Source organism: Neovison vison, chromosome 6 (assembly GCF_020171115.1).
Source record: "Neovison vison isolate M4711 chromosome 6, ASM_NN_V1, whole genome shotgun sequence".
NCBI lineage: Eukaryota > Metazoa > Chordata > Mammalia > Carnivora > Mustelidae > Neogale > Neogale vison.
The window spans coordinates 155,051,252-155,115,239 of NC_058096.1; the positions used below are offsets into that span (position 1 = coordinate 155,051,252).

The 63,988-nt window shown below is 47.5% G+C and overlaps 1 protein-coding gene across 1 annotated transcript; it reads left to right on the forward strand.

Annotated features, from left to right (window-relative positions):
- Window positions 1-351: 351 nt before the first annotated feature.
- Window positions 352-58,111, forward strand: CMTM7 (CKLF like MARVEL transmembrane domain containing 7). The gene is made up of 5 exons (XM_044252625.1): window positions 352-539; window positions 44,451-44,624; window positions 51,284-51,382; window positions 54,208-54,289; window positions 56,889-58,111. Exons 1-5 carry the CDS (start codon window positions 387-389, stop codon window positions 56,900-56,902), a joined length of 522 nt encoding a protein of 173 aa, XP_044108560.1. The 5' UTR covers window positions 352-386; the 3' UTR covers window positions 56,903-58,111.
- The last annotated feature ends 5,877 nt before the right edge of the window (window positions 58,112-63,988 follow it).

Genomic DNA, 63,988 nt, shown 5'->3' on the forward strand with positions numbered 1-63,988 from the left:
ACTTGAGTCAAGGCCTCTCCCCACACGTCCGCAGCCACGCCCACATAAAACCCCCGGAGGCCCAGACCCAGCTGCGGCCGGGCCCTGCCCGCTCCCTCTAGACTAGCTTCCGCGCCTCCGCGACGGCAGGGAGGCCGCGCTCTCCCGGGAAAGTGCGGGCCCGCCCCACTGTCCGACTGTGGCCCGCCAAGGCGGGACCTTGGTATCCCGCGCGGGTCCCGGACGCGTGCGCCCCGCCCCCACGGGCGCCCCGCGACCGCACGCCCGGGCCCGCTCCGCCCCGTCTCCGCCCCCGTCCCCGGCCCGCCCCGGCTCGCCCCGCCCCGCTTATCTGGCCGGTTGGCCGGGGCCCGGGAGGCGGCCGGCGGGCTGGTAGGGGCCGCGCGATGTCGCACGGAGCCGGGCTCGTCCGCACCACGTGCAGCAGCGGCGGCGGCCCGGGGGCCGGCGCGGGACAGCCGAGCGCAAGGCCCTCGGAGGGGCGGCTGGACCCCGTCTACCCCCGCACGTACTCGGCCCTGCTGAAGGTGGCGCAGATGGTAAGAGAGGCCGGGGCGCGGGGCCGGGGTCTCGCGGAGAGGCGGGGCAGGAAGGGGAGCGGGCGGTGGCGCGCGGGGCGGCTGGAGCCGGGCGGAGCCCGCGGGAGCATCGCTCGGCGGGCGGGGCGGGGCACGGCGCCGCTACGGTCAAGTTCGGGGAGGGCTTCGTTCGGAAAGTTGGGTGCGCTGCCCCGGCCCTGGAACTCAGCCGCGACGCCGCCCTCGCTCCCGCGGACACAGGTCTCCAGGGCCCCAGGCTTTTTCCAGCCAGCCCTCTGCGGGGCCCGGCCCGCTTTCCGACAGAAAGCGCAGGCAAAAGTTGCTTTTCCTCTTCCTTCCTCTTCTTTGGGCCGCGCCGCTTCGAACCCGAATCTGGGGTGTTAGAGTCGCCAGGCGGGGCGCTGAGGCGGCGAAACCCGTCCTTCTCCCCCTCGAGGCCTCCTCTTTCCTCCCAACCGAAGAGAGCAGGGTTGCCCTGCTCTGGGCGCAGTTTCGCAGAGGAGAGGAAGTCCGAAGTTCTCAGTTCCCTGGTGGGGAAACGGAATGGGGATCCTCGGAGACAGCCGTCCTACACCCCCGACCTCTCAAGTTCAAGGGAGGGTCCGGGTCTTAGGGGGCCGCTGGAAGGCGGAGGATCGATGGGGAAGCTCCGTTTTGAGGAGCCTGTGCACTAGGGAGTGCAGCTAACTGTAGGGAGTATCCAACCCTGTATTTACTGTTTTTTCCTGTATATACATACTTACGGTAAAGTTTAATTTACCAGTTAGGCATAATAGGAGATTAACAATGACTAATAATAAAATAGAACAATTATAACTATATGCTGGAATAAAAAGTATGTAAATGTGAGGGACGCCTGGGTGGCGCAGTTGGTTGGACGACTGCCTCCGGCTCAGGGCGTGATCTTGGAGTCGCGGGATCGAGTCCCACATCAGGCTCCCAGCTCCATGGGGAGTCTGCTTCGCTCTCTGACCTTCTCCTCACTCATTCTCTCTCTCACTGTCTCTCTCTCTCAAATAAATAAAATAAAATCTTAAAAAAAAAGTATGTAAATGTGGTCTCTCACTCTCAAAATGCCTTTTTGTACGAACTCACTCTTCTTGTGCTGATGTGAGATGAAAAAAATGCCTGACGGATGAGATAAAGCATTGTGACATAGCATTAGGCTGCTATTGATCTCCTGACGAATCAGCAGAGCAGAGGGTCATCTGCTTCTGCTTTATGGTTGACTGTGGGTAATTTAGCAAAACTGCAGATGGGCAGTGCTGGGGAGTCCTCATTTGGGAGAGCCAGAGTCACCCGAATGGGGAGTCACCTACGAAGCCTGGCAGGCTGCAGGTCTGAGCCCTGAGTAGGACAAGCATGGTGCAGGTGGTGGCCTACACCAAGGCTGATGTCATCTGGCCTGTTCTCTTGTTCCCCACTCTTTTCTTTCTCCCCATTTTTTTTCTGCTTTAAACACATGTTCATCTTAAACACCTTTCCCATTCGTCTGATGTGTATTGTGAAACTAGGTTGGGCTCTTGGTGAGTCCACTCATTGTAATGTTTGCAGCGAGAATGGTGGCGGGGGAGGTGGTAGTTTTGAAGAGGCGTGTTGGAGAAAAGAAGGTGGACATAGGGACAAGGTTACGTAGCCCGAAGCTGGTGTTTCCTATGGCGGGCCAGTCCCAGTATGCTGGACACTGGAAGCTTGCCCGTGAGTCCAACGCACTTTGTTCTGGTGTTTGTAAAGGGGGCTCTCATTTCCTGCTCAGGCCAGATCTGAAGGGAGGGGTACTGAGTTCTCTTTTCTCTAAGAAGGGTGTCTAGATGGACCAAAAATTAGGAAGTGTTAGCTATGAACAACAACACATTGTGCTGAGGAGTGTTGGTTTTGAGCCGGGCATTTTTGGACTCACATTAAGACTGCTGATCAGCCAAATAGAGGGGACCAGCCTACCTCTTCATCCTTAAAAGGTGAGCGGGAATGAGACAGACCCTAATGGAGACTGGAAGACATGTCATGAATGAAATAATGAGTTTGGTGGCCAAAAATTAGGATCAGAAGGACCACTTCTTCTGGTCCATGAGTTTCATGGACAAAGGTCATGGGTTTAAGAAGGCTCCATGTTGGTCCATGAGTTTGGTGGGTAAGGTTTGTGGAAAAGAGAAAGCTCCATTTTATTGAAAGTTCCTCCACTAGCCTCTTCGCCTGTGGCCCTTATGCTGGGTTGTAGGTGATAGTCACAGGGCCTCTTGTTCCATAGAAGGAAAAAAAGACCTAGGGAATGGCTTCTCCATTGTACCCCTTAAAATCATCTTCACGGGATTCTAATGCCTTCTTCCTCCCCTGAGGAGGCCCCTGTGATTGCAGGCTGGTTTGAGCTGACCCCTTGGAAGTGAACTTGTCCTTGTAGGGTAGTCATATAGAGAGACTCTTCAGAGTTGTCTACCTGGGCCTCTTGTCTAACTCTTTCCCATTCTCCTCCTCTTCCTCTTCTCTTGGGGCCTGCATGGACATTTGATATTCTTTCATCTTTTTCCTGGAAACATGTGCATAACCAGGAATTAACCACATTGGGGAAGGGCAGATGCAGCTAAAATGGTGCCACCAGTGGGCACTGTATCCATGGGTCTCTGATTTAGACCACCGACATCTCATTTGCATCCTGAAAAGGCTGACCTGAATGTCCTAGACTTCCCATTAAGTGTTTTCCTCATGGTCTAATCAGCAGACCTGTCAATATTATTACCTTAAATAATTGAAAAGGCTGTTCCCTTTGAGAACAACTTCCTTTCCTTGCTTTGCATCTCTCCTGGGTCCACCAGTACCAGAAAATGAGGAGAGATAACAGAAAGAGAGTGAGTTTCTTAGTGAATGTTAGTACTTGTCACTTTAATGAATCTTTATAATCTTGTGGCTTCAGTAGTTTAGTTTCTTGGGTCTCCCTCTTTAGCCAAGAGACTGTCACACTTGGTGACCCTAAAGGAGCGGGTTTCTTTGTTGTTGTTAATAGCTCTGTTTTTTGAACCCTATCATTGTTCTTTGTAAGGCACTAGGGAGGCATGCCTGGGTGGCTCAGTCGGTTAGGCATCTGCTTTCGGCTAACCCTAATCCTAACCTGAGCCGACGGCAGACGCCTAAACCGACAGAGCAACCCCAAAAGACTATATATTCGATGATTCCACTAATTAACATGGGATGTCCAGAACAGGTAAATTTCTAGAGACAGAAAGTCGGGGAGTGGTTGCTCAGGGCTGAGGAGTTTGGGAGCAATGGGGAGTGGCTGCTAAGAGGTAGGTGGTTTCTTTTCAGATGAGGAAAATGTTCTAAAATGGATTGTGGTGATGGTTGCACAACCCTGTGAATATACTAAAAACCACCGGTTTGTACACTTTAAATGTGTGAATTGTATCTCCGTAAAGCTGCTAAAAGGAAATCTAGGGAAGAGTTCAGAGGGGGGACTCTGTGTGGTGGGTGTGGGAGCGCCACAACACAGGAAACTCCCCGGCCATCCTCCCCATCCACTACTAGACAGAGGAATGTCCCCTGCAGACCTCACAGAATCTGAGCCTGAGGGGGGGTGCCCTGAGGTCCGGAGGGGTCCAGATGGCCCTGCGTGTGACCTCACCAGCATTCCTCATCAGTGCAGTTGTTCAGTAGACAGTTATGAGTGCCATGATCATCTTCGTTTCTGCGGGAGCAGGGGGCTGTGACAAAGCCCTTACCCTCAGGAAGTCTGTGGTTTCACCGAGGAGACAGATGAGTCCCAAAATTGACTGGTGGGGGAGGTTAAAAAAAGAGTCTGGTTGCCTACACTAAGAAGGAAGGAAAGAGGCTTGAAACCTTCAAGAAGGTCACATCTGAGTTGAAACTTGAGAGCTGAGTACAGGTTGGTGAGGTTGGGAATGCACCCTTACCTCTGGAATGTCTTTATTTAGTATGTTTAAGTTGGAGATAAGGGATAGTTTGGGGGTTTGGGAGGGGAAGAGAATACAGCAGGACATGAGGAAGCACTTGGGCAGTCCTGACATCTAGAAGGAGGTGTCATCTCATTTCCTGGGTATCTGCTGTGTTCTCATGTGAGGCACATGGAAGACGGACCCTTTCTGTGTGTGCAAAGAAACAGAGGCTGTGACATTTGCAGAACCATATGGAAGGAAAATCAGAGTGTGGTTTCACAAGCAGCAAAGATGGAAACTTATATGTCCTCCAGAAGTTTCATTTATTTACTCAGCAAATATTTGAGCACCTGTTGTATGCTAGAACACGCTGAAAAGAAGAGTAAATAAGGCAGATCAGTCAAATAGGGGAGATAAACATTAATAAAACGATTATAAATCTGTAACTGTAAACTGGGACAGGAGCTCGGAAAAAGAAGTATTAAGTGTCATAGAGAATTAAATGGAGAGTCTGATCTGTCTCAGTGGTGAGGAAGGGCTTCTATAAGGAAGGGATATTATATTAGAAGAATGAGGGAACGGTGTTTCCTGAAGAAGGAGAAACACAGTGACTCTGCAAGTCTGGAAGAAGTATTGCTGTGGTTGGAGGGGAGGGGGCAGAGGTGGAAGTGGTTTGGGTGAGACTGGAGAAAAATGCAAGGGTCAGACCCTTGGGGTCTGCAAGATCACCTCGAGGGTATGGTCCTTCATCTAAGAATACCAGGAAAGCATCCTGTCACCATCCACCAAGTGGTGGTTTTCAAACCAGGGCTGTACCGCCCCCTAAAGGTTGTTTTGTAACTTTATGGAAAACTTGGTTGTGGCAGGGTTTAGGATCATATTATATATATATACATTTTATTAATTTCAAGGTAATAATGAGAGCATTGCCAATATTTAGTATCCTAAAGAGATGTTTTATCTGGAAGAAGCTTAAAGGAGCCAACACAGGCCGGGTGGAAGCTGAGTGGGGTTGTGAGTCAGGGGAGAGTACACTCAGTTTTCTGGCATGAGAGAGCATTCTAAATACCCTCCAGCAGGCCAGGGCGATTATGAGCTTCACTCTGAAAATTCACAGCCCAGTTCCCAAACAGAATTGGACTGTGGGGGGAGGGGATCCCAGCCGCTGGTGTAGCTGGGAATGGACTTAGCTTGGAGAATGACCCAGCATAACCCAGAATGGTCCACCCCTCTTTGTTCTACTTTATGTCTCCGTAGCAGGGCAGCACTAGCTGGGTTCCCAAATGCAGTCTGCACACCCCTGTCCTAGTTCCTGGAAAGCAGAGGGTTAAAGGTGTTAAAGGCAGCGAAGAACCTCACTGCCAAGATTCTTTTACTCGTGGCCCAGTCCTAATCCAAGAACAATTTTCTATCAATAGCCAAACAAATAAAAATAATAAAACATAACAAGTTAGGCTTGTTCTTTGTAGAAATTTGGGGAAACATGGGGCACCTGGGTGGCTCGGTCGTTAAGTGTCTGCCTTCTGCTCAGGTCATGGTCCCAAGGTTCTGGGATCAAGCCCCCCCATTGGGCTCCCTGCTCAGTGGGAGGCCTGTTTCTTGTTTCTCCCTCTTCCACCCGCCCTGCTTGTGTTTCCTCTCTTGCTCTCTGTCTCTCTCTCTCTCTTTCAAATAAATAAAATCTTAAAAAAAAAAAAAAAGAAACTTGGGGAAACACACAAAAAAAGCAGACTGTTTTCCAAGATTAGTCTTTAAAGTAAAATCTTTTACCATTTCATAGTAGACATCTATAATTTGGGGTAGTTTCTTTTTTCTTTCTTAATTTTTTTTTTTTTTAAAGATCTTGCTAATTTGACACAGAGAGAGAGAGAGCACGAGCATGGGGAGAGGCAGAAGGAGAGGGAGAAGCAGGGAGCCCCATGTGTGGCCTGACCCCAGAACCCTGGGATCATGACCTGAGTGGAAGGCAGACACTTAACCAACTGAGCCACCCAGGGGCCCCTGTTTTGTTTCATATAGAAAATTAGAATGATGTATATCTGTTTTGTAAAATGCCTTTTGGGGGTGGGGGCTTAATATGCGATAGATGTTTTCTTGTGTCACTTAATGTTTGTCTGCCATTTGGTTTTTAACAGCATCACTGTAGCCAGTCCTGGCTGTACCATGGTCTGGGTGAAAGCCCCCTCCCCCTTGTTGTGGCTCAGAAATCTTCCAGTTCTGTCCATGTACAAACAAAGCCGCGGTGAACTTCTTGTAGAGAAATCCTGGTATACACATCCCTAAATCCTTCCTCAGGATAAATGGCAGTGACCTTTCACAGAGATAGAGATGAAGTGTTTTGTGCCCTTCGGAGCCTGGTGACATTAAACAGTGATGTATACGTTTTAATATCTGGAAATTAATGGGTATCCCTTTATCATCCAGAAATTTCAAGGAGCCAGAGGTGATGGTAATAGTATTTGAAGTTGTAATAGTGTTTTTGGTGTCTGATGGTTTGGGAAAGGAACAATGCCATTGATGGGCTAGAAGATTCTGTAGTGCTGTATGCACTTGAATCTGAGTAAAGGCAACAGCATCTGCATAAATTTGAAGAGTGATAGTACCACAGCTTATTTATTCAGGCTGCAAAGCATGCGCGTTTCTGCACTACTGGCAAGAATTCCCCTCCAGGGCACCCCAAAAACCACCTGCCTCCAGATGGGAAACCAGTGGCTGGAGGAGAGGAAGACACCAGATGGAGGGTCCCCTGGGCTTCAGGAGCTGGGGGAGCACAAGTGGGTGCGTGTGTGGGGCCTCACAAGGCAGAAGGGAGTCCCACGGGTGTTTGGGCATTACCGTGGGTATTAAAGACCCTCTAGGCAACCTGAGCCTCACTCGGGGACTCCCTGTGGGGGTTAGTATGTGTCATCCAATTTCGGGATCAGGGAAGGGCTCCTCTCTGCTCTCTTCCTCCCAGGCCCTCGCCCTCCCGCCGTGTTCCCAGTGCTTCCTGCTCAGCGCCAGCACCACTGGACCCTCCATCTGTTTCCTCCCCCTGTCTTCTGCCCTCCCGAGCCAGCCCAGGCGTGCTGCCCATGGAAGCCTCCCTCTGACCCGCCGCCTGCCACATGCTTGCCGCCTTTGTCACCAGTTTGGCTCGGCCACTCCCTCGCCTGCTGCTCACTCTCCAGCATTCCTCACTGGGGCCTTAGCAACTCCTGGCATCCTGGCAACATCCTGGCGCAGAGCCGGCTAGTGGCTGGCTGCGGCTGGCTGCTGCTGGCTGCTGGTGGCTGGGCAGCCCCAGGGACTTTTCGGAAAGAAAGGAGAATGGGAGGGATTCTCTCCCCACCCTATCCCAGCTCCCAGGCAGAAATCACAATCAGAACCTAGAAGCTGCTCAGCCTCCTACAGAAAAAGAAGTTCACCTGGTTTGTGTTTTAATCAGCACTGATCTGATTGGAACATGGCCCTTCCTTTCCCCAGGGCGGCCATACTTTTTTTTTTTCCTTACTTCCGATAGGTAAAAGGATAGATGGGTTGACAGAGAAGGAGAAATTGTCTGTAAACACTTTCCACGTATTCCCCACGGAAAGGATTGCTGTGAAAGATGGGAGGGGTATCATCCTGAGTTTTAAAGATGAAGAAAATACAGTTCCTTAAGAAGGGGATGGGAAGGAGGAAATAAAAGAGAAATGAATTACATCTTCCAGGTACAGAGTAAATTGGAACTTTCTGGAAAGCATCGAGAATTACTAACTATCCTGTGACTGCAGCGTGGTTTTACTCACTTTGTTTCCTAGGTTTTCTTTATTCCCCAAAGACGGCAGCCACAGTGCTAGTGATTGTTTGTGAAGAAGTCTTTTTCGAACTTTTCCTCTCAAGTGATAAAAGTGATACTTCAATAATAATCATAGAGTTGATCACTCACTGAGTTCCTGTTGGGCCAGGTGTTCTACACATGTTACCTCATTTAATCCCCCCCATGATAAGTCCGTTCTGTCGTTACCTGCATTTTATAGATGAGGAAACAGAGGCAGGGAGGTTTGGTAACTTGCCCGAAGTCACACCTGTAAAGAATGAGGCTGGGTTTTGAACCAGCCGGCTTGTGTCAGATCTTGAGCTCATGAAAGGACAATTTGGGGTCATTTCATTCTCATTGCCAATACCCTATGAGTATTTTCCCGTGTCATTAAGCCTTATTTGAAAATGATGGGATACGTGCCATTGGTTGTATCTTAACTGATCCCGTCGGCTCCATGTTGGTGGATAGGCTGCGGCAGATCTGAAGGGAGGGGCTATGAGACTCGAACAGCAGGTGCCAGTGGCAATTTCACCCTTTGCCAGAGATGAAATCAGCCAGAGTAGGGAAAATCCCTCACTGGGGTATTGAACAGTATGTGTATAGTATTTCAGAAAGCATATTAACATGTCACGCATAGGGCTGCTGGAAGGCTTGAGAGGAAACCATCACTATTCTCCTTGTTTGTAAGTCATGAGTGCCTCCTGGAAGGGTTGGGACCAGAGAGGGGAACTAAGGTTTGTGTATTTGCTGTACTATGTCTGGCAATTTCCCATGCAGTTTCCCTTGGTTTCACCCTTTCAGTGACTCTAGATTATTTATCTTCCCCTTCTTTTGGTTGAATAGAGGCTGAGAGGTGTTGTAACTTGCCCAAGTTCCAAATATTCATTTAATTCTGGAGCCAGCATTTGAAGCCAGGCGTGGGCAAGGAAGGCCTAGTCTTTTGCCACTGTGGTATGCCATCCATTCAGGTAGGGTAAGCAGGCTCCCAGTCTAGTCCAGGGTGGCAGATGCACTCCAGGGTGATCCCCAGTGAGTCACAACCCTGTGTAATCCATGCTCTTGAGTGTGGATGGGCCCTGGGACTTGCCTCTAGCTGATAGAATACAGCAGAGCTGACAGGATGCCATTCCCGTGGCTGTGTCATGTCATATGCCAAGGTGAGTGGATGTTGCTGATGCAGTTAAGGTCCCAAATCTGTTGATTCTGAGTTAATCAAAAGGAGATCATCTCCAAGGGAGCCTGATTTACTCATGTGGAAGTCCTTAAAAGAAGTACTGGTAGGGGGGGTTCACCTGGGTGGCTCAGTCAGTTAAGCGTCTGCCTTCGGCTTAGTTTATGATCCTAGGGTCCTGGGATTGAGTCCACACCAGGCTTTCTGTTCAGCCGAGAGCCTGCCTCTCCCTCTCCCTCTGCCCCTGCCCACCACCCCCACCCCCTACTCCTGCTTTCTCTCTATCTCAAATAAGTAAACAAAAATCTTTAAAAGAAAAAAAAAAAAAAGAAGAAGAAGAAGGAGAAGAAGAAGGTGGTACTGGGTCCTTCTCAAGAGGGAGGTTCTCCTGCTGGCCCTGAGAAGTCATCTGCTTTGGGAGTGGGGCAAGGGGCCAGGCAGAGGTCCATGTGGCAAGCATCCATGAGTTGTGTCTAGAAGCTGAGAGCAGCCCTCAGCTGATGGCCAGAAAAACAGACCTGAGTCCTACAGCTTAAGGAACTAAATCTGCCATCAACCACGTGGCCTTGGAAGAGGGCCCCCAAGCCTCAGATAAAGCCCCAGGCTGGCCAATATCTTGCTGCAGCCTTGTGAGACCTAGTGCAGAAGACTCCCAACTGGGGCTCCTGGCCAGTGGAAGTGGTGACAGGATAAATAAATGTTCTATGCTATTTAGTTTGTGGTCATTTGGTACACAGCTGTAGATAACTCCTGCACCCTCAGAAGCCTCTCCTGTGTCTGCTCCTTGTCAGGGATGGTGGGGCAACAGCAGTGCCATCCTTATAACAGTAATGACCATATTATTTTTATATGAGCTATGATCATACATCACTGAATTCCTGGGCAGTGAATCTGTTGAGCCCTTGCTGTGGGCATTGTGCTGCCTGCTTGATCTGTAAGAACTCACTTGTCGTTATAGCATTTCTAGGAGGTGTCCATATTCCCATTTTACAGATGCGGGGGGAGGGGGCCTTCTCTGCAGCCTTGAAACTGCCTCCTTCTCCCAGCAGTCCTCTTTTCTTCCATGGTCCCTTCCAGAGCCATTCTAAAAAATAAAAGTACTGATCCAAACAGAAGGTATGACTGTGTAATTTCTCAGATTATGTTTATTTTTTAAAAACAGATAACATGATCAGGGTGCCCAGGTGGCTCAGTTGGTTAGGCGTCCAACTCTTGATCTCGGTTCAGGTCATGATCTCAGGGTCATGGGACTGAGCCTTGCATCAGGCTGCACACTCGGCTGGGAGTCTGCTTGAGATTCTCTCTGCCTCTGTCCCTCCCCTCACCAATCTCTCTCTCTCTCAAATAAGTACACCAGTCTTTAAAAAAACAGATAACAAGATCAAGATTTTAAAAGTATAAAAACTCCAGTTTCCACTTTCTCTCCCTGGAGGCCACCAGTGATACCAGTTTCTTGTATATCCTTCAGGAATTATTTTGTGCTTCTCTGTGTCTCTGTGTGTGTCTGTGCACGCATGTGTGTCTCTTCTCTCACCCCCGATGGGAGCATACTTAAACTCGCTGTTCTGTACTTTTGTTATTTAGCTTTCCATCTTGGAGCTAATTCCACGTCCATTCATAAAGAGTTCTCATTCTCTGCAACAGCTGCATTGCCTTGCAGAGAATGGATTTACCATCATTTATTGAATTAGTCCCCACTGACAGCACTTGGGTTATTTCCAATCTTTTGTTCGCTCAGTGCTGTGGCAGATAGCCTTGTACGTAACACAGTTTGGCATATGTATGGGAATATCAGAAGAAGTCCCTAAATAGAATTCCTGGACCAAATGTGGCCCGTTCTTGGAAATCTTTCATCTGTCCGAAAAGTCAGCGTGACAGATCTTACTTTGTGATCTTCTCCTTCAGGCCGTCAGGCGTCTTCCACATCCATTGACATTGGGAAAGACTGCTTAGTGTTTGGTGTTCAGAGTTCCACTTACCATTAAGATATTAAGAACTGGGAAAGTTTAGGGAACAAGAAAATTGTGTGACCAGCATTTTTCTTAGAATTTCCCAACATTCATCACAGGGAGTGTTGAAGTCCGCTTCTGTAGAGTAGAGCTAGAGATGTTCTTGTGCATTTGGTCGGTTCTGAGTGAGGGAGGCAGGCAGGGGCAGGAGAAGGAGCCAGAGAAAGATAGGTTTTATAAGTCTAAGCATTGGCCTGATGTTTCAGGGATCTCTGGAAAGTGAGTGCACCCTAGAGATTCTCCTGTTTTGAGGCCGGGGAGCTGGGCCTTTGTACCCTTTATTGACTACAGACCTGGGGTGGTGGGGAGTAGATGAACTCCCAGGAACCTCTGAGCCAGACCGCTGCAGCTAAGGGGGAATCATTAGTGCACCTGGGTGGGGTTAGCAGCAGCGCCCCCTGCAGTGCCTGGACAGTGGTGCACCGACCTGGTTAAACCGAGCCAGCCATTGGAGTTGCTTCGCGTCATTCTGATCTCTTCTGAGGCTCTGAGCTGATGCAGTCTGGGGCCGGCTGACTGCAGACTGCTTCCACCCGCAAAACTGGCTTATCAGTATTCTTGCCCCAGGCTCCCTCTGGATCTGCAGTGCCAGGCTGCTCAGCCTTCCAGACTTCTGATGTTACTTTTTGAGGTCCACTTAAATAGTCCTGTTATTTTTTGTCATTTCCTATTTGAAACAAGAGGAGAGGAAAACAAATCAACGTGTACTGGATGAAAAATAAACTCAGTAGGGAGCAGAAGTATTTCTGTAACCTTTTAGAAGGGAATGATAAGCAATGTCACTGCCATCATACTATAGATAACTTGATTATATCTGTTTTAACTCCTTGGAAAAACTTAAGAACAGAACCACAGGAATTTTTCCTGGAGAAAAGCAATTTGAGTTCAGAGCTGGGACCTCTTTGACATAACTGTTGTGAGTTTCACGTGGAAAAGGTAAAAGAGGCCCCTCTAATCTTTGTATTGATGTGACCTGGTTTTACGAGGGTTCCTTAAATATTACCATTACCGAGCAGTACATCCTGTTTATTGACCGCCGCTTACGTCAGAGGTAAAAAGTCTCTACCACATAACGTACATTCCCCTGGATCTAACGGGGTCTCCTTGCTGACCTACTCTCACAATTTGTGGTGACATCTGTCCCACATTTAGAGATGTGATTGCTACTTCAACATACAGTTGCTTGCTGTGATTTAGGGATGAAAAATTACTTTCTAGTTTAGTGGGTTGAAAGATGGCCCCCAAAATATAGGTCTGCATCCTTACCCTTGGAACCTGTGAACATGACCTTATTTGGAACAAGGGTATTTTCAGATGTAATGAAGTTCAGGGTCTTGAAATCATTTATCCAAATGTACCTGTGAGGTCCCTAAGTCCAATGACAAGTGTTTTTAGAAGAGACACACAAAGGAGAAGGGCATGGGGACTTTTGGCTTTGAAACCCTCTCCTACCTTCCCCAGGTATAATAGGAAACCAGCCCCCCATACTGGGAGGGCAAGCAGAGCTGAGGAAGGAGGCACATTTAATAAACAAAGGGAACTTAGATACAAGGCTTTTCTTGGGCAGCAGCAAGATGAGTCAATTCTGTACCTGCCCAACAAACCTTAAGAGTTTACACCAAGGCCTTAACTGGGTTCAGTCACATATATGGTCCAGATGTTCTCAACATTGCCTCACTGTCCCAAGGCTGTGTCCTTGGAGCATCCTCTAGGAACGGGAAGGGTCAGTGGAACCCACATTCCAAGGACAGGGAAGGGGCAAGGACCTCTGAATGCCCAGGTCCAGCTTACAGGTCAACTGGTGGTCACATTGGTTTGATGACCTTCTCCAACAGTGACATGAAAATGTGGCAGAGATTGCAGTAGATCTCTGCCACATCTCTTGATGTGGCCATGAGCCCAAGGACGCACGGCAGCCACCAGAGGCTGGAAGAAGCAATGAATGGATTCTCCCTAGAGTCCCCAGGGAGAACTAGGTCCTGCCTCCACCTTGGTTTAAGCCCGATGATACTGATTTCTGGGTCTGATTTACAGGCTTGCGAAAGAATAAATTTCTGTTTTTCTAAGCCACCAAGTTGATAGTAATTTTTTACAGCAACCACAGGAAACTAGTACAGCCAGTTCAAGACTTTCCACTGTGGTTAAATTCTAAAAATCCTTAGCAGCGTAGACTGTAGACTTTTACTATTTTCTCCGTGTAGAGGCATTGCTTGCTTCTAGGAACAATGTTTCAGAGAAGAGATGCCATCCCCTAACACTCTGGATGGCAATTACATCTCAATCTTCTTTATTTTAGTACATCTTTTTCCTTAATAGCTTATTCAAAAGGAGAAGCAATCCTTGAATTTCTGCTGAGAAAAGCAGGACCATAAAGATAGAGCAAACATGAAGAGAGCATTGGAGAATCATTCTCAGATGCAGAGTAGAGACAAAAGATGAAAAGTACATTCCAAAGAACTGCTTTTGGCTTTCTTCGGGCATCGAATGAAATGTCCCCAATTCCCCCAAACCATTAGATTGCCAAGTAAATTTTATAGCATTCTAGTAGAACTTTTAAAGATAAGATATTGCAGCCCCAAAATATGTCTTTTTTTTTTTTTTAAGATTTTATTTATTTATTTTAGAGAGAGAGACGGTGAGAGAGGGAACACAAACAAGCAGGGGGAGTGGGAGAGGGAGAGGCATGCCTCCTGCTGAGCCCTGTGTGGGACTCAATCCGGGACCCTGGGACCATGATCTGAGCCAAAGGCAGATGCCTAACGACTGAGCCACCCAGGTGCCCCCAAAATATGTCTTAAGGTGATCGAGTTAGCCCTGCTTGTGAAATAGTTGCAATTTTAAAAAAATGTTCGTAGGGGTTCGGTTGGTTAAGCATCTGCCTTCGGCTCAGGTCATGATTCCTGGGTCCTGGGATGGAGTCCCTCATTGGGCTCCCTGCTCCGTGGGGAACCGACTTCTCCCTCTGCATCTTTTGCTCCTCCTGCTTGTGTTCCCTCTCTCTTTCTCTCAAATAAAATAAAAATTTTAAAAATATATAAAAATAAAAAAAAATATTTGGAGATGTGCCCTGTGACTTAAGTCTCTAATTATAAATATGTTTATACTTTTAATTTATAAATAATTCCATATTTACAGAAACTTTACAAGAACAGTTCAAAGAATTCTCCATATATCCTTCCCTGCAGATTCTCAACTGTTAACATTTTAACACACTTGTCTAATAATCATTTTGCATATATATGTATATATTATTTTTTCCTTGAATCAGTTGAGAGTAAGCTGCAGACGTCATGCTCTTTTGTCCAGGAATACTCCAGTGTGCATTTCCTAAATCAGGAAATTACTGACACCAGCCCTATTATCTCTCCCACCAGCCTTATTCGGATTTCGCCAGTTGACCCACTGATGTCCTTTTTCTCCTCTAGGATTCTGTCCTGGATCATGAGTTATATTCATTTGTCCTGTGTCCTTAATCTCCTTCAAGCCAGACGAGTCCTTTTTGTTTTTCGTGACCTTGACATTTCCAAAGAATCCAGGATAGAGCCACCCCATCACTGGACATTAAAGTTACTTTGGAGGGCAGTGTTTTATAGCCACGGTTGATGCAAAGGAAGAAGGGGAAGAAAACACATTTGGATCCTGACATACACCTTATCTCAATTTTTATGCTTACGAGACCCTTTTGTAAACTTCCTTTCTGAAGTTAATTGTTTATGTGGAGCTTAACTCCCCTTCCTAGTCAAAAAACAACAACGATGACAAAAAGACAAAAAAGAAAGACTTAGCTCACATGTCACATCCTTGGGACAATGGCTAAATTTTCCTGAGGGCTTGTCACCTACCATTTCCCATTCTATGAACTTGACAGAAATGACCTCACTTAATCTTCCTGACCTTCCCCTATCATTCAGATACTACTGTTTTTCATATTTCATTGCAAGCATCGGAATTCACCGTAATTGTGCGGTCAGTTACTGTGTTACAAGGTTCAGTGCGGTGACAGATATTTAGCTGTTCACTCCAAGCTCACGCTCCCTCTTTTGCAGTGTGGGCTGGTTCCTGATGGACAGCTGTATAGATAGACATTTCCTGCCGGCTGTGTCCGCGTGGCTCTGCCGCTAGATCTCGCCAGTGGAATCCGAGTAGAAGAGGTATTTGTCGCTTCCTGCTGGAGACTTTTAAGGGGCAGGATTCTCTACTCTTTCCTTTTCTGTCAGCTATACGTGGAGGCTCCAAGGCCCTATTTCTCATATTTTACAGATCAGGAAACAGAAACAAATCTAAGGGTAGAGACTGCCGGCTTTCCTACTAGACCACTCCCTGTCCTGCCCGAGAGGCCTTCTCCGGTGCCCTCCTCTGAAGTCATCCCCCTAACACTGCCCTAACCCCACCACCCTGTCATTTTCCCCAGTCTTGATTCCTTCATAGCAGTTCTTTTTTTTTTCTTTAAGATTTTATTTATTTATTTGAGAGAGAGAGAGAGAGAGATAGTGAGAGAGAGCAAGAGCAGGGGGAGAGGGAGAGAGCAGACTCTCCACTGAGCAGGGAGCCTGACATGGGGCTCCATCTCAGGACCTGAGTGAAGGCAGATGCCTCACCGACTGAGCCACCCAGGTGCCCAGTTTTGTTTTGTTTTTAATGAAGTATATTTTCTTGCCAAAGCCCCTGGTAAAAAAATGTCAGCCCACATGAAATGCTTGAGACCTGGATCTTCTCAGAAGGTGTGGTAATGCCATGTGGGGAGGTGCCTATGAGAGGCTGGGGGTGGGCCCCGCTCTGGGAAGGGCCCCTTTGCCAGGCCTGGAAGCACCGCATGCCCACAGCACTAACTTCAGGCCAGGATGTTGGTGGGGGGTCTCCCTGCAGAGGGAGGAGAGGATGAGGAAGATACAGATGAGACCCCAGTAGGGAGAGACTAGGATGCCCGGCCTGGAGTTTCTGGTAAAGTGACATTCGCTGCCCTGGCTGCCGGTGTGAGAGCACCTCTCTTTCCTATTTAGTTGACTTGACAGGTTTCCACTGACTCACACTGTGAAAACAGCGGGTTGCTGTGCCAGAGCAAACAGACAAGCCTAGGGATGAGGGAAGTGTTTGTCAGTGTGTCAAGCTGTCAGGACAGGATTCCGAATTTAACACGATGCTGGCAGACGCTGAATAGTGGCATTACAGAATTGGAGTAAAGGCTAAACAAATCCAGTGCCAGATGTGGTGAGCTTGCTTTTGGATTTCTATTTCTGGCTCAGGCGCTAACCCTGTGGTGGGGTCCTAGCGTGGCCCTTTGGCTGGCAGGGCGCTATTTCCTGGGGCTTCATCAGACATGCCTGTTGTGAGGCTCCAGTGATGAACAGGGCAGGTCCATGTCTCCCCTGTGGGCACAAAATCCAGACCCTGCACAGGTGTCAGGTTTCATTACCTCTGAGGCACGGCTAAGAAAAAAAGAAAATGGTAATTCGATGACACTTCTCTTATTGGAATTTTTATTTTATGCTCATTGGAAGAGTTCTCTTACTTTTATTATTTATTTATTTATTTATTTGAGGGAAGAGAGGGGGAGGGGAGGAGAGGGGATAGGAGGGGCAGAAGGAGAAGAAGAGGGAAAATCTTAAGTAGGTTCCATGCCCAGTGTGGAGTGTGATGGGGGGCGTGGTGCTTGATCTCAGCTCCTGAGATCGTGATGTGAGCCGAAATCAGGAGTTGGACGCTTCACTAACTGAACCAAAAGGCACCCCTCAAAGAGACTTAATTAAATCGGAATTTTATATACTCTTAGGAAAACATAAAAAGAAAAACTGATGAAGGAAAATAAATTGCTTAAGATCTTCTTACCACCTTTTTTACCGTCAGAGCCCTCCTCTTCTAAATTCCTTTTTTTTTTTTTTAAGTATTTTTACATACCCTGTTGTCCTTTGTGCCATCAAGGGTGAGAGCACTGGAGCATTCCTTAGAAGAGTTCATAAAAGAACTGAAAGCCGTTGGTGGTGGGCTCACAGGCTCTCTTTGACTCCCGCTCCGGCAATGATACCGAACACACCTGATTCCCCATCCTGCTGTCTCAGCTCCACAAACCGTTGGTTCTCAGCGCTTTAAGGTGTGCGCCACTCCTGTCTCTGGAATGTTCTTCCATGCTGCTGACACCCTTCTGAAGTTTTGATGCCAGCATATGGCACAGGGCAGGGAAAGATAACTACTCCACAGCGACGGTCTGGTCGGCCAATGGCATTTGTAAGTTATAGCCCTGACTCCAGGGAAGTAAAAATGAGCAAGGTGGAGCATCTCTGAATGAGTCAGGTGTGGTTAGTGTCAGGGTGGTGAGCATCACAGAGGCGGAAGGAGGGGATGCTGTGAGCACAGGTAACAGGGGTCCTCCCTAGTCCATAAGTCAGACTTTTCTAGGGAAGGAACCTCCCCTGAGTATGGGAAGGGGCAAGGCGAGAGAAGGAAGGAGGAGGGAACAGCCTTTGCAAAGGCCCAGCATTGGGAAGGAAGGTAGAGGGCTTGAAAGCTTCTTGGTCAGTTCACAAAATTGGCTTTTCGGTTGTGGTAGTATATGGAATTACTGCTAGCCACAGGCGCCTGGGTGGCTCAGTGGGTTAAGCCGCTGCCTTCGGCTCAGGTCATGATCTCAGGGTCCTGGGATCGAGTCCCGCATCGGGCTCTCTGCTCAGCAGGGAGTCTGCTTCCTCCTCTCTCTCTGCCTGCCTCTCTGCCTACCTGTGATCTCTGTCTGTCAAATAAATAAATAAAATCTTTATTAAAAAAAAAGTGTTAAAAAAAAAAAAAGAAATTAAAAACAAAATTCACCCATGGCCTCACCATTCCACAGACTCCACAGATGATCTAGTTTGGTCCTTGTCTGAGTGTGTACGTGAAGTTTGCGGAGCAAACATGGATTCTGCTTCCTCTTTTTTTTTAAATTACAAAATTCCTTATTTACTAACATGTCTGTTGCTATAAAGTCTTTGTAATTGTGCATAATATGTACAGTCATTGAAATGGATATTCTTTAATTTACTTAACCATTCACTTTTGAACATGAGGGTTGTTTTTGAGCATTTAGCTACTATAAATGATATTACATTGAACATTTGCCGAGGTTGGCAAACCACAGCCCCTTGCATCCAAATCCAGCCTGCCACCTGTTTTTGTAAATAAAGTTTTATTGGGACATAGCCAAACTCATTCACTTACGTGTATTGCATATGGCTGCTTTTGCACTGTAGTGGCAGAGCTGAGTAGTTATAACAAAGATTGTATGGCCTTCAAAGCCTAAAATATTGACTTACTGGTCCTTTACAAAAAAATTTGTCAACCTCTGGGGGCACCTGGGTGGCTCAGTCTGTTGAGCATCCAACTCTTGATTTCAGCTCAAGTCCTGATTTCAGGATCATGAGATGGAGCCCTGCGACAGGCTCCATGTTAAGCCTGGAGTCTGCTTAAGATTCTCTCCTTCTCCCTTTGCCCCTCCCCACTTGTCACTAAAAAACAAAGAAATTGTCAACCTCTGTTGTTGTACAATACTAGAGCTTTCTTCTGGTTAGCATTCATTTTCTTAAGATAAATTGCAGGAGAGAGGATTTTTTTTGCTCAGAGGATATGTATGTTATTTTGTTTATTTCAAAGTGATTTCTAATTTACAGCATGTATATGATCCATATAGATCGTGAAATGTCATGGAAACGAATGAGCCAGTTTATTGACCATTATAAGTTCTAAAAATTGGAAGGTATTATTAAAACAACTTTGGTCAATTTTGTTTGTATTCAGAATTTACTAATTTATACCTTCATTTTAAGCTTCTTTTCATTCCCAGTATTTCTTCGAGTTCTTTGCTGTAACAGTATAACACTAGCTTCTATAACAAATAGACCCTCAGTTCCAGTGCTTTCACACAATAACCTTTCCTCTTCCTTGTTCCCTGGCTAGGCACCACTTCTTGCCTACAGCTCTGTACTTTGGAAGGAGGAGTACAGATTTTGATATCACTTAGCCATCTCTGCTACAGTTGCTATTTTTTTAACATTTTAAATAATTTAAAAAATATATAATATACATGTCACATATAATATATACTCAATATATAATGTGTATTATGTATAATTATATATGTTCACATAGTTCAGTTCTTGACTTTGGATCAGGTCCTGGTCCTAGAGTCACGAGATCCAGCCCTGCATCGGTCACTGTGCTGGGTGAGGAGTCTGCTTGTGATTCTCTCTCTCTTTCTTTCTGTCAACCCCACCATTCCCCACTCCCATGCTCTCTCAACAAAGAATTCACAAAGTCTAAAAGGATAAATTGGGTAAAGTTTCTATATACCTCTGTTGGGCTGCCACAATTCCCTCTGGCAACATTGTTTCCATAGTTCGCTTATACACATTGTTGGTATCTTGCTTTTTAAAGTTTTTATTATGGGAAATTTTCAGCATAAGCCTGCTAAGAATATTCTAATGACCCCACTCCGACCCATCACGCGGCTAGAACAATTACCAATACATTGCCAACCTTGTTTCGTCTCTGTCTCTGATCTACCCCACAGATTATTTTGGAGTAAGTCCTAGACACCATATTTCAGTATGCATTCTTTTTTAGTAACAAACACTTATATTAGATTACTGTTGTTACAGCTTAAAAAACTAACTATAATCCTTTAACATCATCAAATATCCAGTCTGTTCAGCGTTCTTCAATTGTGTGTTTAAACAAATGGTTTGTTGAAATGAAGATCCAAACAAAAACCACTTATTGTGTTTCCTTTATGTTTCTCAAGTTTCTTTCATGTACTCATTTTTAAATTAAATTTTTTTGAGAGACAGAGAAGATGTGCAGGAGTGCTGGTGGGGCGGAGGGAGAGAGAGAATCCTAAGCAGGCCCCACACCCAGCATGTAGCCCAACATGGGACTTGATCTCAAGACCCTGAGATCATTACCTGAGCCCAAATCAAGAGTCAGACACTTAACTGACTGAGCCACCCAGGCGCCCTCTCAAGTTTCTTTTAATCTGTGCATTCCTTCCCCTCCTTCTTTTTCCTTATTAATTTATGTCTTGATGTCTTGAACACACCTACTCATTCATTCCTGTGGTTCATTCCCACTGAGTAGATGTGTCTGAGTGCATCCTTATGGTGTCATTAAGAAGTTCTCCAGTCCTCTGTGTTTCCTATAAATTGGCAGTTAGATTTAGAGGTTCATCAGACTCAAATTTGTTGCAAGACCACATCATGGGTGCTGATGTGTATTTCCATCAGGCAATAATACATGATCTCTCTTTATCTCTATTTTCATGATGTTAAAATGGATCAGTGGGCCTGTGTGTTGTCAGCCTGAGCCCTTCATTATAAGGTGGGTAAAAACTATAAAGTTTTTGTTTGGAACTTGATTTCAACAAACCAGTTGTTTGTTGCTTTTTGATGTTTTTCACCTTGCTGTTTTGATTTTACAGTATATATACACACATATTAGAAGTTATGACATGGGTTTCTGTAATACATAATTACTTATTTGCTTCTTTCCTCATTCGGTATCTGCCCCACAATTGCCGGTTGGGGCACAAGGCCTGTTCCAGAGTCTGTTTCCAGGAAACTCTCTCCACCCCCTCAATCCTAATGACCAACCTAAGCTTTTCGGATTAAATTTTTATTCTTAACTTTGCACGGACTTTGAAAGTTTGTATGTGCTTCTTGTTCTTCGTAATGATACTTCAGCACTGTGTTCATAGTTCCTATTTGGTGCAAATCCCTGCTCTTCCCTTCCTCTTTGACATTTCTTACCAAGCCCCCTTCTGTCACCTTCTTCCTTTAGGAAGAGGTAAAGTACAAATTACTGAGATAATAAATATTCAAATCGCACAGACTGTCTGCCCCTGAACAGATGTCCACTTTTTTTTTTAATATTTTATTTATTTATTTGACAGACAGAGATCACAAGTAGGCAGAGAGGCAGGCAGAGGGAGAGGAAGGGAAGCAGGCTCCCTGCCGAGCAGAGAGCCTGATGCGGGGCTCAATCCCAGGACCCTGGGATCATGACCTGAGCCAAAGACAGAGGCCTTAACCCACTGAGCCACCCAGGCACCCCAAACAGATGTCCGCTTTAATTCAATATCCATCTCTGTTCCTTGGGGCCAAGGAGAAAGTTGAAGAAAAATAAAGGCCAAGCATTTCAGATAGAGCCCCTCCCCACTGGGGGGAAAGGAAAGCTGATGAAGTGGTGGTTTCTATAGTTTCTCACTCACACACCGAAAGAGACTCTTTCCGAGAAGATTCAGTGAAGGAAGAGGCGGTGATAACCCAAGAATGTTATGATACACAGCCTACAGCTTGTTCACCATACTAGAATGTTGCGTGGACCCAGTGAGGCTTTTATTTTGCACATAATACATGTAGAGCATGTAATTTGTGCCCGGTGCTGTGCTCAGTGCTTTTCCAGTATTATCCTGGATGAGCTAACCTCTAAATGAGGTACTGTTTGTCATCCCCACGTTCCAGATGGGAAAGCTGAGACTCTGGAAGGTTATGTAGCTTTCCCGGGTCACACAGCTAGTGAAATCCCCACTGCTGGAGTGAGAGTCCGGTTTAGTCACCTAATCTCTTTGTGCCTCAGTTTCTTCATCTGTGAGATGGAGATGATGCTATGACCTGCTTCCTAGGCTACTATCTAGATCCTGTATGAAGCATTTGAGCTCTGAGGAAATGTTAATTATTCTATTACCTCCTCTCAGTGCCTGGTGAGAGCTTTACCCCTTTCTCCAGAAATCAATGGCATCTGTTCTTCATATTGATAGTAGTCCTGTTTTCTACAAGGTCTTCATCCTCTTTTCCCCTTTGCGTGTCCCCTTCTTATTTCTTGGACTCCGTGCTGGTCCTTTTGTTGGGAAAGTTAGATTGGCCTAGGTCAGTGTCGGAATGAGGAGAGAACTCATTCCCCCTCATTCGGGGTACGTGGAACTTTTATTCTGCACTCAGTTTTCTGGTGTTGAACATGTCCTGTGTGACAGGCTCTATTCTTGACCCAACAGAGAGATATCGAGACGATGAAGAAAGAACATAGGCTTTGCTCTTGCTTGTGTCTGCCACCCATCAGCTAGGTAACCCCAAGTCAGTCATGTCGCTTTTCTTGATCTAAAATTTTTCTCCTGAGCAGTAGGAGGCAAATGTTCAAGATTCCCTGTTGTTCTCAGTGTTAGGCTTATGGACGTGTGTGCTGGGTCAGAGTGTGAATCATTGGGTACGTTCAAGAACACCTGGGCCCTGACGTGGGTGAGCTGTGAGTGTTGGGGGCTCTGCCGTTTCCACAGCAGGGGAGTTTCTGGCAGGTTTTTCTGTCTTGATCAATAAAATTCCAGGGCAGAGAAAAGGTCAGAGTTCTGGAAAAAAAGGGGGGGGGCTGTGGAAATGGCACAGTAAAGTCTTCACAAAGTGTAGTGAGGACTGGGGCCTCTGGATTTTTTCTTGTCCCCAGATCTCCCACTCTGTGGTTTGGCAGCATCATTGCACCATTTCTCTGCAGAATTTTTTTTTTTTGCGGTGGCGGGGCGGGGGTGGGTGGAGTTTGGTAACAGCTCTGTTGAGATATAATTCACATACCATACCATTTAAGGTGTTCAACTCAATGGTTTTTAGTATAGTCACAGAATCTGTGCTGCCGTCACCACAATTCATATCAGAACTTTTAGAAGAGTTTTCTCTTTCAACACATGCGTAGAGTCATGTCTCTGTCACCACAGAGTGATAGAGGACAGCCCCATCACCCACCAGAATGCCTTTGTGCTGTCCCTTTGTAGTCAATCCCTCTCCCCACATCGTAACCCCTTTGCCTTTCCGTGTAAATTTTAGAATCAGCTCGTCAACATGTACCTGTAAAGCCTTCTGGGGTTTGGTTGGGATTTTGTTGAATCCGTATATCAATCTGGGGAGAATTGGCATGTTAGCAGTGTTGCATCTCCCAATCCATAAATGGGTTTTGCTTCTCCACTTATTTAGGTCTTCTCTGATTTTTTTTATCATTATTGTAGTTTAAGCAGTCTCTAAAGTTAGATTTATACCTAATAAATACTTTTTATACTAAAAATACTAATAAATACTTTTTTCTTTTCTTTTTTTTTTTTGGTGTTCCCAAAATAGTCCTATGCGTTTCTAATATTCAGTTTCAGTTGTTCATTGCTAATGTAGGCAAACACGTTGACCTTGCAAACTGTGAGTGACATCGCTAAGCTCATGTATTAGTTCTTGGATCTTTGAGATTTTCTACATAGGCAATTGTATTGTTTACAAATAAAGAAGTTTTATTTCTTCCTTTTCAATCTATATGTTGTTCATTTCTTTTTCTTGGCTTAGCGCAGCTTCCAGAAGTATGCAGAATAGGAGTGGTGAGAGATGACAGCCTTTCCTTGTTTCTTATCTTAGGGGGAAAGAGGGGGAAAATCTCACCACTAAATCAGATGTTAGCTGTAGATTTTTGCAAACGTGCCCTTTATTGGGTCTGGGGACCTCCCTGCTATTTTCGTTTGCTGGGGTTTTTATCATGAATGGGTATTGAATTTTGTCAAATACTTTTTTGGCATTAATTGATATGCATGTTTGGTTTTACATCTTTGGTCTGGTAATATGATGTATATACATTGATTTTCAAATGTTGAACCTGCCATGCCTTTCTGAAATGAAGTTGAGTCACTCGTTGTGACTCAACTTTATATATTTATATTTTTTATACATAGTTGGATTTGAAAGGCCAATATTTTGTTGAGGGATTCTGATAGCCTAGAAAGAGTTTATCCGTAAGCTGACTAATGATTCAGCCCACTTCCAGTCTGTCCCTTCGAGACATTCACGTACTAATAGTCTGATGTGGGTTACTCAGAATTCTTGTCTCTCTTTCCTCATCCTGTGACAGCTTTTGTTCTCTTCTTTACCTGTTTCTCACTTCTGCCCACATGTTAAAACAAAAAACAAAACATGAGATTGTGGACCCAGTTCAGAAACAGGATTTAGGAAGAAGCATTCAAGCTGAGGGGCCTCCCCTTACTGAGGAGCTAAGTGCCTCCTGTAGTGACTGCCCTTGGAAGGCTGTGTTGGATTTATCCCAGCCGGCCCTTCCCCCTCAGCAGGTGCACAGGGGTGGGGCTTTGTTTAGGCCACACCCTCTGCTTCCTTCAAAGGCATCCGCACCAGGGCAGAAGCTGGGCTGCTTCCTGGGGACTGAAAGGCCCTCTTTGTCTTGTCAGCAGGCGGCTTTTGTGTCGGTGGGAGAGGACTCTCAGTGACTCTGCAGTCCGGTAAGGGGAAATGCAGGGAGTGGCTGGGTGCCAGCCTTCCTAGGTTATTTTTAATACGGGAAGGCCAAGCGAGTGGAGAACTTTCTGAAGGCAGGTCTTTGTTTTCCCCTGGCATGCAGATGCGAGAGAAATGAGAGAGCAGAGGAGAAGGATGACATTGGAGAAGGGCCTGCTTGACACCTGCCTTCTGAAATGACTTCGCTGAACCTGGGGATGCAGGTCACAGTAGTCATGCCTTTGAGCTGGGGACAGCGTAGCTGCAGGAGGGAGGTGGGAAGGGCAAGGTGTCCCTTTTCTGGCCTGTTGGAAGGAGGTGGTTCCCCATGGGCAGGCTTTGTGCTCTCTAGAAGCATAGGCAGCCAGAGGGCAGGCAGAAGAGGTCCTCTCTGGGGGTCTGCTCTCCCGAACGGGGTCAGAGAGTAGGGGTGGTGGGGGACAGCTGATGGCCTGCAGAATGGGTGAGGCCTGGCAGATTTTTCTTTAATCTGTGGCTCGTGTGTGAAAGTGTTTGGACAAATGGAATTGCCAGCTCTTTTTTTTTTTTCCCCCTAGCTCATTTTGAGCATTTTGTCAGCACTCGGAGGAATCTGAGGCAGCTACCTCCCTACCAAGCTAGCAGAGGGAGTTTCCTGCTGCATGGACCAGGTGGTTGGAGGGTAGGGGTCATGCAGTCTGGGTCCTCGAGGGCCGCCTTCTCTCCCACCCATCGCCTCTGGCTGGTGCTCTCAGTCCTCGTCGTCTTGCTGGAACTAACACAGCCTTCTAAACTGACCTGAGTCTCTTCTCTCCCATCTCCAGCCCACTTACTGGATTAGGTGTCCAGAGATACAGTTTTGCCTGTGGCTCTTCTCTACTCAGTAACCTTCACTGGCTCCCCATTGCCCATCAATAGTGTCTACTTTCTGAGCCTGGCATCTGGTGCCCACTCCTCCCTGCCAGCTTCATTCCCATCATGCCCCTTTACACGTGTGTGGGGTTTGCCCCAAATGGACAACTCACCTAGTCCCAAATATGTCCTGTGCCTTTGCATCCCTGGACCTCCTTTTGTCATGTTCCCTCTGCTGGAAGTCCCCATGTTTCCTTCACTGTATGTTCAAATCCTACCTCCTACAGAGTCCTTACAAGGGCCACGTCTGCCTCTCACAGAGGACGTGCCTGACCTTCTCCTTTTTCTAGACCCTTCCTCACAAACAGCACCTCTTGGATGGCATTTATCCCATTTTCTTTTAAGGTAGTTGTGTCTGGGTCTGAACATCCTCACCCTTTCGGAGAATCATTGTGTAAGAGCTACACTGCTAAGAGCTTCTCAGACATCCCATTTACTCTTCCCCAAAACCCCTGAAAAGACTTCTAATACCTATTCTTTGTTGAATGTTTACAGAGATGTTCCAGGCTGTTCTCAATATTTTGCCCAAATCGGCACATTTAATCCTCCCATCTACTCTGTGTGGTAGATTTTATTAATCCCCCTTTTAAAGATTTTATATGTTTATTTGACAGAGAGCAAGCACAAGCAGACAGGCAGGCAGAGAGCCCGATGCGGAGCTCGATCCCAGGACCCTGAGATCATGACCTGAGCCGAAGGCAGAGGCTTAACCCACTGAGCAACCCAGGCGCCCCAATTATCCACCTTTTAAAGATGAGGAAACTGAGTCCCAGAATGGTTGACTGGCCCACTAATAATTGTGTTTGCTGAGTGACTGTTGGACCTCTAGAGTTTGCCAGCCATGCTTTAGTGCTCCCACTTGGCTGTACTTAACAGATTGAGCACCAGCCTTTGGCCAGCACGCCGGACTCCCTTCTCTCCTCCTCACTAGGTCCCTTCTGATGATCAGACAGCCTTAACAACTGTGGTTTTCCATCAGTGACACATGCTTACAATCCCTTAATGGTTCTTGCATACTTGCCTTGTCGTTTTTTTATCCCAGACTAATTTCTTCTTCCCCAGGCTGGCACTTTTTTGGCATGACACTGCCTGGGTTTTTAATCAAGGCCTCCCACGCCCACATTCTCAGATCCAACAGCCACTCGCTTCTGGCATCAGGCCCAGGGCTGGATGCCAGGCCTGCTGGGACTGGCCCCACAGCTTCTCCAAATATTTACTTCCCCAGGACACCCGCCAAAGTATGGGCCGTGTAACTCATTCCCTGCATCACAGTTTCCTTAGGATTGTCTTGGGCAAAAGGGGAAACCCGCATAGCCTTGTATCCCTTGTGCTGAGCACAGGGCTGACACCACGGTTGGTCCTTCCTAAATAATCACTGAATTAATATCTTTATTCTTTCCCTTTTATTTTATTTTTAAAGATTGATTTATTTATTTGAGAGAGAGAGAGCACGCAAGCACAAGCGGGGTGGGGGACAGAAAGAGAGAGGGAGAGAAACCCAAGTGGACTCCCTGCTGAGCATGGAACCCAATGCAGCGCTTGATCCTGCGACCCCGAGATTATAACCTGAGCTGAAATTAAGAGTCAGGCACTCAACCAACTGAGCCACCCAGGCGCCCCTCTTCTTTCCGTTTTAAAAACCAGGGTTGCCTGACTGGGAAACCAGGGTTGTTTTGAAATCAGATGTGTGAATTAGCTTTTGCTGTCTGACAAATAGTCATAACCCTTTGGTGGCATATAACAACAGGTGTTTATTGCTCACGTGACTGAGGTCGGCTGGGATTGGCCCTGCTCTTCATGAACGAGGCTTGCTTCCACAGCTGGGGGTTGGCTTCTGTCATCTGATGTGGGCTGGCTTCCACTGGGGTCACTGGAGTGGCTCAGCACTGTCCCCATGTCTCCTATCCTCTAGGCCCCTCAGAACAGTAGCTTGAGTAAAGAAAAGGGATGGGGGGGCACCTGGGTGGCTCAGTCAGTTAAGTACCTGCCGTCAGCTCAGGTCAGGAACTCAGGGTCTTGGGATCGAGCCCCACGTTTTCGGGCTCCCTGCTCTGTGGGGACCCTGCTTCTCCCTCTCCCTCTGCTCTTCCCTCTGCTCATTTGCTTTCTCTCAAATAAAGAAACAAAATCTTTTTTCCAAAGTGGGGGATGGGAAGATAGCATGGCCACAGAACCCACGTTAGCCCGAATGAACTCACTGAACCCAAATCCCACGTGGGCAACAGCACGCAGAGAACACGTAGATACAGTTGGTGGTTGGCCTTGTAGCCAAATGAAGTCGTGCCCGGAAGCACACGTAGATGACTCCTACCAGCCGAGCTGCTCCCCTCTTTGTCCTCCTCCTCCTCCCTCGTGGGTTCTGGGTGACAGGGTGGCCTAGATCAGAGCTCTCCAGAGTTGCCTCTGAGCGTCACTGACATGTTTCATTTACCTCAAGCAAGCCGGGGCCTCGAGGGGCAGTGGTGTTGGCTCCGGCAGAGCCTCTCATCTGCAGATGACTGAGGATGAGCATGGACTCAGTGCCACGGGGCGGGGGTGGGCTCCATGGAGCCGTTCTCGCGTCATCCCCCCACGGCGGATTCATTGCACAGTACTTCGAGGCGAGACTCTCGGGGTGACAGCTGCCTTCCGGCTGAGCCTGGCCTGAGAACATTCTGAGGGGACGTTCTGAAGCCGGAGTCCCAGGTGCAGGTCACAGATGTTGGCTGTCTCTCATCTGGGCCCACCGCTGCCTTCTGGATGGAGCTCCACTTCTTGTGCAAAGAATCAGAACCCGAAACCCAGAACAATTCATACGCTACTTTCAAAACAGACTGAGCAGGGGCCTCTTCTGTTTTCATCCACGGTCCAGCTGCCCTGTGGCATATGAAGTTACCCCAGAACTTGGTGGTGTAAGACAGCCACTTCTTCTTTGGAATTCTGTGGGGGCAGGAATTGGGGCAGGGCCCAGTGAAGAGGCCTTGACTTTGCTGGGTAATGCCAGGGCCTGGGCTGGGAAGACTTGAAAGCTGGGGCTGGGATGGGCTGCTGTCTCACTCTCTCACATGTCACAGCTGATGCTGGCTGGCGACGGGGCCCTTAGCTGGGGCTGTGGGCCGGACACAGCCACACGTGGCCTCTCCAAGAGTCTGAGCCTCCTTGTAACATGGTAGCAGGGTTCCAGGTGTGAGTCTTTTAAGACAGAGGGCAGAAGGAAGTCCGTACTGAGATTTGTTTAACACCATATTTGAGGTGGCCAGCAAGGCTGCTGAGGTCGATGGAGGGGAAGTAGATTCTGCTTCTTGGTGAGGAACAGCAAGGTTCTGGAAGAGTCTGTAGGACTGCAAATGCTGCTGTGGCCATTTGGGGAGACACAGTCAGTGACTGTGCATAGATGGAGTGTTGGGTGCTCTGTTTACACCTCGTTACTGAGTCGGAGGCTGCAGAGAGCTGGGTTAAACCTTCCTTGCCAGTCCTCCCCACTGCACCGTCCCGCACCCCCACCCCAGACCACCCCCACCCCAGACCACCGAGCCCTTGGGAAAACTTTACAAATCAGGGCTTTGCTGATGCATTCATCTGCTCAGTCTCACAGCTTGGGAAAAACATAAAAGAGGCAGGAAGCAATAATACTGTGATTAAGAAGCACATTCTGGAATGAAATGGAAAACCTGAATCCCACCTCTGTGCATACAGCTCTACATACAACCTGGGGCAGATGGCTCTTCCATGCCTCAGTTTTCTCATCTGTGGAATGGGGGTAATAGAATTTACCCCCATGTCTAATGAAATTAGCCATTCATGGAAATAATAAACCTGCACCCCACTCAGGTCCCAGCAAGGGCTGTAAGCCCTGCCCCTGCCCCCTTCTGGTCCTGGAGAAGATTCTTTGGCAGTCACAGTCTTTCTTTTATTTTGTTAATCATCTCATCAGGGAACCTCTGAGAAACACTAACCCCTTCTACCAGTAAGACCGTGGCTACACAGAAGGGTCTTATCCAGCTGATTTTATCCAGTTTTCTAAGTCTTGTAATCATAAAAAAACAACAACAACAAATAGCATTTAATAGATTTTCTGTGTTTTCCCATTTCTGAATTAATATGTTGTATTGTCTTGGTTCTAAGATCCTACTGACTGTTATGCTCCAATAATGGGTCCGTGATTAAAGGAGTGAGACTGATACAAAGTGAAGGTCAAGCAAAGCTTTATTTCGCGCCAAGCATCAAGAATCTAACGGAATGTTCGGGGCTGCACCTCTTACAAGAGAGGGCGACCTTTCTCTGTTTCACAGACTAGCTTTTAAGGGCAAAGGCCATGCGGTCGGGCCTGGCCACACATAGGTGGCCAGTGAGATGGTAACACACACAGGAAACTCCACAGCGATGCTAGGTGACCAACTGAGTTACAATTTACCCTAGCAGACAGTTGAACCAGCCTATTACACCTTGATTGAGATTGGTGCCCAAAAGGCTCCCAAAGGGCGGGCCCATACTCCTTGGTAACCAGGGAGACAGTATGCAACCCCCCACTGATCGGATGTCTCCACCTGGCCTCACCCACCTTTGTATCTGGGCTTTGTTACGTGAAGCTGGTTTCCGGGACTTATCTGCAAGTAAATCCCCTGGGGGAAGGGGAGCAGGGACAGTTTCTAAATAGGTCCTTACACTGACCAGAAGACCCTCCACTGATTTAGAACCTAGAGGCAGGGGGGAGATCAGGAGCACTAATCTGTTGTAAATTACAGTTCCTATCTCAACAGCATCAGTGTGTGTGTGTGTGTGTGTGTGTGTGTGTGTTGCACATATACAAATCATAATTAAGGAAACACATTCTGTTCATTAGAATTTAGAAATATTGGAAAACACAAATGGGAAAATTAGAACCTCTTATGACACTTAAGAGCTAGGGGGACACCACTGGCCAGCTGGTCTGGGGCATAAACTAGGATTATCCTGAACAAACTACAGTCTCCACACTGCTCATCTAAAACCCTGAGTTACGATGAGCCGTGAACCACGTGCTGGGGGCTTGGCTTCCATTTTTATCTCTTGGCATACAGGCAAGCGTATTTTCACATTGACCTTTTTTCACTTTGGGACCCTTTTTATATTTATTACTACATTTTAAAATATTTTTTATATTTATATTTATTACTATGTTGGGAATATCTTCCCAAGTTATTAAAGCAAGATTGTTTAAAGTATGTTTACCGTAATGATGAAAGTAATACATTTCAACATAGACATCTTTTAAAAATATGAAAAAACATTCAGGGAATAAAAATCACCCATAATGCCATCACACCAGAATGTTCACAGTTAACATTTTGTCTGTGATTGTGTCCGTTACATGTATTGTCTCTAGTTTTATTTGTGTGGTGTGCGGTGGGAGGAATTAAAGCTTTGTGCCTGACTTTGTTTTTCTTACGTAGTTGAACATTTTCATTAATGGGTACATAGTATTTTATCATGAGGGTGAGCCATAATTTAATCAATGTACTATTGAATACTTAGGTTTTTAAGAATGTCTCCACTTTCATAATAACACTGTGTTATTCTTCTAAATAAATCTTGACTTATACCCATAGTGTTTTGTTTTTTGTTTTTTGTTTTTTTTTTAATCCATGAGTGTTTTCATAGGATAGTTTGGTGTTCAGTCCAGAGGTACATGTGGTAACTGATTTGATCCTCACAACGTCCTTACAAGGTATATCCTCACTGGATGAGGAACTCGAGGCGAGGAAGAGTGAGGCCTCACAGCTAGAAAGTGGCCGCAGTCATTGAGCTGAGGCAGTCAGTCGGACCAGAGTCAAGCTGCCTGTCAGAAATAAGATTGGATTTACGTGGAATGGAACTGGTGGCTGGAGTGTATGCTCTCTACTCATATCTGTGGAAAGTCACCAACCTCTCTGACTATAGGAACAGCCACTGCTGGGAGCCTGACACTAAATCCGAGGAGGGACAAAGTACTTGGTGAGTGAGTTCTCTCACTGAGTGGTTCCCTTGCGAGATCCAGGGAGGCCCAGACCCTGCCTGGATCTGCAAGGAAGTTTCATTTTGTGAGGGGCACGAGACTGGGAAGAACGGTCGATGGGAGTAGGAGTAGGGAGTAGGGAGTACGGTAGATGGGAGTGAGGTGCTGGGGGAGGGAGAGGTCCCTTCAGTCTGGGGAACAGAAGGACAGAGAATGCCTTATGGACAGCATAGAACTGTATGATACGGTAGCCACTAGCCATGTGAGGCTATTTAACTTTAAATCAATTAAACATAAATTAAGAATTCAGTTCCTTGGGCGCCTGGGTGGCTCAGTGGGTTAAGCCGTTGCCTTCGGCTCAGGTCATGATCTCAGGGTCCTGGGATCAAGCCCCGCATCGGGCTCTCTGCTCAGCAGGGAGCCTGCTTCCTCCTCTCCTCTCTCTGCCTGCCTCTCTGCCTACTTGTGATCTCTCTCTGTCAAATAAATAAATAAAATCTTAAAAAAAAAATTAATCCTTAAAAAAAAAAAAAAAAAGAATTCAGTTCCTTGGTCTCACTAGCAACATTCCTTTTCTTTTCTTTTTTAAGATTTTTTTATTTGAGGGACAGAGAGAGCAATAGAGAGGGACAGAGGCAGCAGGAGAAAGAGACTCAGGCAGACTCCACACTGAGCGTGGCACCCGACACGGGGCTGGATCCCATGACCCTGAGATCACAACCTGAGCTGAGACAAAGAGTGGTTTCAACTCCGCCACCCAGGCGCCCCCCTCACCAGCCACATCGTCACTTGTGGCCATGGCCTGCCACACTGCACAGCACAGGTAGAGAACTTCTCTGTCATCACAGAAAGTCCTGGTGGAAATCGCTGGCCTAGAAGCCTGCGTATGGCATCATGTGACCCTGGATCCAACTGGCTGAAGCAGAGACTGCTTTGTCAACAGGACATGAGGGAGGTCCCAGGCCTGCGTGGTGGCCTGGTTCAGTGACTGGTGGACAGGGCTGCTCCCTGTGGAGAGTGTGGGATAAGAGGGGCTCAGTCCTGGAGCGTGTGGCACGGTCTAGGGAGAAGGATGCCGATGTGTAGACTGGGCCCTGAGGGATGAGGGCTGCCCACCAGCTCTTCCTGAGAGGCCTGTTCGGAGCAGCTCCCCATGTCCTTAGGGCAAGCACCATCACCCGAGGGGACTTGGGGGATGGCATGCTCCCTGTAGCCTCAAGTCTGGCTGCCCTGCCTTGAGTTTTCCCTTTATTTCCTTATCTCGGCCCACAGGTAGGGGTGCTCCCTAGAGAAGAAGCAAAGATAAACCAGAGTTGAGAGAACTATCCATTGGGAAAAGGGTTTGCAAGGGTTCTTAGCTTCTGGAGAGCAAGGATTTAGAAGCCAAAGGTGTTAGTAAGATTGGGGCGGAGGAAAGGTTTTAAAAGGATGAATCAGGGTTGTTATGGGGCAGCTGCCCTTTTAGGGAAGAAATGGGTCTCATCTTAGTATAAGGCTTCTCATTTCTTTTTTTGCTTACAAAGGCTCTTTGGCTTATAAAATCAAACCGTGGATTTCCAGACGTCTGAGCGCCTTGGATATACTTTTCATACCCCACTGCCAAATTGATCAAAGCAGCTTGGCTGTTTTTCTGATCAATCATGGAAAAACATTGCTCCAGAATGCTCCTTGTATTCTTGGCAGAAGGTTGGCCATGCTGTGTCCAGCCCACCTTGTACCAAGAACCACAGGCAGCAGCTGTCCACCTGGGGACAGCTGGTCACCCCCCCACCCCATGCTCTCTGCCCCCTGGGTGATTGTTTGCCTCCGAGGTGCTCTCTGCTCTGGTACTTGGTCTGGTGACCCTGTCACCTTCGACTGGAATTGGGTTTATCTGAAGAAACCAAAAACCCTTGTCTGCTCTTGGATGAAGCCCCGTGGCATCAGTGTCTGGAACTGTTCATGACATGAGATTATTGATTTATTATTATAGTTTTACAGATAAAAGTAACAACTCCCTAACTCCCACGGGTGCCTTAATACAACAGGGATGACTGCAAATTTCAATTCCTTTCTCCCCCTTCATTATTCATTATTTCCCTGAGCTTTCGTTGTTGTTTTTTTTCATTCTTTATTATGGACAATTTCAAACATCTATGAAAATAGAACAGCACAGTGAGTGGCAGTGTTGCTCTCAGCCAGTGAACACAACCAGCAACCCTTAGCCAGTCCTCATTGAACTATATCCTGACCCACTTAGTCCCCCCTATATTATTCTTTAACAGCTTTATCGAGGTATAATATACATCCCACAAAAGCTCCTGGTTTCACGTGTGCAGTTCAGTGATTTTTAATGAACTTGATAGAGTTGTGCAGCCCCTCCCATAATCCAGTTGTATTGGATTGGTGTATTTCCATCACCCCTGAAAGACCCCTTATGCCATTTGCTCCCATATTATTGGGAGGCAGACCTTCTACTGTGTGTTATCTTGTCCATTAATATTCAGCATGCATCCAAATTGCTGGGCATCCTGGTCACTTGTTATGGTGGCATCTGCTCGGGCTGTTCCTCTTCCGCTTAGGCCTAAAAGCAAAGCCCTACATTCCATGCTCCCTGTCCGCAAAACCCTGGAGAGCCTGGGGGGAAGTGATTACAGAGAAGAGGCCACACCCCCCAGGAGCGCCGTTGAGACTTTAGCTCACCCACACCACCCCCCCTCAGATCTCAGTTGACCACTGAAGGCCTGTGTACTTGGAGATCCAACAGGGACATAGTCATGGTCCCCCTCTGTGTGCCCGGGGGTCAGCGTACACACTGAGGAACAGGGGAGCAGGGGTGGCCTCAGCTGGGATATGAGCTTAAGAGTCAGCTTGTCTCAAACTAGAGCATCCCTCCGGCGTGACCTACAGCTGGCATGTGCGTATTCTGCACACTTCCTGATGACCCCTGGCTTCCGGGTTTGAAGCCTCTCCTGTTCCAGGCTGCACAGGAAACCAGGGAGTGACCTGGTCTCATCCCACGTGTCAAGGTGGAATCTCTCCAGAGTGATGCTTCTACTAACTTCCTCTACTCCCCTGTCCACCTCACCCCCCTCCCAGGTGCAGGTGATGGGGAATGCCCCTCCTCCTCCCCCAGTGCCTGGGACACAGACGGGTCTCGGACTGCAGTCAGCCATCTGTTCATTCACATACTCATCAAATATCCTTGGGGCACCCAGGTAGCATCTAGGGTTCCTGGCCCTGCGGAGACAGCTGAAGAGTGAATAAAACCCCCATCATCAAACCCCCATCATCGTGGGGCTTACATTCAGGGATGACAGCCAAAACTACTAATAATAAATAGGTAAAAGTAAACAGCTGCTAGGCCATGATAAGGGCTCTGGAGCAGAGTAATTGAATAAGTCGCATTTACAAATGATAAAATAATTATCTTTTTAGAATGCAGTATATGTTTAAGTATGAGCCAATCTTTGAAAAGAAAAAAAAATACATATGTTCTTTAAACATACCTATGTGGAAAGAAATACTCCAAAAGGTGAGGAGGGGTGGTACTTACCTTTGAGAAACAGGATGAGAGGTGATTTTTATTTTCTTAAATAGATACTTGCATAATTAATTATCTATCATCAACAGGTATTGATTATATAATTTGAGTAACTTCGGTTTAAATAGGAGACTTAATATGAACAGCATTCTTTTTTTTTTTTTTTTAAGATTTGATTTATTTATTTGAGAGAGAAAGCAAGACACAGAGCAGGAGCACAGGGAGGGACATAGGGAGAAGAGGAATCCCCACTAGCAAGGAGCTTAAAGCAGGGCTCGATCCCAGAACCTTAGGGTCATGACCTGAGCCAAAAGCAGATGCTGAGCCAGCTAAGCTACCCAGGCACCCCATGAACACCATTCCTATTTCTGAGTTGGAATCCCAGAGCCCTGCTTCCAGTGGGAGGGACACTGAGGCAGAGTAGGATTTCCCTTTTATCATGCAGAGTCCTAGGCCATGCTCTGTGCTTGCTTGCAGGGGGTTGGGACAAAGGATTCAAGTCCATGCTGAAAACGGGCCAGGAGCTGAGAGAGGGGCTGTGATGAGAACCAAGCAGGTCCTGGAGGCAGAGTAATGGCTGGTTAGATTCAGGGCCTGCAGCAACTCTGCCTGGCTTTGTGACTTGAAACAAGTTGCTTAACTCTCTGTGCTTCATATTTCCTCGTCAAAAGGACAGTGATAATTGTACTGGGACTGTTGTGAGGGTGAACTTGTTTAACAGTGGTAGAGCACTTAGCCCAGGGCCTAGACAGAGGAAGAGTAAGAGCTTAGAAATGGTAGCACTTGTCATTTGCGGAGCAAGTCAAGGAGGGCAGTGTGACATCACAGACTGTGACAAGAGAAAATATGGCAGGAAGGAAATTCACATGAGAAACATAAAAGCTGTGGGGACTGGACACCCTCGCTAGCCATGCTCTGTGTCCTCTCTTTGCGAGCCCCCCTTTTTCCCTTCTACTTCCCCCCCAGAGGGTTTGTCCCTTCTCCCTTCCTGCCCCCACTTCCACCAATCTCACGGAGGGCCAGCTGCTGAGCAAGAGTGCAATTCAGATTTCTCCAGAGCATGCCGAGAAAGTTCCTTAAAGAAACCTTAGAGGGGGCGCTTGGGTGGCTCAGTCATTATGGTGCCTGCCTTCGGCTCAGGTCATGATCCCAGGGTCCTGGGATTGAGCCCTGCATTGGGCTCTCTGCTCAGCGGGAAGCCTGCTTCTCCCTCTCCCACTCCCCCTGCTTGTGTTCTCTCTCTCTCTCTCTGTCAAATAAATAAATAAATCTTTAAAAAAAAAGAGGAAGGAAAGGTGGGCTGTGCTTCCCTACTCCCAACCCTGATCCATCACCACCTTCTCAAATGCCCCTACAGGACTTCTCCTGCTTGCTGACTTGGGAGCAGACACAGTGACCCTGGGAGGGACACGTGCTAGCTCAAGCCACAGAGGCATGGCAACCCGTCCTTCTGGAATAGGCTCGCTCTTTACAGAGTTTTGGGAGTCAGGTAGACCTGGATTTGCTTCCTGGCGCCACCATCTACCATCTGGCATGGAATGGGCATGGTGCGACCTCAATATGGAGGGGGGCAGGGCCAGGGTGACATGAGTTAGCATCCTACCAGCTGGCATCTAGTAGGTGTTCAGGAGGAGGGGGGTGCCTGTCACTGCTGTGGCTTCCTCACCCCGAAGGGCTCCCAGTTCACTCCCTGGGCCTCCATGCCTCCTGCTCGGCCTCTGCCAGCACTTCTTTCGTCCCTCAGGGGTTTCCATGGCACTTAGCCTGCAGACCCGTTCAAGCTTTATCATACATTATTATATTATATATTATTCTTTTTATTAAAGATTTTATTTCTTTGAGAGAAACAGAGAGAGAGTGCGCATAATCAGGACAGAGGGAGAAGGAGAAACTGACTCCGTGCTCAGCAGGGAGCCTGCCGTGGGGCTGGATCCCAGGACCCTGAGATCAGTACCTGAGTCGAAGGCAGAGGCTTAACCCACTGAGCCACCCAGGTGCCCCAAGTTCTTCAAAATTTCTTGTGATCTTTGGAAAACCCTGTACTTTTCCTTCTGAAAGTTTATAATGAATTTGTGATGGCGTAAATGTGGGTGTTTATCTGTCTCTTCCTTTAGATTGTAAGCTCCAGGAGAGCAGGGACTGTCTGTTACGTTGATAATGATTCTGTCAATAGTGCCTAGCACAAAGGAGGTAGGAAATCATTTTTGAATTGTATCAACAGAAAGGAGTGTAAGTCAAAACAAACAAACAAAAAACACCCCACCCCAGCCATTCCTCTCTGTCCGGTTCACTTTGCTGAGACACATTCACTAGCCAGTGATGAGATTGGAGTGCCCTCGGGAGATGCAGCTCCCAGGGCTCTGGCCATGGCTGCCATGGCAACGGGACGCTGCAGGTGCTGGGGAGCGTGCGCTGCAGTGGGCAGGCACAGGTCCAAGCCCCGCGTGAACTCACTAGCTGGGGGATTGGTGCAAAGCTGCTTCCTGTCTCCATAGCTCAGCCTCCTTTTTGGGAACCCGCATTATAAAATGGGTGAGTAGTTGTAAAGCACTTCGAGCTCAGTGCACCATGCGTGGTCAGCGTTAGGTACTGCCTCTGGGGAGCCATGCCATTAGGCTCTTCTCTTCCTGGTTGAATCTTCCCATCCCCTGTGGCATCTCCACATTGTCTCAGCTGCCCCTGGTCCTCCCTGATGACCCATTTCTTGGGGAGGTGACCACCCCGGGCCTTGTCCTTCCACTTTCATTCCTAGACAAAGCCTCGGGGCCTCCCCTAGTAACAGCAGGAGCAAGAGGCAGAGGACGTTGCTCTTGTTCTTGAAATTCAGTCAGCCACAGCAGAGACCAGAAAATCGGGTCAGATACTGAAAGAGAAACGATGTAGAGAAACTGACTTGGAAACCAAGCAAAAAATGGTTTCAGTTTGGTTCAGTATAAGCACCAAACCATCACGGTTGCTCCCTAATAAATGTCGGTTGTGCTTCTCTGATCCTTTCTGATACGAGGATGTTTGTGACACGTTGAGTGTTCTATCTCAGTAGGCTAAGTGTGATCTGATGACCTTTGCCAGCGAAGGGCAGGGGTGACATGGGTGACATGATGCTTGCCTAGATTGCCATTCAGGCTCTGTGGTGGAAAATCGATTAGGGACAAGGGAAGCATGGCCTGGCCTGAATAACAAGCAGAGAATGTTCTGGCTCCATCAGGAACGAGGTGTCTGGAAACCTTTACACTCCATTCTCTGGGAGAGCCTGAATGCCAGAGCCCCCGGGGTAGTTAATGAGCCCATTTAACCAACTTGGAAAGGTGTTTGAGAGTAGCCTCCAAAAGTCGTTCATTTTTTTCTGCATGCCAGGCATTGTGCTAGGTTCCCAAGTGAAGTTTAATGAAAAAGCACTTGAGGCCATTAAGGGAGGGAGACGTGTTTTTTGTGTGTTTTTTGGTTTTTGGGTTTTAGTGCAATAGAGTGTTGTGGAGGATGACAGGATGACCCCAGAAATCATTCATTCACTTGATGCTGAATTCAATACCTATCATGTTCAGGGCACTCTGCTGGGAGCAGAGTCCTTAGAGGAGTTGGGAGAAGGATAGTGAACAAGGTAACCAACAAGAAAATACACATTTAACCAACAAACAAGGAGATACAGTATCAATCGCAACGGTTCCATCAGAGCGAATACTGGGACCCTGAGGGACAGCCCGTGAGGCACCCTGGGGGCCCAATGTGTCTGCAGGTGAAACGTCAGACACAAAACCCAGAAGCGATAAAAAATGACACATGGATTTGACTGCAGAAAAAACTTTAATTTCAGTAAAACAAAAAGACTAAAAATAAAGGCGATGGAAAGAAGATATTTGCAATCTCTTTAATAGGAGATTAATCTGATTAATAGATTAATTAGAATATTTTCAAATCCATAATAAAAATATAAACAAGAGAAAATATAAAAATATAAACAAGAGAAAAATAGGCTGAAAATACGAACAGGCAGTTACCAATAAACTTACAAAAGGGTATTCAACCCACTAGTAATCAGGGAGATGAAGATTAAATAACAAGATACCATTTCCTTTCTTTGTAAATGCTGATAGTAACCTTTGCGGGGAAGCTCCTCTTTTTCTGGATGGCATTTTGGCAGCAAACATCAAAATCTTCAATGAGAATATGCTTTCAATTAGTCATTTTGATGAAGTCTTAGAATATAAATGAGGTTCGGTGGGGTGAGGTCCGGAGCTGATGACCAAGAAAGAATTCTTGAGACATCTTTGGTGCAAAATGGTGGTTTATTAAGCACGGGGACAGGACCCGTGGGCAGGAAGAGCTGCTGCCTCCCGGTTGTGAGGAGTGGTCCATTATATACTTGTAACTTGGGAGGGGGTCAGGGGTAGCGTAAGTCTCTAAGGAATTTTGGAAGCAAGGTTTCCAGGACCTTGAGGGGCTAGCTGTTGTTGGGAAAAGGTCATTTTCTAATAAAACCTTAGTCATGAGACCCTTCAGATATGTATCTCGATGGGCCATATGCTTGGGGATGATTGCCAGCACATATCTTGGAGGGTTTAGAGATAAAGGAAGTTTCCAAAGGAATTTTTATATGTTAAAGTAGACCCACAGGGTCCTGGTTGGGGGTGGGGAGCGGTCAGGCTAGGATTGCCTTTTGCTCTTAGCAAAGTATTAAGGTGGAAGCAGATGAATCCCAGGAGGAATGTCACTCTGCCTGTTTTAAGGACTTGTCAGTGGGCTCTAGATAGTAAGGAAATTTAATAACTTTTCTTCTGCCTGTTTCCTACGTCAGTTCACTTTGGAGAGCCTTTCAGAAATGTTCATACATACATAAAGAGGCATGTCCAAGGATATTCTTTTGCAGGGTTGTGTATATTAGTAAAAAACGGGGGATTAGACAAATACCCCTTCGCAAAAGGTTGTTTAAGGTAGCGGTTCTTTGCCCTCAACAACCTTTGCCAACATCTGAAGACATTTGTGGTTCTTGCACCTAGGGAAGGGCTCTGCCTCGTGGGTGGAGCCCGGGATCCTGCTAACCATCCTCCCGGATAGCCGCCACCAAAAAAATTACCCAACCCCACATGCCAGTAGTACTGAGGTTGAGAAACACTGGGTCAAATAAAGCCGCAGCCAATTGAAAGCAAAGGGTAAATCTGTACCATTAAAGATCTCTAAGTTGTGTCCTTAAAAAAAGGATGCTTTTTTTTTTTTTTTAAACAGCTTAGTGTATGATTTTTTTTTAATAATCAAGAAAAGAAAATAGCAAATTTGAAAAACCGCTAAATAATCAGTTGTCCCCTGAGGCGGCCAGTTTCTTATGTGTCCTTCCAGAAATAGTCCCAGCCTGGACAAGCGTATTTGGTTTTTAATAAGCTGCAGGTCCTTTGCTGCATGGTCAGGCAGAACCCAGTACACTAATTAGAGGCCTGCTTGAGACCTCCATCTGAGGACCCCTGACATCATGTTCTTTGGATTATTCCCCCTCCCTTGTGCTTTTGATGGCATTTTTTATTCATGGATACAGAACAGAACTGTATGCTGGGGTACGGGGGATGGGAAGGAGCCTGCACCTAGAGCCTGATATTGGTGAGAGAGACGAGGATCCAGAGGAAGTAAGCTGGGGAGGCTTCTCTTGCACGTGGGTGTTAAAATGAGGTTCCCCAAGGGCTGTTTGGCGGTGATGGCCAGCGGGGGCTTTAACAGTAAGGTGGGGGGAAATTTCTGCCCACTGCAGGGCAGAATTCAGAAGTTAGAAGCATATCAAATTCTCCTTCCTGCCTGCCCACGGCCAAGCAAAGTCATTTATGGGCTTGCCTGCATCTACAAATGCACTTTGCAATCACTGACTCACCCCATCTCTGACTTTTTGAACAAGACTGGCTTTCATCTCCTAGGCTTTTCCAGAAAAGCCTCGTACAGTTGGGTCTGAGACCTTTTGATGTTGGCTTTCATCAGCTACTTTTCTTTCTCCTGCCTGTCTCCCTCACTGAAACATTATTCCAAGGTCAGGGCAAAAACCCCCATGAGAAGGTGGGGTTGGGTGACCTGCCTGCATCCATACTGGGGTTCTTGAAATATAAGGTGTCTGGTGCCATCTTCAGTCAGATGCCGGAATGCTCAGTGGGCCAGACTTGGCAGGTGCATGGGAAGATCAAACCTGCTTGAGGGAGTGTTTGAGGGCACAGACTGCAGGCTGCAGGTGGTTTCTTCCTTGAGGGACCCCCACCCAGGCTGAGAACCCAAACAAGCTGCCTGGCGCCTGGCTGGGGACACCAGGATGTTTTAGTTGGAGAATTCTGGTGGAGGAACATTCCTCTGGTGATGTCACCCTGCCTCATCTGTGCAATTTAAACCCACTGCTGCTTCCACAAAAATCATCTCTTCCCGCTAGTAAGAACTCCGATAGAATGAAGTCAGAAACGACACAGTTTGGGGGCAGAGGGGGTGGTTTCAATGTGAGATGATTCTAGCGATTCTGAACAGTGCCACAGCAGGGGTGTGAGACCCTGACTCTGGGTGGAGGGGACTCATAGCATTCCTTTTAAACCCCCAGACATGTGTGCTAGAGATTTTATTTGCAACTTTCATGGCAGTTTGATATAAAAGAACATACCTTTATGAGGGGAGCTAGAGGGCCCCTAGGGAAACAAGTTAGTCCGTTGGATGGATCACATTTAAGTTACTCTGAACAGAACCACACGTGCTTTCCAGAAACCTCCCAGCCTGCCTCACTCAGCCCTGAAATCAGAACTCCTTCTTCAGGCTGTCTGCATTCCATTGTGTTTTTTATTTGCTTTTCTAACTGAAAACAAGAGAGGTCTGAGGGGGCCCTGGTTACAGCAAGGGAGGCGGGGTAGGGGGAAGCCATACCCCAGGGCCTTTTCTCCACGATGGTTTGGCTTGCTCATTCTTCTGCACCTTTCTGGCTGCCCCCAGAGTATTGATCTAGATGACTCAGGGGTCTCCAGCATTTGCAGAGGTTACTTGCTGGCCTAGAAGAGTTCCAAAAAATTGAGATGTCAGTTAAAAAAAATTTTTTTTTTTTTTTTAAGGTGCGCTGGCCAAGATGCTGGCCATTTAGAGTAGGAATGGGTGAATTATTGGACAAAAAGAAAGATTTAGTTGCATGCATTTGTGTATGCCATCTGTGGTCTAAATGAGATTTTCCAAAATTGGGATTCTTTGAAGAAGAGCAAGTGGTAGGTGGCTTTAGGCCAATCGAACTGAATTCTGGATGTCTTCCTTCAGGAGAATGTTTTCCAGGCGGGTCTGAGATGGTTTTGTGGTAGAGCAGTAACATCCTTGCTGCTGCAAGGTCCTCAGCCCTGGGAACTCAGAGGGGAAGACCTGCACAGACCCCCCCCTGCCCCCGTTCACTGGGAAACTCCCACATCTCTGTGTCACCATGAGAAAGAGGTGACTGTCACAGATGAAGAGTTGTACAGATTAGTCTTTGCATTAAATTAGGCACAAATTTGCTTCTCCTCCTAGGAATGGCGTTGCATAATCCTGAGTTCTCTGCATTTTAAGGTGGTCCCTGAAGGCCCCCCTTTCTGGGAGGGGGGTCAGGAGGAGGTGGGGAGACCCATAGACCCGGGTCCTGCAAATGGGGACTGATGAGCAGCCCTGGTGATCACGCCCAGTGCTGGGTGAAGCAAAGCTCCCCTTGGAGCTTTAAAACAACCTCAGGGCATGAATCATTATATTATATTAGCAAGGCTGGCTGGCTTGAGAGGAACCGAAAAAATGAAAATACTCACGTTGCTCATTAGCAACGGGGACTAGGCAAATGTCGAGGGTCCCTTCGTGTCACAGTCCCTCCGCGGTTGGGATCCGGCAAGCAGAGCACTCCTCGCACCCGCCTTCATCTTCCGCTAGACCCTCTTCTCGCCCGTGCGCCTCTTCTGAGGAGTTTACCAGAGTGGATTAAGGGTCTTCAGAAAACAGAGTATGTTTCACACTAACCCTTTCAACCGGTATCAGCTCCATTTTATGATTCAGTGCTTGTGATAGACTCACATTTTCTTTTTTTAAAGATTTTATCTTTTTGAGAGAGGGAGAGTGAGAGAGAGAGAGAGAGAATGAGTAGGGTGAAGGTCAGAGGGAGAAGCAGACTCCCACTGAGCAGGGAGCTCCATGTGGGGTTGGATCCCAGGACTCTGGGATCATGACCTGAGCTGAAGGCAGATGCTTAGCCCACTGAGCCTCCTGGGCGCCCCGACACTCACATCTTCTACAGCAGGTTTCTGCTGGGCCACATTTGAGACCAGATGGTTCTTTGTTGTGGGGACTGTCCTATGCATTTGGGGGTGTGCAGTAGCACCCCTGGCCTCTACCCACTAAATGCCCACAGAAACCTCCCATAGTGGTGACAAGCAAACGAGGCACTGCCGAGTGTCCCATAGGACACAAAGTCTCTCTGTCGCACATCTTTGCTCACTGTTCTGTAGGAAAGTAGCAGTAAAAAATCAACTTTATCCAAAATTAGGTGTACTTTTAAAATTGGTCCCAAGGTTTTCCATACATTTAACCCTGTTTGTGTTAGTGGTTTATTCCCTACATGGGGTGAATGAAATTTTACTCTTTTTGAGTGGCCCTCACAAAAACTCAGAATCTTCTCTCTCCTCTTCCATTCTGCTCTCCCATGGCATTCATTTGTTGCTAATAATCTACCAGACCTGTTAATTCATTAATAGGTCATTAATTTATTAATTCTGCCCAGTCATTCATTTGCAACAATATACTGGGTGAGCTCTCACCACATGCCCAGTGGTGAGCAGGCAAGCCTTGAGTAACCGGGATTCCTTTGTGTTTCGTAACATGTCCTCCTTCCTTGGCTTGCCTGTGAGGAGGGCTTATATTCTTGGAAGGCAAAACTGTATCTGACACGGAGGAACGGGTCCCTGGAGTCAGACCGACTTGGGTTTTGAATCCCACCTCCACCGCTGATGAGCTGGGTAGTCTTGGACTAATTACTGAACCGGTGTACCTCAGTTTCCCAAATATGAACATGGGGGTGATATCCTCTCCCTGGCAGAGTTCTGTGAGGCCTCCGGGAGATCATGTACATCGGGCATCAATAAATGGTAACTTACCCTCCGCCAGCTGATAACTTGTGACATAGGAATCGCCATCTTTGTGGGTCAAAAACCGTCCAATATTGGCAACTTCCTACAGGTCCACCTAATAGGGAAATAAATGGAATGATTCTGCTTGGTTATTTTCCTGCGTTCCTGCCCTCTGTCTGAGGCAAACATATTGCACTTCAGCCTTAAAAGCGCGCGCTCTGGGAACTTGGCCCTTTCCAGCCTCACGGCTAGTTTGTCAGGAAGTGGCCAGAAGTGCAGCAGTTCCTCGGCGGGCTGCTGTTGCTGGTTCCCTGGGCGTCCGTTGTGGGCGGGCCTGTGTCTGACGTGTCTGTATCTCTGTCCCAGGTCACGCTGCTGATCGCCTTCATCTGCGTGAGGAGCTCTGTGTGGTACAGCTACAGTGCCTACAGCTACTTCCAAGTGGTCACCATCTGCAACTTGATAATGATCCTCGTCTTTTATCTGGTGCACCTGTTCCGCCTCTACCGCTTGCTCACGTGCATCAGCTGGCCCCTGTCGGTAAGGGGGTGGCCTGGCCCCATTCTGGGCTTCCAGAGGTCAGGTTAGGAGCTGGGGCCCTGAGACCTGACGGAGTCTGTCCCATCCGCCCTGCTCCCACAGCCGCCAGGATCATCTCTTCCTGCTGCAGCCCTGAACTGCTCACCGTCTGGCGGGCATCGCTGCCCGTGTCCCGCCGGTTTCTTCCAGGGACAAGAAGGCTGTGCATGCGCTTTCTCAAGGGACAGAAAAGGGGACATCTGTATGCATGAGGTGGGAGGAGGAAGCTGATAAAGGCCATGGGTGGTCATACTGTTGTGACAAGGTTTTTCATTTAAATGGGACAGTAGAGTCCGAGGAAAGATTTCAAAAGTTTCCAGGATATTTTTCTTCCCACTCTATTATTTATTTAAATAGCCTGATGGACATATAGTTCGCATGCCATCTGATTGCCCATTTAAAGTGTACAAGTCAGCGGATTTTAGCATACTCCCAGAGTTGTGCAAGCATCACCACAGTCGATTTTAGAACATTTTCCTCGCCTCAGAAAGAAACCCCATCGCCTTTAGCCAACACTCCCACCTCTCAGCTTCTCCAGCCTGAAAGCAACCACTGATCTACTTTCTGTCTTGTGGATCTTCTCCTTCTAGGTATTTCCTGTAAGTGGAATCACATGTGTGCTCTTCTGTGACTGGCTTCTTACACGTAGCAGAGTGTAAGATAAGCATGGCTTATCTCTGTCATAGTGTAGGCCAGTACTTCGTTTGTTTCATAGCCAAGTCATAGTCCATTGGAAGGACAGACCATGTCTTGTTTATTCATTCATCATGGATGGACATTTGGGTCATTTCCACCTTTTGGCTGTTATGACTAACACTGATGTGAACATTCGTGTTTACAAGTCTTTGGTGTGGACATGTTTTCATTTTGCTTGGGAAGATACCTGGGAGTAGAACTGTGGGACCCCATGCTCACTATGTCTCATTGTTTGAAGAGCGGCTGGACTCTTTTCCATAGTGGCTGCCCAGTTGACATTTCCATCAGCAGTGTATGAGGGCTCTAAGTGTCTCCACAGCCTTCTCAACACTCATTATTTTCTGACCTTCTGATTTTAGTCATGCTAGCGAATGTGGAGTGGTAGCTCATGGTTTTTTGTTTTTGTTTTTTTTTTTTTAAGATTTTTATTTATTTGACAGAGGGAGACTCAGCAAGAGAGGGAACACAAGCAGGGGGAGTAAGAGAGGGAGAAGCAGGCCTCCCACTGAGCAGGGAGCCCGATGTGGGGGCTTGATCCCAGGACCCTGGGATCATGAGCTGAGCCAAAGGCAGACACTTAACAACTGAGCCACCCAGGCGCTCCCGGTAGCTCATGGTTTTGATTTGTATTTCTCTGATGACTGTTGATGTCAGTCATCTTTTGAAGAGCTTCTTGGCCATTTGTGAATTTTCTTCAGAGACAAGTCTGTACAGATCCTTTGGCTGGTTTTGGATAGGTTGTCATTTTATTTCTTAATTCTCAGAGTCCTTTGTATATTTTAGTACCTTATCAGATAAATGATTGGAAGACATTTTTTCCCATTCTGTTAGTTGTTTTTCATTTTCTTGATAGTGTCCGTTAAAGCACAAGTTTTTAATTTCGATGAGATCTAATGTAACCGCTTTTCTTTTTTTGGTATAAAAAAGTGGGTATAAAATCTAAAAAACCATAGCCAAATCCAAGATCATGAAGGTGGGCCTCTATGTTTTCTTCTCCTAGTTTTTTACATTTAGATATTCTGTCTGTTTTGAATTAATTTTCATGTCTAGTGTGAGATAAGGATTCAACTTCATTCTTTTGGAGGTAAAAATTATCCAGTTGTCCCAGCACCATCTGTTGGGAAGACTGTTCTTTCCCCATTGAATTGTCTTGGCATCCTTGCTGAAAATTAGTTGATCGTAAACACATGGATTTACATCTGGACTCTCGCTTTGATCTTACCCCACAGTCTCGATTGCTGTAGGTTTGTAGCCAGTTTTGAAATTAGGAATTGTGAATCTAGTGCTCGCTTCGGCAGCACATATACTAAAATAGGAATTGTGAATCTTCCCATGTTTTTAGGATTGTTTTGAATTTTTGAAATTCCATATGAATTTTAGAATCAGCTTTTTAGTTTCTTTTTTTTTTTTTTAAGATTTTATTTATTTGACAGAGAGACAGGGAGAAAGGGAACATAAGCAGGGGGAGTGAGAGAGGGAGAAGCAGGCTTCCTGCTGAGCAGAGAGCCTGATATAGAGCCCGATCCCAGGACCCTGAGATCATGACCTGAGCCGAAGGCAGACGCTTAACCCACCGAGCCACCCAGGTGCTCCAGCTTTTTAGTTTCTGCAAAGAAGTCAGTGTGATTCTAATACAAATCATTGAATCTATAGATTGATTTGATATTGCCATCTTAACAATATTAAGTCTTGTGACCTAGGAACATGGAAGTTTTTCCCATTTATTTAGATATTTGATTTCTTTCAACAACGTTTTGTAGTTTTCAGAGTATAAATTTTGTGCTTTTTGGGGGAGGGGAGCTTAAATTTGTTCCTAGGTATCTTATTCTTTTTGATGATATTTCAGATGTAATTATTTTCTTCATTTCATTCTGGGATTGTTCATTGCAAGTGGGTAGAAATACAAGAGATTTTTGTATATTGATCTTATATCGTTAGCCTTGCTGAACTCATTTTAGATCTAACAGATTGTTAATGGATTCCTTAGGATTTTATATAAGATTATGCCATTTATGAATAGAGATAGTTTCATATTCCCTTCCAATCTGGATACCTTTTATTTCATTTTCTTGTCTTACTGCAAGAAATCAGATGAATACCGAAGTGGCAAGACCACACCATCGTTTCTTGTTCTTGATCTTAGGAGGAAAGCATTCCATCATAACATCGTTAAATGTGATGTTATGGATTTTTGTAGGTGTCCTTTATCAGAGTGAAGAAGTTAACTTCCAGTCCTACTTTGTTGAATGTGTTTATTTATTTATTTAGTATTTTATTTATTTATTTATTTGACAGAGAAAGAGACAGAGAGGGAATACAAGCAGGGGGAGTAGGAGAGGGAGAAGCAGGCTTCCCACTGAGCAGTGACCCCCAATGCGGGGCTCTATCCCAGGACCCTGGGATCATGACCTGAGCCGAAGGCAGACACTTAACTACTGAGCCACCCAGTCACCCCTGTTTTTATCATGAAAATGTTTTTATCATGAAAAGGTGTTAGATTTTATCAGATGCTTTTTCCTCATTGAAATAATCATTTGGGGGTTTTCCCCTTAATATTCTATTAATATGGTATGTTACGTTGATTTTCATATGTGGATCACACATTTGCATCCCTAAGATAAATTCTTTTTGGTAATGATATATAATTCAGTTTATATATAGCTATAGGATTTGGTTTGCTAGTGTATTGTTGAGGATTTTTATATTTGTATTCATAAGAGATATTGGTCTGTGGTTTTGTTGTGATGTCTTTGTCTGGTTTTGTTATCAGGATAATACTGGTCTCATAGAGTAATTTTATTTTTTAGAAGAGTTTATGAAGAATTGGTATTAATTCTTCTTTAAATGCTTGGTAGAATTTTGCAATGAAGGCATCTGAGCCTGGGTTTTTCCTGTGGGTAATTTATTATTATTATTAACTCAAACTTGACTTGTTATAGGTCTGTTCAGATTGTTTCTTTCTGCCTGAGTCATTTTCAGTGGTCTGTCTTTACAGGAATATGTCTGTTTCATCTAAGTTTTCTAATTGACTGGTATATAATGTTCTAATTGACTGAATACCTGTTTGTAATTGTTCAGTTTTCCTGATAGATTGCCGTTTTTGTCCTTGGTATTCCTTTAAAATCCTTTTTACCTCTCTGTAAGATCCATAGTGATGTCCTCTCTTTCATTTCTGGTTCTGGTCATTTGAATATGGTCATCTATTCTCTCTCTTTTTTTTCTTGATCACTCTAGCTAAAGGTTTGGCTGTTCTGTAGATCAACAAAGATCATGTCAAAGAACCAGTGTTGGTGTCACTAGTTTTCCCTATTGTTCTTCTGTTCCCTATATCATAATTTCTGCTTCAGTCCTTTTTTTCCCCTTCTTGCTTTTAGGTTTAGTTTGCTCTTGTTTTTCCAGTGTCTTAAGGTGAAGATTAGGTTTTTAATTTGAAAACTTTCTTCCTTTTAAATGTAGGTATGCACAGCTATACATTTCTTTCTGAGCACTGCTTTAGTTGCATCCCATAATTTTTAGTATATTATGTCTTCCTCTTCGTTCATCTCCAGGTACTTTCTAATTTCCCTTGCAATTCTGCATTTGATTGACCCAGTAGTTAGGAATGTGTTCATTTCTACGTATTTGTGGGTTTCCCAAAATTCTTTCTGCCCTTGCTTTCTAATTTCATTTTGTTGTAGTTGAATAACATACTTCATATTATTTTAATCCTTCATATTTTTTGAGTTTTGTTTTATGGTTTAGCATATAGTGTCTCCTGGAGAATGTCTTAACATGCATTTGAGAAGAATGTATGTTCTGTTGTTGGGTAGAGTGTTTTATCGATGTCTCTTAGGTCTAGTTGTCTTACAGCATTGAGTCTTCTGTTTCCTTCTTGGTCTTCTCCTCATTGTTCCACACATAATTGAAAGAGGGGTACTGAAGTCTCCAGCTGTTATTTTTGAATTACCTATTCCTCCCTTTATTTTGCTGAGTTTTTGCTTCATGTATTTTGTTGCTTTGTTACTAGGTGAATACCTGTTTGTAATTGTTCGGTTTTCCTGATAGATTGCCGTTTTTGTCCTTGTAGAATATCCCTCTTTATCTCTGGTAACATTTTTGTTTTAAAATTTTTGCCTGATACTAGTAGAACGACTCCAGCTTTCTTTTGGTTGCTGTTTGAATGACCTCTCTTTTCCTTCTTTCTGCTTTCAGTCTATTTGTATCTTTGAGTATAAAGTGTTTCTCCAACAGACAGCATGTAGTTGGATTTTTTTTAAAGCCAGTTTCATAGCCAGTGTGAAGCCCAGCATGGGGCCCGAACTCATGACTGTGATATCGAGACCCAAGCTGAGACACTTAACTAACTGAGTCACCCAGGCACCCCTGTTATCTTCTTCTTAAAGAACCAGTCTGACAACCTCCACTTCTTGATTGGATTGCTGAATTATTCACAGTCAATATTATTACCTACTGTGTTATTTTGAGAGACACTTCTTTTGTGCTCCAAAGTTATGAGGCCCCTTTCAAAGTTATGGCACCTTTCTGCTTCTTTTGAGAACAACTCCTCTGATAATGATTGTTGATAATGAAGCAGCTAGAGGAGAGATTCCCGCAGGAGAGAAAAGGGCTGGGGGCAGGAATGGGGGAGTATGTGTTGGAAGGTAAGCTCAGCCCCACATTTTTGATGGGGTACTGTGGAGGCACTTTCGATTTAGCAGTCTCTCAAGTCAGTTTTCTCTACCCCATGTCGTATTCCTTTCTTCGTTTGAGAATCTTGGAGGTAGGGAACTTCAGTTACTAATCTGCTCTTCAGTCAAAATCTCTGTGGTCTACCTTCTGATAGTCCTTTCTAGTCACGAAAGGAGAAATAGGGGTCTTTGATTTTGCACAGCTTTCAGATGAGCTGCAGCTTAAAAGTGGAATGCTTTTCCAAAATTTAATAGGTGCCTGCCCTGGGGAGAACATTGCGAAGAACTAATTTCTGGTTCCTCATGGAAGACAACTAAAAATGAATATGCTCCAGATCCAGAGGGAGTCCTCTTGTGGCCCTAAGCCCCAGTTCTCCTCTGATCTGGTGTTTAATGGGGAGGAAGAAGGAAGAAGGTGGAAGCCTTATCCTGCTGCTGAATGACCGCGGTTCAGCCTCATTCACAGCCTGCGGGGATGCCATTTTGAGCCCGGGGGGTGAATGGGGTGCAGATGGATGGAAGCAGAGGCGGAATCTGCCCGGCTAACACACTCCTCAGCATTGTGGCCTGAGGGCAGATTTCTGGAGAACAGAGAAGAGAGAAGATGAAATGAGGACGAAGTGAGGAGGCTTATGAGGGGCCAGAAAGTCAGCTCTCCCCAGCCCCACAGGAACTTCACAGAAGGCCCCTGACCTCACTCCTAGCTCTGACTCTAAGTCTGAGGGGACCAGCTCCTCAAGTCCACACCTAAAACTGTTCCCAGAGCGGGCGGCACTCCAGGCAGCCAGCAAAGCCAGCATGTCATTAGCCCAGAGCTTTCTCTGAAGCAGGGAGAGGTACACACCTCTTGAAGGGGCTTTGCTTCTCAGAGCTGGCATTTTCCTTTAAACTCCATAGCCTGGTAGTTGTGAGAAGCTGTTTGCTTTCAGTAGCTTTGGCTGGAGGTCAGGGTACTGTCTAGAGAGTGCTCTCAGGAGTGGAGCAGACCTTAGTGGATATCTCTCCTCACACGACAAGTGTCCTTTCCCTCTGTCATCTCTCTGGCTGCCTGTCCAGCTCCTTTTCTGTCTTGCGGGGCCTCATCCTGGCCAGCCTTCCGCGTCTGCTCCCCGTGAGCTAACTGCTCCTGTCAGGATGCCATGAGGAGAAGAGGTGATAATACTCCCTCCCCTCTGTTCCTCTCTTCTGTGCCCAGTTGTCTCTGAGAGCCAGGAGTGGACCTCCCGACCCACTGCTTTGCTTTGTTTTTGTCCCCAGGAACTTCTGCACTATTTGATCGGTACCCTCCTCCTCCTGATCGCCTCCATTGTGGCAGCCTCTAAGAGTTACAGCCAGAGCGGGCTGGTAGCTGGAGCGGTAAGGATGGTCTCAGGGAACCTTCACGAATGAATTCACTTCTAGAGCATTTTCTTCCTGATGGGCAGTGAGGGGATTGTTTCCTGGGGACTTTCTTCCCCAGAAAAGTACTCATCAGAACCCACCTTGATCCAGCTAACAGCAGCCTGGAAAGAGCCGGGCCCACAGCAAAGAGTCTCAGCAGGTGGCTGGTCAGGGTTCCTGGCACACTCAAATGACCCCAGTGGCCTGGCCCTCCCTCAGCCAGCCACTTCTTACATCAGGGGGCCATTCGGGTCATTTGTTGATGGCTGCCTCAGAGCTATGTAAAGATCCCAAGGCCTCTTTGGGGCCCAGGGGAAGAGCACGTGTGATCCGTCAGTGATACCTGCCATGAGTCCTAGCTTTGCTGGTCCTTATTTGTAACAGTATTCATGTCAAGAAACAACACTCCTAGACCTTTCAGAGGTAAAAACTAATCCATCTGATAGCCTGAATAGAAGCATGGAAATGTTTAAAAATACAGTGATGTGGGAGCATTGTTTACTACACCGATGCAAATATACATACAGGGGTATGTATGTGTATATGTATTTATTTTTAAAAGGCTTATAGATTCCTGTTAGCTGATTTCTGATTCAGCTAATCGGTTACAGTTGGGTGGCCTGATTTGCCTCACTATTGAGCAGATTAAATTTTTTAAATGGGGTTTTTTTTAGAGAGAGAGGGAGAAAGAGCAGGTGCATGTGAAGGCAGGGGAGGCGCAGAGGAAGAGAGAGAGAATCTTAAGCAGGCTCCATGTCGGCATGGGGCTCCCTCTCACAACTCTGAGGTCATGACCTGAGCCAGAATCAAGTCGGATGCTTAACTGACTGAGCCACCCAGGCACCTTTAATTTTTTAAATGAATTTTAAGAAAAGCTTTATGGGACAATCACTCTTGCATTTACAAGTTAGCGAAAGTCTCCAGACTTTGGGCTGGGAGTGGGTTAAATGCCTGGAATTCCACTCAGGGGTGGGGTCTGTCCTCCAAAGGTGGGCACAGGCAGCACATTGATAGAGGGGCCCACCAAGCCTCTGAACACTCATGGGCTTAAGTGCCCCACACCCCCCAGTCCCCAATGAGAGGGGTGGGTACCACCCCAGCTTCCCACCCGTCCCAGGACAGGCAGGCAGCTGGGGGAGACACAGAGGAGACTGGTGCATGGGGAGTTTCCTGCTGGGTTTTATGATTCAGGTTGCCCCAACCGCATTTGTTAGCCCTGGAATCACAGTAAGCCCGATTTATCATACACCATCTTAGTAAATAGGATAAAGCCTTGGCCATGAGGAAGCCAGAATAAATTAAAAGATGCTGTCCTTGTTTATAAGAAAAGGGTCATCCAGTGTAGAGTCAAAGCCAAGGCCCATGAAACAATGAGCAAACAAGGCATTGTCATCCAGAAGAGCGTGATGTAGCGATATAGTAAACTGTTCAATTATGCAGTGCAGACAGTAGGAGCCTGGGATGGCATCTCATGTGCTAATTGTGCAGAACAGACAATGAGGGGCCAGGACAGGCTCCAGTAGGCTAATTATGTGCTGTAGACAATCGGTACAAAAGGAGCCAAGGAAAGGGGCCTGGGGGAGGGGAAGGCGGGTGTGGGCCGGTGGGGAGAGGGGGCAGCCGCTTCTGTAAACCAGCAGCTGGGCTTGAAAAGCGAACCAGGGCCTTGGAGACTGTGCCCTTGGTCTCTGGCTGCTCCCGGGCTCTTCCTGCTGCACATCAGCTCATGGTTGTGGCCACGTCACCAGCCTGAAGCCATTGGCGAGTCTGGGAACACCCGGGCTACAGTCGACCTGGGCTCTGGAGCCAGGTTCCTAGGGCCCATGTCCCATGTCCGGCCCTCACTGGCTCGTGGTCCTGGGCAAAGGAGTTGACTTGCTGTCCCTCCATGTCTTCAGCTGCCAGATGAGGGAGACGGGAAGTAACAGCAGCCTCCACCTAGCAAAGTGGTATGAGTAGAAGGGAAAAGCACCCCTGATGGGCTTAGAACATGGGCACAGAGTAGGTGGTCAGTAAATTAGAGCTACTGCAGGTGTTCACAGGTGAGGAGATGGCTTCAGGCTTCGAAGGGCAGACAGACACCAGAGAGTGCACCTGCTTCTCTCTGGACCATCGGAGGAGCCCTGCCCTGAGGCCCTTTTCCTCTCTGGGGGCCCTGTTCCTCCTCTTTAAATGAAGCTGGACTGGGCTGGGTCAGCTTTCCTAGGTCAGCGAGGTTTGCCACTTCAGCACAACGGGGATCCTCAGAAAGGGAAGGAGCGCTGCCTCAACTGATTTTAGTCTACTATTGTTGAAGTATGTGCAAACATAAAACCATGTATCAAGGCCTCGGATTCTGACTATTAGTACACAGCTATACAGCAAGATGGAACAGAAAGCCGTTATGAATGAAATGCAACCCTGCCCCATCAGTAAAGTCCATCTGAACGTTAGAAATGTAAAAACCCCGACTGAAATGTACAGTTCCACCTTTTCCTCTTTCGCTAACCCAGTAACTGTCTTGTGCAATGTCTTGGCCTTAGCTCAGTTGTAAATACAAACCCGAACGTGGGCCCTGAAGTTGCCTGGAGTGAGGAGGGCCAGGAGGTGGAGGCCAGAGCCTGAGGGCCAGGCCTGAGCCAGGGCCCTGCTGGGGGAGGCCTGGGGACCGGCCCTGCACCTGAGCAAGGACCAGGTGTCAGGTCACTCAATTCCCCAGGCTCCCTCTGGGCCACAGCTGGTACAGGAATGAGAAACATAAAGGACAGCCTGAGTGATTGGCCCTGGGCCTTGGAACTTCCTTTCCTCCCTGTCCTGTGCAGATCTTTGGTTTCGTGGCCACATTCCTCTGCCTGGCGAGTATCTGGATGTCCTACAAGATCTCATGTGTGACCCAGTCAACAGGTGAGTTCCGCTTGTCCAAACACAGGCCATCTCTGAAAGTTCCCTCTGCTGGGGAACGGGAGGACAGCCTGTTGTGGAGTTCGGTCAGCAATAGGGAAGGGCCCCACTGAAGGGGAGGCCTGGAGGCGTGGGGCCTAGTTGGAAATGTGGAACCCAAGACCCTCTGCCCTTGCCTCATTTCCACACCCGGGATACCCTCACATGTCCGCCTCTAATGCTGAAGCATTTTCTTTAAATCAGTTTCCTAATGACAAATGTGAAGTGCAGAGAATTTACAAAGTGCACATAAAGAAAAAAAAAATTTCATGAAAACCATCTGTTATCACATTACCCAGGAAGAGCAGCTGCTGGGTGTCTATCCTTCCAGTATTTCCTTTCTCTGGATGGAGGGATGGATGGACGGATATAAAGGTAGATAGATAGGTATAAAGATCCATAGATATATATGTTGCTTTTATTAAAGGATCAGACTTCTTGTGTTATTGTAATGTGCTCTTATTCTCCTACTTCACTGCCTATCAGGCATTTTCCCCACATGGTTGAGGATTTATCTCCAACATGGTTTTTTTTTTTTTAAAGAGTTTATTTATGAATTCATTCATTCATTCACTTTTAAGATTTTATTTTTTAATTTTTTTTAAAAGATTTTTTTTTTTAAGATTTTATTTATTTGACAGAGATCACAAGCAGGCAGAGAGAGAGAAGTGGAAGCAGGCTCCCTGCCAAGCAGAGAGCCCCATGCAGTGCTCGATCCCAGGATCCTGAGATCATGACCTGAGCCGAAGGCAGAGGCTTTAACCCACTGAGCTACCCAGGCACCCCCTTTTTTTTTTTTAGATTTTGACAGATCACAAGTAGGTAGAGAGGTAGGCGGGGCAGGGGTGGGGGAGCAGGCTCCCTGCTGAGCAGAGAGCCCAGTGCAGGGGTCCATCCCAGGACTCTGAGATCATGACCTGAGCTGAAGGCAGAGGATTAACCCGTTGAGCCACCCAGGTGCCCCAAGATTTTATTTTTAAGTTACCTCTGTACCCAACGTGCGACTCGAACTCACAACCCTGAGATCAAGAGTCACACGCTCCACTGACTGAGCCAGCCAAGTGCCTTCTTCTCCCTCACTTTTAATGGCTGCATGGTGTGGCACTGACCCCACTGCATGTCTGTGTCACAGTTTGTCTCCTACTTGGGGTCATTATGTTTCATTTGGTCTGTTTTTTTAACTCTTTGCTACTAAGCAGTGTTGTAAAGAACATCCTTGTAAATATAGCCCTATACTCATCCCTGATACTATCTCTCTTTAGAATACATTCCTAGAAGTAACACTGCTGAGAACTTGAGCCAACAATTTTGATTAGTTCCCTTCTCTACTCCAGCCTTCCTTCCTCTGTTCTTCTTTCCTTTAAAAGAATACACTACAGGGCACCTGGGCGGCTCAGTGGGTTAAAGCCTCTGCCTTCGGCTCAGGTCATGATCCCAGGGTCCTGGGATCGAGCCCCGCATCAGGCTTTCTCAGAGAGCCTGCTTCCCTTCCTCTCTCTCTGCCTACTTGTGATCTCTGTCAAATAAATAAATAAATAAATCTTAAAAAAAAAAAAATACACTACAAAATAGCAGAGCATGTACAGTCTGGGGGTCGAGCTGCCCCGCAGAGGGCTTATTTCATCAGAGCTTCCATTTCCTTCCAGAAGCTGCTGACAAAAAGTTAACAGGATGCTGAGGGCAGGGACCCAGGCACAAAGACCACAGGCTGTAGGATCCCATTGATGGGAAATGTGTCGAATAGACTCATCCCAAGAGGCAGAAAGTAGATGGTGGGGAGGGAATGGGGTAGGGGGTGGAGGGGCTAGGGGACGGGACGGCAGATGGGCAGGGGCCTCTTTTGGAAGTGACGAAACATTTTCACATTGTGGCAGTGAGTGCTTGTGCCATCCTGTGAATATGTGTACACTTAGAAGTGTATACTTTAGACAGGTGGCTTATATGATATCTCGGTCAAGCTGTTTAAGGAAAGAAAAAATGAAGGATGAAAAGTAAAGAAGAGTGTTACTAGGTAACAGCTGAAGGTGATACGTGTGTAAATATTAGCAGAAACATAGGGCTTAAAATTTGGGAAGGAATGGGGCGCCTGGGTGGCTCAGTGGGTTAAGCCACTGCCTTCAGCTCAGTTCATGATCCCAGAGTGCTGGGATCGAGTCCCGCATCGGGCTCTCTGCTCAGCGGGGAGCCTGCTTCCTCCTCTCTCTCTCTGCCTGCCTCTCTGCCTATTTGTGATCTCTCTCTGTCAAATAAATAAATAAATTCTTTAAAAAAAATTTTTTTTTGGGGGGAAGGAAGAACCAAAAGAAGGAGCTAAAGCAGTTCAAGTCCCTCTGATGATACGCCTGGGCGGAGAGGGGTAGCAGGAAGGGAAATCCTCCCTGCACTACTGAATTTTTTTCTCTTTAAGAAGTGTATTCAGAAAGACTAAAATCACTCCAAGGGCGGTTGGTGCTGGGTGGGGGAGGAAGTGCACTGAGCCTAGCTTGGGCTCGGCCCCCTGCTGTGTGGCTTCTCTGTGGGCCCTGCCCTGCCAGCCCCCTAACTTTGCCATTTCCTTCCCAAGATGCAGCTGTGTGACGCCACCCCAGGCTGGCCCCGCTGGAGGCCCTGCAGACAGGAGGGTCAGTGGGCCAGCCCCCATGAAGGGCTTCTGACCCTGAGCTCCTGTGCCAAAGCCCCGTCCACGCAGGAGGGTGTCCTGGGCTCCGGAGCCACGATGAGCCTCTCTTTCCAGTCCTTGGAGAATAGTCCTCCCCACCTGGGAAAGAAGACCAGCCTCCAGGGAGATCTGGTCTCTCCCTCCTGCTTTGGGAACCAACCGCCTCAGGGACCGATGACCCCACTTAACACACGAGGGAGGGGTTTCTGGAAATGCCTGCCTAAATCTGCTTCTGCTTCACATTCCTCAGGGGGAGTGAAGCCGCCTTAAGCCCCCTTATAGAAACCAAGCCATCTCCTAATTTATCTAGCTTGGGAAACCCCTCTGGGAGAGACCCTCTTTCTTAAATGAGGCACATCTGCAGAAGCAGTCTGCGGTCAGCCTGTCCCCAGATCGGAGATCCTGGCTCCTTTCGGGCCTCAGCCTTAATTCCCATTGTGTGTGTGTCTGTGTGTGTTTTGTGTGTGCGCGTGTGTGTCTGTGTAGGGGTGTGTGTGTGTTTTGTAATAAAATAATTGACTTGGCCAATTGCCCAAGGATTTCTCATTAACCGAGGCTGTCAACCAGGAGTTCTGTGATGGGGCCCACAGAACTCATGGGGAAGCCGGGGGGGGGGGCACCCGTGTGTGTGCACACCACCCCCTCCCCGGGGAAGGAGAACAGCAGAGGCAGATTTGCATATTTTCAGAGTAAATTGGTGGTGAAGGGTGGAAGCCAGTACTGTTCACACACAAACAGAAAGCAGTATTCAAGAGCCACGCAAGCAGCCCTTTAAAAAAATAAAAATAAGGTAGGAGATTCTGGAACATACTACAACATGAGGAACCTCAAAGACATGATACTGAGTGAAATAAGCAGACATCTAAGGACCAGAACTGTCTGATGCCATTTACAGGAGGTTCCTAGAGAAGTTACAAGTCAGAGACAGAAAGAATTGTGGCCAGGGACCGAGAGCAGGGGACCGGGGAGTTCATGTTTAATGGGCACAGTTCCATTTGGGAAGAATGAAATGTTCTGGAGATGGATGGTGGCGGCTGCCCAAAAACATAATGCTACTGCACCCCTAAAAATGGTTAAACTGGTAAGTTTTATGTATCTTTTACCACAATTAAAAAACAAAAACGCAATACAAGGCCTTCTGTCTAGACACCTCAGCAGCTGGGAGAGCTACCTGGGGCCTGGAGGAAGACAGAGCCCCGGGTGCCGCCCAGCCCATGCTGGCAGCACGGCCCGTGCCATGTGCGAACCGGTGCCAGAGAATCGAGGCTGCAGGATGTGGGTGTGAGACTCATCAGCCCAGGGGTGGTGCCTGTGTATAACCCAGACTCCACCGCCAACTCCCCAGCTCCCAGTGGGAAGTGACCCACTGGGCAGTAAAGATGCGAGAGGAGGGAAGACTGGGCCCTGGGGGAGGACAGGGAGTCAGGGGCCAACCTGAGCCCCCAGAGAAGCATGTTGGCACCTGTGGCTCGAGGGGGCACTGGGAGCTGAGGCCAAAGTGGTCTGCCCACAGCCTCGGCCACAGGAAGCCAGCTTCCTGGCAAGCAGAGCCTCCTTGGGCCTGCCTTACAAGCCTTGAGGAGGGAGGGAGGGAGGGAAGGAAGATGGAGGGTGGTGCTCTCTCTCTCGGGGAAGCCTCTGCCACCCACAAGAAAAACTTGCTTGGAGAGGCCCTCTGAGACAGACTTGGTGTGCTTCTCTCCAGCGGGCTGCTCTGGGCTACAGTAAAATGCCTCGCACCTACCCTGAACAGACGGGCAGTGGAGCAGGGACCCAGGGAGAAAGCTGAGTGGGAAACCAGGCTGGCGAAAGGGCTGGGATTTGGGGCCAGATCTGGCCCTCTCCTGGGCCTGGCCTGTGACCACCGTGCCCTGGGGCCTCGGGAATGGCCAGGGCAGAGCCGGCCTAGGCCAGCTGGCTTCGTCCACAGACAGTTGGCTGTGGTGTCTGCAGACAGGCCCAGAGAAGGAAACACGTGTGCTCCCGAGGGAGGTCCTGGCCTGACATACTCCTTGTGCTTGCAGCCATGTGCTAAGAAGCTTCCCTTCCAGACACATTTACCTGTTCAGCCCTCCAGCCAGGATGCTCAGATGACCCGGAGCTGGCCCATTCCCTGTGCCACCATCTCCCACCCAGGCCACCTCCCCAGCATGAAAAGCTAACTTTGTTGTCATGGAAACACAAGGGTCTTTGGGCCCTCTCCACAGCAACCAGCACTTTGAAAATTCTGTGAGCCCTCAGGGGTGCTTCAGGCAGCTCATGGAGTTCTGATTTTATGTGCAGAATATGTTAACCCCTTAAACCACACACTCTCCGTTCTCAGTAACAAACACTGACACTAGAACCCCTCAACCCTCCTGCCGCCCCCACAGACTCCCTCACCTTGGGCAGCCTCAGGGGACCCTGGCCTTGTGCCCTTAAGGAGGAAGATGCCAAGTGTGTGAGTCAAGTGTCTCCAAACCTGCTGTGTTTTGGATGGAACCAGAATTTCTCTGTCCCTGCATAGCCAAGACAAAGCAGGGGAATGAATCCAGAGAAGAGGTCTTACATGCCAAACTGGGGACTTTTCAAATTAGTCCCGTTCTTACAGTATATATTACTATAAGTCGCTTATTTATACTAATACACTATTTCCTACTTCTTATAGTGGAGTTTCCACATGGTTTAGATTGAGAAGGGGGATTTCTGTTTAAAAAACAAAACAAAACAAAACAAAAAACCAACGTTCCCAACCCCCTGAGAGGAAGGGAGCTGCCAGGCTGGGCTCCGGGACCCTGGCCAGAGCAATCAGCCCCAGCCCGGGGAAGGGGACTCCGAGGGGCCTCCTCTTGAAGGCCACCGGGAGGGGAACTGGAGCCTGTGGACCTTGTAAGCTGAATGAGGTGACTGGTGGCTCGCTGGGGTTTTACTGTCGTGTTTTCCGTATATGAGGATTACGCAAACGAGAAAGACCGGGGTTAACTCCACGCCGAGTTGTGCAAAAAAGGAAATGTCGCGGTATCGAGTGCGCCCCTCGGCTCGGTTCTGATGGGCGCTAACAGCCGGAATAACGGTCCCGCTGAATACCCATCTGACCCAAACTGAAAGACCGCACTGCCCAGGGAAGGGGGTGTGCATGTGGAGGGGACGGCTGCCCCATGTGCCCGAGAGAAGTGCAAGTCTGGATTTTCAGGCTAAACATTTCCTGGGTTCTAAAGGCTGCCAAACGAACTTTCAAAATGACGCGCTTCAGGCCGAACCACCCCCGTGCGGAGGCTTCGCGCAGCCCGCGGGCCCTCGGTTTGCGCCCCTGCGGGGTCCGGGAAAGGCGGGTGCCGGGCAGCAGGAAGTCAGGGCTGAGGCCGGCGCGCGTGCAGGCTTCGCGGGCCGGCACCTGCTTCCTCCCGAAACCCGTGGGGCGGGGGCCCTCCCCGAGGTCCCCTGCCAGCAGGCGCCCCCGCTGGTGCCCTGCCACCCCTCTCGCAGCTGGCCCTAACTTTCCTTTGAGGAAAACAAAACCCCGCGGCCCCGCAGGTGGCGGCCGGGCGCGTCCTCAACTAGTAGCGCGCGCCCTCTTGTGGCAGCGGGCCGCAGCGCAGCGTTTAACCTTGAACTGTGTGCAAAACTTTCCGTTTCCTCACCGCTCCCGATCTCCTTCCAGCATAACCTGCCGACCCTTCCATTCACATCTTGGCTTTTCTTATTCTGTAGCTCTATTGCAGTTATATGGATTGCCTAGAAAGTGCATATGACTACAGTAGTTATTTGTAATTAAATGAAACGGTCACCACGCCCTCTGTAATCTTTTGGGACTTCATTCTCTTACTGTTGTTGCTGTAACAGACACCCCTTTGCAACACTTTACATCCTCCGGGCCTCACGTGTGTCTTGATACAAGCCATCGCCGCAGTGCCAGTCTGCAAGGGCTGTGACCAACTTCATGCCGTCATAACCACACAGCTGTGCTCCAGACCTCCACTGATGCCTGCGGACTCTTATGTGGGAGCTTTCCTGTGGACGTTGCCAGGGACCCCAGCCAGCACCCACACATGTATAACCCGCAAGTGCTGGACAGTGCCTACCCTACCCTACCCGCTGGGGCGCAGGTGTCAGGGGATACATCTGTTCTCCTTTCCCAGGATGTTAGGGTGCGGTGTCGACCACCCCTCAATTAGACAGAGAACACTCTCAATAATGCAAGTCACACAGCGAGGTTTATTTCCAGCTAGCTGGGGTCCAAGTATCTGCCTGGCGCAGCGGGTTTCAACAAGGACCCCGAGCACTCAAAGCCAGGGGTTTATATAGCATTTTCAAGGCACTTCATCATAGCTACATACATCTCCTGCACCCCAATTTGACAGTTTAACTTTGTTTAACTTTTTGCCACCCTGGTGTCACCCTGGCAGTTAAGTGAGATTTAGGTTTAGAAGAATTTTCACCTTAATTACATTTACTTCTGCCTCAGCCTCCTACAGTTTTATGGTGGAGAGGGTGACCTTTGGCCTCGAGGTACTGAGCCATTGAAAAGATGACCTTTCTGTTGTAAAGCACTAACTGTTTTTCCTTCAACATTTTGTCCCTGTGGCGCCATCACCTAACCGCCCTGGTGGTATACGCAGTGTTGGCCTGTTAGGGATACTCAGTAAAATGGCTTCCCGGCCTTCAGGATGCCCATTCTTATGCTAACCCACTCTTACAGTACCAGGTGCCAGCTTTTGCTTTGCCAAGATGGCTGTACTTATGTCAGGGCTAGACTCGAGGTGGGTACAGCCTTGTTTTTCTTGGCCTTAACACCTGGAGCTGGTTTCTGGGACTTGTTTTTAAGTCCCCGGGGGAAGGGGAGCAGGGACAGTAAAATAGGTCCTTACAAGGACAAACTTCTGAGACAGGTTTTACATCACTTCTGCAAGATCACTTCTCCAAGACAGTTCCGTGGGGCCAAGGCAAGAATCACACAGGGGCGGCCAACTCGGTAAGGCATCCTTCTGCTGACTCTCTCCTTCCCAGCTTCACTCCTGCCACATGGGGTGGTTCGTTCATTGGGCTGGATATGTGGGCACAAGCAGGAATTACGAGGGGGCGGCATGAATAGCCTTACTCCGGCGTGGCCTTGGAAGACAAGGTGAGGGGAAAGAACTCCAATGGTCAAAGCACTGTGCAGTGCATCTCATCATTCACTTGGGTGCAAGTGGCCTAACAATGAAAAACAGAGCCCTGGAGAGAGGTGAATGGCCAGGGATCTGGAGAGAAAGACCAGGAAGGCCTTGGGGTGGGCGGGGCAGAACGCCACCAAAATTCTCAAACAGGCAAATCATTGGAACAAGATGTGGATTTCCTATGAAATAAAAATCCTGGGTAATGAGGCCACTGAACGCCAGGGGAAAAAAAAGCAGCCCCCAGGGGTTGGGGGAGGGGCGGGGGAAGCTTTGCACATGTCCATTGTTTTATGATTAAGAGTCAAGGGAAGACAGAATGAGAAGGCCAACCGAAGTAGGACTGGCTGGGGGTTGTAAGGGTGCACAGGCCAACAGACGTGAAAACCTGGGGCGGATTTCACAGCTCCTGTAGAGCAAAGACCTCAATCTGAGCTGATCCCAATCCGACTGCACTGATTAGCCATGGGACAACGAGGGACAAGAATCAGGTGTGGGATGGGGTCTCCAGGTTCCACCCCACTCTGGAGGTAGCCCCAAATATTCCTCAACTTATTAGATACTGGCTGTAGTTCTGTGGTTTTATGGGGCATTTTGTTTTTTGGTCTGGACTCTGCTCGCGGCTCTTTTGCAAGAACCTGCTCACAGGACACATTCATGGCGACCTCTGTTGGTAGCTCATCTAAGGGTCAGTCAGAGGCTGAGCCCAGAACGGTGTTTACCCATATAGCTTGCCAAGCATGATGATGGAAAACTTTGTGCCTTTTCCTGGAAGAAGAAAAAAGTACACTGTCTTCTCGCACAAGGTTTCATATAGCCAGGGGTGCTGTGTGAAGCTTCCGAGCTTCCTTTCAATGGGACACCCAGGCCAGCCAATGGAAGGTGGCTTCAATGGAAGCCAGACCGTGGAAGCTTAAAGAACATGGTCCTGTCCATTTCCACAGTACGTGACATCATCAAAGTGAATGAATGGGTTGCTACCTATCATACCTGGCTCTTGGTTTGCAGCCACTGCCGGCATTGCTAATACTTGATTTTCAGATCTCCTTAGGGGTGGGGCAGGGGCATGGAGTGGGGGAATGTGCCTTCCCCCCATAGCACCCAGCAGTACACTTGGATTGCTCCAAATTCTCCGGTGACAGCATCTGTGCATGGGACACTGCTAGAATGATGTGAACTCCCTGTGGTTATGCATTTCCATAAAGGCTCCACAGAGAAAACTGCTCTTGCTGCATTACATGCCACCCAAGCCCAGCTGCTGAAAGCCGGATGGGCCCTAAATGAGGACGAAATCCAAGTGACCTGCCTTCCAAGTGATCATCTTGGAAGCTGTATCACAGCTCGTGGAGCTGTTTCACAATCAAGTTAGGACAAACTGGACCTGGGTGGCTGAGTCGGTTAAACGTCTGCCTTTGGCTAAGGTCATGATCCCACGTTTCTAGGATCGAGTCCCAAGTTGGGCTCCTTGCTCAGCGGGGAGCCTGCTTCTCCCTCTGGCTCTTGTGAATAAATGAGAAAAATCTTAAAAAAAAAAAAAAAAGGAATTTTGTAGTAGCCACCTACCACAAAAGAAGTGGCCCTGCACCAAAACTGGCTGCTTTGCATATTAGCTATTGGAGACAGTACGTCTCAAGCCTGGGGATATTCCTACAGCCTCCGCCCCAAGTCAGCAGATAGGCCTGTTTGAGGGAGGGCCCCAACAAGGAAATCTTAGGGGTGATTCAGGCAATGCCATACCCTAGAGCCTCTGTGTCCCTCAGACGTCAAGGAACTACAGGTGTCTGATGGATCGCACAGTTGACTGGCCTCTGGCGATGGAAACTCCTGGGCTTCTGGGCCTGTGAGCCCTGAAATGTGAGGGTTTTCTCTTGC

Coding starts and splice junctions, on each gene's coding strand:
- CMTM7 (XM_044252625.1), top strand. CDS start 387: ATGTCGCACGGAGCCGGGCTCGTCCGCACCACGTGCAGCAGCGGCGGC. Junction 540..44,450: donor TGCTGAAGGTGGCGCAGATG/GTAAGAGAGGCC, acceptor TCTCTGTCCCAG/GTCACGCTGCTGATCGCCTT. Junction 44,625..51,283: donor GCATCAGCTGGCCCCTGTCG/GTAAGGGGGTGG, acceptor TTTTGTCCCCAG/GAACTTCTGCACTATTTGAT.